Genomic DNA, 69,331 nt, shown 5'->3' with positions numbered 1-69,331 from the left:
AGTTGGCTGGGTGCGGCATTGCACATTAGGATTTGCTTTCACCCATGGCAGTATTAAGCCTAGCCTACACCAGCCTCCAGTAAACCTGCCTTATCTGCATGCAAGATGGACACGATCCGTATTCCAATGGTTTGACTATCTTGCTGCCTTGTTTGTACCCTCGGTAGGTACAACAGATATCATGGTTAAGGTAGAGGCCTTAACTAATTTCACTAAACAGTCCCTCTTAGACAGTACAAAAGGCATTCAAGCCTTGAACGAAGAACAAATTCAGATGAGGAAGGCAGTAATTCAAAATAAGATGGCATTAGACATACTCAAAGCAACCCAGGAGGGGACTTGCACCATAATTAAAGCCGAATGTTGTGTATACATCCCTGACCTGTCTGGAAATGTATCTACTGCTTTGGAGGATATGCAAAATCAAGTGAAAGCCATGTCTGATGAAAATATTCCCTTTTGGACTTCGGTCCTATCCTGGATAAAGGGAGACTGGTGGAAAACTATTGTTACTGTTGTCATAATCGTTCTAATCATACTGCTTTGTTGGCCGTGCTTCTTACAATGTCTTATGAATTTTGTAACCCAAAGGTTGATAGCGTTCTCTCATGTGAGTGGCCGGAGGGCTAAGGTACAATATACCGCAATAAATGATGCTCGTTATGGAAAGTAGGAGCATCAAGATGGGGGATGAAGAACGAATTCAAAGGGCCTGGACTCCATCTCAGGCCTGTCCATGCTGACCATGCTCAGCCACCTCTCCAATGGACTCTGAACTCTGCGTTTAGTGTCTATGGAAATGACAACAGAAGGATAAGACCCCCTCCGGACAGGGGAACCTTGAAGATCGTATCCTGGTTACTCATCGCCTAAGAGAACACAGACACTAATCACCCCTTCCTCCAGACAGGCCATAAATTTTTCTGTACCTGTCAGAGTGTAACCTCATGCTTATTGATTATTGGCTAATTGTTTAACTGTCTGAGCATATGGCACATGAGTGATGGGGTTATTGGGATCGTATTTATCCTTCCTTAGTTTATGTAAGTCTCAAGAAATTTGGGGTGGTGGGATTGGACACGTACACATGGGGTATAAAAGATTTTCACAAATGCTGGTCCTTGGCTAAAAGGAGACTGCCTTGGGCCCACCGGTGTAATAAACTGCACTCCACTATCTGCATTGTCCTTCTGAGTGAGTTTGTTTCCCAGAATGCGTGGCTACAAGTTCAGTTGCTCAGTCGTGTCGCACTCTTTGTGACCTCATGAATCACAGCATGCCAGGCCTCTCTGTCCACCACCAACTCCCGAAGTTTATCCAAACTCATGTCCATCGAGTCGGTGATGCCATCCAGCCATCTCATCCTCTGTCGTCCCCTTCTCCTCCTGCCCCCAATCCCTCCCAGCATCAGGGTCTTTTTCAATGAGTCAACTCTTCACATGAGGTGGCCAAAGTATTTGAGTGTCAGCTTCAGCATCAGTCCTTCCAGTGAACACCCACGACTGATCTCCTTTAGGATGGACTGGTTGGATCTCCTTGTAGTCCAAGGGACTCTCAAGAGTCTTCTCCAACACCACAGTTCAAAAGCATCAATTCTTCGGTGCACAGCTTCCTTCACAGTCCAACTCTCACATCCATACATGACCAGTGGAAAAACCATAGCCTTGACTAGATGGACCTTTGTTGGCAAAGTAATGTCTCTGCTTTTTACTATGCTATCTAGGTTGGTCATAACTTTCCTTCCAAGGAGTAAGCGTCTTTTAATTTTATTGCTGCAATCACCATCTGCAGTGATTTTAGAGCCTCCCCAAAAAATAAAGTCTGACACTGTTTCCCCATCTATTTCCCATGAAGTGATGTGACCAGATGCCATGATCTTAGTTTTCTGAATGTGGAGCTTTACCTAGACAGTGTATTAAAAAGCAGAGATATTACTTTGCCTACCAAAGTATGAATAGTCAAAGCTGTTGTTTTCCCAGTAGTCATGTACAGATGTGAGAACTGGACAGTAAAAATGACTTGATGCCGAAGGATTGATGCCTTTGAACTGTGGTGCTGAAGAACACTTGAGAGTCCCTTGGACTGCAAGGAGATGAAACCAGTCAATCCTAAAGGAAATCAACCCTGAATATTCACTGGAAGGACTGATGTTGAAACAGAAGCTCCAATACTTTGGCACCTGATGCTAAGAGAGCCAGTTCCTAGGCAGGTGGATAAGAAGTACGGGGTCCCCGAGGAGGAAAAGGGGGTCTGGAATTCTGGAGGAGGAAAGGACAAACTTTTTTTTCTACATTCCTTAGTAAGGATTTATCCTGCTTGAGGACATGTTTCTCCTTCCTGAAAACCTTCTGACTAATCCTGTTATCTTAAAGTGTATATTACGGGAGTGGGTCTAGTAAGATCTTCACAACCTTGAGGCATTCTTTTGATTTATTGTAATAACCAATTAAAAAGTATATAATTCCCTTGCTATTCTAGGAAACGGAGCACTCTTCATCCCCCTTCTGATGTCTATGTCAGAAGCTTTCTCTGTTCCTTTTTCACTTTAATAAAACTCTGCTACACAGAAGCTCTGGAGTGATCAAGTCTGGTTCCTGGTCCCAAGGCTAAATCTTCTTCTTCAGAGATCACGAATCCGACATCATTCACTGTAAGCTATCAACGCGAAGGGCCATGTGGAAAAGACTGTGGAAGGTGAGAATTCTACCACTGAACCACCCATGCACCTGGAAAAGACTGTGATGCTGAGAAAGATTGAAGGCAGGAGAAGGGGATGACAGAGGATGAGATGGTTGGATGGCATCACCAACTCAATTGACCTGGGTTTGAGTAAACATGGGTTTGAGTCAAAAGTCAGAGGATAATTCCAAGTTGTAATAAATCTTGCTCCTCCCAGAAGCCTTCACGTGGAGATCCGTCTGGCTAAGAGGTGCATGTGCATCCCAGAGGAGGGTCCTGAGACAAATAACCAGGGGAGGGACAAAGCAAGACGAATGGCCTGAGTGAAAACAAAGACCCTAAGAACTTCCTCCTTATAAAGGATTTAAACTTCCCAAAAGTGCAACTCTCTCTGAGCTCACCTGTGTGCCTTTTCACATGTACTTTTCAATAAACTTCTTACTTTACTCTACACCTTCTGCCTCCTCGCCTGAACTCGTTCTTGACTAGGCAGGCAAGGACTAGGGATTCTAGCCCTAACTGCTGGCTCCTGTGGCCCAGTGGTTAGGACTCCCAGTCTGGGAAACTAAGACCTTGCTTCCAGTTACACCTTGCTGCTGTTTGCTGAAAGCTGCTGTTGAGCGCTGCGCATGTCCGAAATCAAGATCATGTTGGCTTAGGGTGAACTCTGAATCCAACGAGAGTGTTTTTATAAGAGACCGAATTGAAAACCCAGAGTGACACGGGAAAGAAGGATGATGTGAAGACGGGGGCAGAGCTTGGAGAGATGCACTGACAAGGCAAGGATTGCCAGGAGCTGGGGATGACTTCCCTGATGGCCCAGTGGCTAAGACTTCAAGCTCTCAATGTAGGGCGTCTGGGTTCGACCCCTGGTCAGGGAACTAGATCCCACATGCTGCAACTAAGAGTTCACATGCTGCAACTGAGGCCCGGTGCAGCAAAAAAAAAAAAGATGGCCAGTAGCCACCAAAAATTGAGAGAGGCAGGGGACAGAATCTTCCTGAGGGCCTTTCAGAAAGAACCAACCTTGCCAACATCTTGATTTCTGGCCTCCAGAACTGGGAGGGTATGTTTCTACTATTTTAAGCCACCCAATCTGTGGCCATTACAGCAGCCTTAGGAAACGAATATACATGTGAATAGATCACATAGTCAAATATCATTTTTTTCCCCAAGAGGGTCAAATCATATAATTTCCATCTCGGGATTAAGGGAGGATGCAAGTGAAAAGAATGGTGAGTGTTAGACCAATAAGTACCCACTGTGACACATGGAAAAAAACCATAAAAAGATACGTGCACCCCAGTGTTCATTGTAGAACTGTTTACAATAGTCAGGACATGGAAGCAACCTAAATATCATCAACAGAAGAATGGATAAAGAAGATGTGCTACATATATACAATGAAATATTACTTAGCCATACGAAGTAATGAAATTGTGCGATTTGCAGAGATGTGGATGGACCTAAAGATTGTCATACAGAGTTAAGTAAGTCAGAAAGAGAAAAACAAATATTGTATAATATCATTTACATGTGGAATCTAGAAAAATGATGCAGATGAACTTATCCGCAAAACAGGAACAAAGACACAATGTAGAGAACAAATGTGTGGGTACCAAAGAGGGAAGCGAGGGCAGGATGAATTGGGAAATTGGGATCAACATATACATACACTTATGTATAAAATCGATAACTAACAAGAACCTACTGTATGGCACAGGGAGCTCTGTGGTGACCTCAATGGGAAGGAAATCCAAAGAGGGGATATACATATAGCTGAGTTACTTTGCTCTACAGAAACTAATACAACATTGTAAAGCAACTGCACCCCAAAATGTTTTTTTAAGAATCTATCCACCATGAGGGGACTCCCCTGGTAGTCCAGTGCCTAAGACCCCATGCTTCTACTGCAGGGGGCACAGTTTCAATCCTTAGTCGGGGAGTTAAGGTCCCACATGCCATGCAGCATCGTCAAAAAAAAAAAAAAGAAAGCCCACTGTGACTCATTCACACATTCATGTATTGTGTCCACTGATAAGTGGATCTTTTTTTTTTTTTTTTTTAATATTTATTCATTTATTTGGCTGCACCAGGTCTTGGTTGCAGCATGTGGGATCTAGTTCCCTGACCAGGGATCAAACCTGGGCCCCCTGCATTGGGAGCTCAGAGTCTTAACCACTGGGCCAGCAGGGAAGTCCCTGATAAGTGGATCTTAAATGAGTTTAAGGCTTGAGACATGACAGAGACCTGGATTCAAAAAACTTGGCTGCTCCCTCCGTGTCTGAACTAGGCAAACAGCCAGCTCCCTTGGCCTCAGTTTCCCCACTGTGTATTGTGATGACTCTCCAATTGTTATTAAGTTTCTAGAAGTGTTGGTGTGTCTGCAGCTGTCAGGGGAAAACCCCAAATGAGGGCTGACCTTGGCTTGTCCCTTTTTCTTGTGAGAAAATGCAACGTTGCTTCAGATTCTGCAGGCATCTTATTTATTTACTATTGAGGAGACAACAAGAAGGGTGTTAAAGGCAGGGAGCGGGGCACCTGGGGCTCCTCTGAGGTGAGAACATTTGAGAAGAGTGTCTGGCATCTTTGCAAAACCAAGGATACTCCAAGCCAGATTTGGGGTCTGGTGTTCTCCCTAGTTGGTCCCCCAGAGGACAGGGGGCCTGGGTGAGGTGGTGAGCACCTTGTCCTAGGAGGTAATCAACAACATCCCCCTAGATGTGGGGCTTCATGGTGCTGTGTGACATCAGGAGTTCACCAGACTGGACCCCCGTGGGTCTCAGGCTCCCCCAAGGCCACGCTCCAAGAGGATTCAGTGGGGACAGAGGGTCAGCAGGTCTTGCCGGGTGCAGCCGCTGAGGCAGCAGTGGCGGGCAGGGTTGATGGCAGTTGCCCGGCGCTGGTGGTGATGGCGAGAAGCCTGGGGCAGGGGTTGTGGGGCCAGAACCAGCACTGGGTCCCCACTGGCCATCAACCCATGGAGGAGATGTTGTCCTTCCAGCCACCGTAGGAGATCACCTGGGAACAGGGAGGAATTCAGCATAGAGGGAGGAACCCGAGAGGACCCCACCCACACTGCCCCCATGGCAGCCAGACATGCATCATGCACACAAATAGTAAGCATTTATTAAGTGCCTACTCTATACAAGGCCCCAGACTGAATCACCCCATCCAGACGTGTACATTCTCAATCCATGCCCACACTCAAGTCCCCAGCTGTGCACACTCCCACGTGCCACCTACAGTACGAAGGCACAGAGGCTTCACAGCAGAAGACAGTAAGGGTGGCATGTGATGCGTTCATGTACACACTGGAGGAGAGCCACTTGCTCTCGTAGCCCCTTCCAGTTCCCTGCCCCCACCACGTGCATCTCGGCACACCTATCTGCATCTGCCATCTGCACCCAGACTGCACACAGACTCACACACATAGGATGCCTGTGACTGATGTCGGGCATAATACCCTCTGCCCCAGGGCCAGGTCTACCTTGAGGAGAGCTGGGCGCTGACCCAGATCAAGCAATTTAAGGGGGCACCAGGAACACTCAACAGTCAAGATCACTCCTATTATAACTGAATATTTTACTAGTAAAATTAACGCAAAAATTCCTGAAGAGCAAAATGTTGAAGTTGTAAATAAAGATAGGATCGGATCTGACCTTGCACTTGTTAAGATTCTACCTGGCTTCACACTGATTCCCTTGCCAGGCAGGGGTTCCTCCCCGTAGACTCGCACACGCCAGAGCAGGAAGCCAGAACATGCACGCAAATCCGTCTGCAGACACCTGCACCTCTACGCCCGCCCCTACTCACGGTTGCCGCCAGCCACAGGTCGCCCGTCCTCGGAAGACCATCGCGGGCCGCCGCACAGCCGCACGAGCGCGCGCACGAAGTGGTGACCACACAGTTTCTCAGGCGCCTCCTGCGTGGCTGCAGGACTGAGGGCGATCGCAAGGGCCGGGCCCAGCAGCACCAGAGCCCAGGTGAGCGGACGACGGTCCATGGCGGTGAGCGGCACCAGGCCCCAGCGGGGATCCCCCTTATAGGCACCCAGCCTGCCCCAGCTGGGAGCCTTGGAAAGGGACACAGCCTTCCCAAAGGACGATGGCTCAGGGAGGTCAAGGGCGGGGTCAGGGCAAGCCTAGTGGAACCTCTGATAGTTGAGTTTTCTCATTTTTATGATGTGAGTTCCTGACATCCTTGGATTGCTCAGGCATCAGCTTCAACCGTGGCTCCCTGATAAATATGACTAAACAGCAGGACCACCCCTTCCCACGTTTGTTTCATTTATTTTTTTCCACGTTTGTTTTAGACATCTTGACTGATTTCAGTCTCTTTCCATTGGGGCCACTTGGACTTTTTAGCTTTGTTTTTGTTTTTGTTCTTCTCTTCTTATGCTTTAAACTCCAACCCTTGTTAAATTCATCAGTAAGAGTGAGCCCACGAAGCTTTAGGCTCCCATGCTTGACCCCAGTGAAAGCAGGAACCCAGGCCAACGCTGCTTTTTCTGCAAGAACCTGGCCCCAGGTGTGCTGGGTCATTTCCAGGTGTGCCGTGTGATTTATAAGTAATAAATCTTGATTTTTCCAAACTTTCCTGATGGTTATTGCTGAAAGGCTCTTGCAATCGTAATAACTCCCAGGGCCAGACCAACCACCACATTGATTATTGACAGGCTGTGTGTGTGCATGCTAAGTCGCTTCAGTCATGACCAACTCTTTGTGACCCCATGGACCATAGCCCGGATTCTTCAGGCATGAATACTGGAGTGGGTTGCCATGCCCTTCTCCAAGGGATCTTCCTGACCCAGGGATGGAACCCATGTCTCTTATATCTTCTGCATTGGCAAGCAGGTTCTTTACCACTAGCATCACCTGGGAAACCCACTGACAGCCTGAGAGCCACACAAAATGGCCATGGTCTGTCTTCCTGGGTGTATCTTTCCCAGGGGGACCATTGAAGAGTTTTTTTTTTTAACTACTTTAAAGAGAAGAAATAAACTTAGATATAATAATTCCCTGGGATGGTGCTGGTGAGCATACAACCAACTGAGACCAAAGACATTCAGAATCTTGTTATCCTTATTACTGTACAAATAAGGAAACTGAGGCTCAGAGAGGGGATCCCGTACTTGCCCAAGGTCACAAGAGGCTGGGAGTGTTTGTTGGTTCTGCCTCCACATCAGGGTCTCCTTGGGTTGGACAGGGGCTGGAGGCCTCTATTGGGTGTCAGTTTAACCGAGGAGGGAAATTAAGGCACAGAGGTTACTCAATCCAGTGCAAGGGAGACCCTGAGCTGAAAACCGTGTGTTGCAGCCCCCTACCACTTTTTATCAAAGCAGACTATGACAGTAGGTACAGAGATCTCTGTCTGTCTCTCCCAAGCTCCCTGGTCCTTCTCCGAGTCTCTTCCTGTGTCTCTGTCTCCGTCACTCTCCAAATCTTTCCATTAGTCCTGAGGAGCAGAGGGCTGCCGTGGCCCCCAGTAATGTTGGACCTATCTCCATAGCCTAACCCTCCCAATAGGGCCTTGCCCTCTGATCTCCCCCAGAGCAGCCTGTTCCCTCCACCCCCAAGAGCCTGTAATCAGCTCCCCAGGACAGAGCCAAGGCCAGCAGCTGGGGTACAGGGGAGGGCTTCTGTCCTTGAGGGCCTCACCCTCCTGTCCCTCCTCCCCCAGCATGTCCTGAGGCTCCCACTGTGGCCCCCAGGGGGTCTCTAGCCCCCAACTCTGATCACATTTCTCCCTGGCTCACACATCCCCAAGAATTCCCATTGCCCAAGTCCAGCAACAAACCATCCTTCCCACTGAATTTCTTTATTCATTCAATGAACACTCCCAGAGTCCTCTTTGTGCCCACCCCAGCCCAGCTCCCTAAGGAGCCTTCAGGTCAGAGGAGACAGAGCTGGATATAGACGCCCCCCAGCCCTAGAGCTGGAAGTATAGGGCTGAATGGGAGTAGTGGGAGAATCCCAGGGAAGGCTGCAAGGAGGTGATAGCTGGGGCTTTGAGAGATGAATAAGAGTTTTCCAGGGAGGCAAAAGTGGCAGAAAAAGCTTGCAGGCAGGTATGAAGGAGTGGTGGGGGTGGAGCCTGCACTAGATGCCTTCCCACAAGCTTCCAGAAGTTGACTCTGTACCAAGGGCCAACACTATTGCCTAGACAGAGGATGGAACTGAAGCCAGAGAAAGGAAGCAGCTCGCCCACCATCACACAGCAAGTAAGTGGCAGAGCTGTGGGCTCCAACAGCCCGTGCTCTTAACCCCTGTACTCCGAGCCTCTTCCTCTCGCCATGCCGTTTCCTCTGCCAAAGATGCCTTTCCACCCTTCAATTGATGAAAAGCTCCTGTTAGGCTCCATTGTCCACTATATGATCCTCTGGTCCAGAGAGAAAGGGCCCTAGTTTACAGAAGCCCTGGAACACTCAGGTTCAGAGCCTGGGGACCTCAGCCTCTCCTGGTCTCTTACACAGTTCCAGTCACACAGGCTCCCCTTCAAAGAGTGGATTTTTCAGCCTGGACAGTTGCTCTTGTCCTTGGCTTCCTCCAGTTAAAGAGGGAGACAGGACTAGAAGCCTGAGATGACATATTTTTTTTTAATTTTTTTTTATTAGTTGGAGGCTAATTACTTCACAACATTTCAGTGGGTTTTGTCATACATTGACATGAATCAGCCATAGAGTTACACGTATTCCCCATCCCGATCCCCTTTCCCACCTCCCTCTCCACCCGATTCCTCTGGGTCTTCCCAGTGCACCAGGCCCGAGCACTTGTGAGATGACATATTTAAAGCTACATAATGGCTCCTCCGAAAATGAGAACATGAAGCTGCAGGCTAGACCGTGAGAGGTTGGGAAGATGAAAGGTCCTTAAATGTGGTCCCTTGATTCTGGGGAGTGGACGGAGCTCATTAGACCCCATCATGACATCTGTCTTGAATCTTTCCAAGTTCAAAAAGCCCTGTTGCCCTTCCAACCAGGGTTGCTCCCCCATGTGCAATGTCAGGCACCCTATGAGGGGTCTCTGTGAAGCAAGAGGACCAGAAAGGAGCAGGTTCCTGCTCAAGGTCACACGGCAAGTTCATGGAGACCAGAGCCTAGAGGTCTGTGTGCAGGAGATATGAAAAATGACAGAGAGTGGTGTTCTCCCTCTAGACAAGCAGGGAAGGTGAGAGTCTCATGCCTCTGGACACTATCCCCGGGTTCCACTCCACAGTGCATCCAGCTGGGGGCCCAGGGCACTGAAGGATGGCCGGTCTTGAGGGTTAGGGGCCCAGCACAGCTTCATGAGCTCATGAACCTGAGGGGTGGAAAAGAGACAACAGGGTCACATGGGAGTGGCAGAAAGGACATGACTCCTGTTCACAGTTTTAAAATATAAACTAGACTCCATCCCGCTCTTGCTCCAAAGCCTCCCATGGCTCCCTATGGGTCTTAGAAAAAAATTTCATCCCCTCCCGTCTCCCTCCCTCTACCACCCCCTCCATCACCTCCTCTCGTGTTCCATGCAGCCACATCTGCCCCCATCTCATTTTTCAAATACACCAAACTCGTTTCCACCTCAGGGCCTTTGCCGCTGCTGTGTGCTCCACTGAAAATGCTCTCTCCCTTCCTCCCTCAGGCACCACCCCCTCTAGGAAGCTGCTCCGGACTATACCTCCCTCATCTCTTTCTAGACATTGGTCACCACCAGAATGTTCTTGTTAGCTTCTGGTGGTTACAAGGAGGAGGGGTATTATCTGTTCTGTCCTCCACTGGGTCCCCAGCACCCAGCACAAAGCCCAGCGCACAGTCAGAGCTCAATAAATGTCTGTGGCCTGAGCAAATTAATTTGTGAATGACCAACCACATGCCAGACACTTCCACAAAAGCTCTGATGAGAAACGGTAAGAATCATTTATTGAGCACTGACTGTATGCTAGGCTCCAAGATGAGCACTGAAGACGTGTTAGCAAACTGGTCTTCCCCCACCCTATAAGGCATAGTTATTCCCATTTCGGAGACAGGTAAATTGAGGCTCGGAAAGTGTTTATGCTTTACCATACAGTGAGAGAGCAGCAAAGCAGAGGCCAGAAATCCCCTTCAGCCTCACTCCCTGATCCCTACTCTCAACCAAGAGATATCTTGGGTGGAGAGTAATTCAGAGGGATCAGCAGGCTTGCTCAAGACACCGCGGTGAATCTACAAAGTGGGAAACTGAGGCAGATCCTCCAGAGCTCACCTCACTAGGACAGGCAGGAGGTGCAGGCAGCCTCTGGCCCTCGGCCAGCAGCTCCAGGAGGCGGCAGAGGGCTGGAACATCTCTCTCACATCCCATCATCCGCAGGAACTCCTGGAGCCAAGGGAGAGGGCCCGAGGTGGGGGAGGAGTCAACCGGCATGGAGCCGGCGGGGGGGGGGGGGGGGGCGCCCTTTATCGTGGGGGTCAGCCACAGTGAAGGGAGGAAGGGGAGCACCCACCCGTGGTGAGGGAAGGGGGCCCTCCTAACGGGGAGGAGGAGTTGTCTGTGACGGATGCGGAAGGCAGCTGCCTGTGACTGGAGGGGAGGGGCGGGAGGTATCAGTCACAGTGAAAAGAGGTCCTGCTGGAGCACCCAAGGCTGGGACCGGGTGACCCTCAGCATAGAGGACAGGGGTTGGCCTGAGAGGGAAGAGGGTTTGGGGAACTGAGGGGTGCCGACTCACGGCTGAGGGGCTACAGTTCTTGTCACTGTAGGTGAAGAGCTCGTACAGGACCACCCCGAAGCTCCAGACATCCGACTGGCGCGAGAAGATGTTGTCCGAGAGGGACTCGGGGGCGTACCTGGAGGGGGCCAGGGCGGTCTTGGGACGCGACAGCAAGGCAGAGGGCAGGAAAGGGAGCAGCCCTGGACTGTGGTGGCTGGTCCCGGTAGGTGGCTATGAGAAAGCCAGCCCCAGCCAGTTCTGAGGCCTCAGCTTCCCTGGCTGTGGGGTGGGAGGATGCTCCAAGGCTGTGGGGTGCCGGGGCGGGGCCGGGGCGGGGCCAGAGCAAGAGAAGGCGCGTGATCGGGGAGGAGCCAGGGCTACGGGGGCGTGGCCACAGCAGGCCCAGCCCCGCGGGAGGCAGGGCGGAACAGAAACGCCCCCGAGGCGGAGCGGCCCGGGTAGTGCGGAGGGAGGGTGGGGCTGGGAGGAGGTCCCTACCAGAAGATGGGGCTCTGGCCTGGCTCGCGGACCACGTAGTAGTCTTTGTCGAGAGGCAGCAGCTTGGCGAGGCCGAAGTCGGCGATCTTGACGTGCGTCTCGCTCTCCACCAGGATGTTCCGGGCCGCCAGGTCGCGGTGCACGCAGCGGCAGGAGCCCAGGTATTCCATGCCCTACGGGCGGGCATGGGGTGCGAACCCCCAGGATGACTCCGTAGGAGCCCCAAGTCTGACCTGGAATCCTACAGCAGCCCCAACCCAGATCCCAAGCCTAACCCTACCCCTGACCCATCTTGCACTCCAGTCTTCACCTTCTTATTGGTTTGGACCTACTAGAAGTGTTAGTCGCTCAGTCGTGTCCGACTCTTTGCGACCCCATGGACTGTAGCCTACCAGGCTCCTCTGTCCATGGGATTCTCCAGGCAAGAATACTGGAGTGGGTGGCCATGCCCTCCTCCAGGGGATCTTCCCGACCCAGGGATGGAACCCAGGTCTCCCGCACTGCAGGCAGATTCTTTACCGTTTGAGCCACAAGAGAAGTCCCCGACCTTAGCCCTAACCCAACCGCATTTCCAGCCTGACCTAGACCCCAAACTTCCACCCTCAGCCTTCCTGGCGAATCCATGCAGACCCTGCCCATCGAGCCAGCTCTGTGGACGCGGCAGGTCCACGGTCGCCCCGCCCTCCTCCGCCCCGCACCTTGCAGATCTGGGAGGCGTAGAGGAGCAGGCGGCCAGCGTCCAGGCGGGTGCGGTGCCGCTGCAGGAAGTCGCGCAAGCAGCCGCTGGGCAGATACTCCATGACCAACCGCAGGCTCTGGCGGCCTAGGAGTGGCGGGGGAGGCAGGGAGGGGTCACCACGGCGCCTAACTTCGTCTCCTCCCTCTCCCCATTCTTCTTCCCCGATCAGAGTGGGACCGTGTGTCCCCTCCGGGCTTCAGTATTGCTTTCTATAAAATGGGAACAGCAACAGTGACACGTATCGCTAGTCAATTTGAGTACTTTCTATAATATACATTAATTCTTTTTAACCTCATAACGACCCGTTTTTTTCAGGTGGGGAAACTGACGATGCCAAGGTAGTCTTAGGCTTCCCCGGTGGCTCCGCCGTAAAGAATCAGCCTGCAATGCAGGAGACTTGCAGGAGATACCGGTTCGATCCCTGGATGGGGAAGATCCCCTGGAGTAGGAAATGGCAACCCACTCCGGTATTCTTGCCTGGAGAATCCCACGGACAGAGGAGCCTGGGGGGCTACAGTCCAGGAGGGGGGTCACAAATGAGTCGGACAAGACTGAGCAACTAAACCAACAAGGCAGATCTGGATAAACAAGATCAGTCAGTAGCGCGCCTGCTGGCGTTCTGAGACCACCTGAAGTGGTCGTGCAGGATGAGGGCGTGTAATTTGCAGAGCAGTTCACCTGGGCCATAGCTGACACCCCGGTACTTGACGATGAAGTCGCTGTGGAGGGCTTTGAGGATCTGGATCTCCCGCTGGAAATCCCTCTGCTGTTCTGGCCCGCTGTGCTGCAGCTGCTTCACGGCCACCAGGGCCCCTGTGTTGTCGCCCAGCGGGTCATAGCGGCACAGCTCCACGCTGCCGAAGTTGCCCTGGGGGACAATGGCGCTGGTGTCCACATGCATGAGTGCTACCCCACCCACCCCAGCCTAACCCACCTCACCTTGCCCAGCTGTGAGATGTACTTGAGGTGTCTCTCCTCAAAGATGGTAGGGTCCTGGCATGCATAGAGCTGGGTGCCATTCCAGAGCCCATCACGGGGCGCCAGGGTGCCAGGTGTGGGGTCTGAGAGGAGCTCATAATCTGGGGGGCAGAGGCAGTGAGTGAGCAATGTACTGGGCCCTGGGCCCCCGCTCCTAAGCTAACTTGCTGTGTGACCTCCATCTGCATGCTCACCCTCTCTGTGCATTATGGCAGAGCCACTGCAAGCCAAGAGGTACTTTGTAGGGCTGGGAAAAGGTGCTTCTTGGCAAAGGCAGCCCTCTTATGCAGTGTACATGCTGCACACAGACAGAAAGGCATTTCCCAGACTTCACTGCCATGGGGTGATAGGGGAGAGAGACGTACTGGAAGCTCATTTAGGCCTGGCCCGTGAAAACCTAGAGTGGGACCGTCTATACTCTCTCTCCTGTTTGCAGAGAATCCAATAGGGGCCTCAGGTCATGGGATGGGTGGAACCACAAAGAGAGAGTTTCTTGCTGACTTGGACACACCCACTGAATGAGAACTACACATCCATCATGTGTGACCTTGAACTGAAGGGCTTGTCTGTTACAACAGCTGTTGAAGCTCATACTGACTGTAGGTCATCGATCAGTCCAACCTTGTCTGGCACGCAGGGCAGGCTCCACATACAAATCTCACTCTTCTATGGGGTCCAATATGACATCCCCGTCCTGCCCACCCTGCCTGGCCCCAGTGGGCACCTGAAGTGATGAGGCTGTTCAGGTCACGGATGACAGCGCGGAAAGAAGGCCTCTGGCCTGGCTCATAGGCCATGCACTGTTGGATCAGCAGGGCCAGCTCCATCCACTTGGGGGCAGGCAATTGATGCCGTTCCTGGTAAAACTGGAGCTTCTAAAGGCAGGATGAAGGGTTGGTTACCCCCAGTGAGCCCTCAGAGGTACCCCCGAGACCCACCCATCCTCCCCAAGCTGGACTTCATTCTGCCCTTCCATCAGATGAGAGCTCTCGAAGCCAATGCTGGCGCTCTGACCTTGGCAGGCTCCAGGGCGCTGATTGGCACTGTGACACCACTGAACACCTCCCAGACCGTGGCTCCAAAGCCCCACTTGTCAGCTTCCAAGCCAAGTGTTCGGGCCTCCTGGAGACATTCAGGGGCCACCCAGGGGATCCTGTCAGTGAGCACTGGTGCAGGAGGCAAGGATGGGATCAGGGATCCACTTTCTTGCCCCACTAGGTCCCTCCCTCCTTCACCCCTCAGCACTTACTCTCCAGGCTTAGCACAGTGGGGCTGACACCCGGGTCGCTCAGCTTGATGAAAGGCAGGTTCCCGTCAGTCCCCTCACGAGCCAAGAGCACCTTCCGGGCTGACACATTGCCATGAGGGAGACCTTTGTCTTCCTAAGCGGTCCAAGCACCGGGACGTGCCGGGGGTTGGGGTGGGGGGAATGAACATGCTGGTTGGTGAACTCCTACACATCCTTCAAAGCCCACCCCGTACTGCTCAGGCCATACTTCAACATCTTTCCTAGACTACTGGCAGCACACCTCCTGTGTCCCTCCTCTTCTTGAACACTGCTCCTTCATCCCATGGCTTCTTACTCCCTTCAGGCTGGCACTCAAGACCCCCTTGAAATCCAACTCTTGGCCACTCTTCCCATGGGCTTCTCTCTCCCACATCCCCACTCTGGTCTCCTGCCAGGAGAACAGACCTGATACGCCCCTGGACAAGCAACACATCTTCTAAGCTGCAGCCTTTGCCCAGGCTTTTCTCTCAGCCTGACATGCTTTCCTTCCTTTTTTTTTTTCTTAATGAACTTCTACTCAATCTCCAAGACCCCAATTTTACTGTTCTTTCTTCTGGGGAAGCCTCCCCCCGGGGCCAGCCTCGTTGCTCACCAGTCCCCTCAACTTCCATGAATGATCAGCTGTCTCCTGCTCTTACACCTCTGAGCCTGTATGTATGCTGTTCCCTCAGTCTCAAATGCCCTCCACTTGCCCTCCACCCTTGCCAAACTGCTATCCATATGACAGAGCCCACTCTCAAAGCCCCGTCCACTCTGTGAAAGGAGGATGGAGCAGGCAGAGGAGCACTCACCAGGTAGTTGAGGGCATAGGCCAGCTGTTTGATCACCTGTAGCTTCCAGCTGGCTGGCACTAGGTGGCCACACTTGCGTAGATATGTGTCCAGCGCTCCCAGGCGTACAAATTCCTGAACCATGATACCTGTGGAAGTAGGAAGGGGCAGGGTTGGGAGGTAGGACTGGATTGTATTCAACAGGCTCTGTCCCCAACCCCAGCTTCAAGGGTTGCTTGAACTCTCAGCTCTGACTTTTCCCTCCCCTATTCCTCCATTCTTAACCAACTCACCTCTCTGCTTCCCCACTTCCCATCTCAGAACCACTTGCCTCTAATGCCTGGAAGGTGTCGAGTTCTCTCCATGACTCACTCCCAACCCTTTGCAAGGTCTGTGATTCTGACTGGAACACCCCTCTTCTTTCACTTCCCTAATGTCTATTTATTCTTGCCTTTTCAGCTTAGAATGTATCCTTACCTACTCAGAATCACTGCTTGACCTCCAGAGGTTAGCAGCCTCTGATCAACCACAATGACCTGTGCTGCCCCACCACACACAATCGTTTATCATCCTGCTCAGCCTGCCATGTTCTATGCTATGCACCAAGCTCCTGGCACGTGTTGGGCTCCCAGTAAACAGCTGCTGAGCTAAGCTGATGGAGACAAGGCTTGCAGAGGCAGCATGAACCTTGCAAAGCTGCAGAGATGGTACACAATAGATCAGAATCCATGTCTGCCTGACTTGAGATAATTCTGGGGGCTTAAGTATTGGTGGGAGCCTGGAGTTGCTTAGTCAAAGAGTGATGATGGAGGGACATGAGTACAGGATGATAGACCCTGGTGGAATGGAACCCCAGCCAGGGTAGGCTCTAAGTGTGTACTGCTATTGCTGCCATAGGTGGGCTCAGTGAGGCAGGGCAGAGATGGGGAGTGTCTCTCACTGTCTCCAGCCATGCACACGCCACGGAGCAATATGAGATGCTGGTATGACACTTGGCTCATCAAGCTCGCTGCTTCCAGGAATGACTGGGGAGGAAAGAATGGAGAGAACATGTGTGGGTTTCTTCCACTCCTGGGTCAGACCAAAGAACCCCAAACTTGCTGCTCACAAACATGCCTCAGGAGACCTGACCGCCAGCTTCCTTTGGCCTTGGAGTCCACCATTAATATACACAGCACTCCGTATCATGATTTTTTTGATGGAGGCAGGAAGTCCCCACTGTAGTCTACCTTGAGTCACTCACCTTCTGGCTCAAAGCTTCCTCTTTGTTGTCCAGCCCCTGAAGATACCTCCACCCACATCATTCTTTCTTCTCCTTTCCTCATTCCTCTCTGACCCACTGTTCTCCTTGCTATTCCTTAAACATGCCAGACTTGGCCCTGCCTCAGGCCTTTTGCACTGGCTGTTCCCTCTGTCTAGTATACTCCACCTGTTTGCATCTAAATTCCTCACCCTTCTATATTTCATGGAGATGCTGTGGCTACATATCTGCTATTTTAAGGCCCTGTGTGTGTTCTCTTTGTTTTGGTTTTGGGTTTCTTTTCTAGGTTTTGTTTTTTTTTTTTTTTTTTTTTTTTTGCTTCCCCAATCAGAGATTGAACCTGCACCTGCTGCTATGGGAGCATGGAGCCTTAACCACTGGACCACCAGGGAAGTCTGACCCTGTGTGTTTTTAAATTTCTCTGAATCCACAACCCCCTCTCCAGCTAGGCCCTAACCCAGAAGGTCTGGTCCCACCCTGCTCACCTCCATGCAATTCTTGTGCTTGGCATCCATCACTTTGAGTAGCACCTCTGTCTCTCTGGCCTCCCCATCCACAATCTCATGGTGACAGCCCCGATAAATCTTGGTGAAGGACCCGTGACCTAGGTTCTCATGCTGGAGAGTGAAGAGGCAACATGAAAGGCCAGTAACAGGGCTCCCATGGGATCCTGTCCCTTAGCTATGGCCCAAGCAAGGCATAGGTAATGGATCAATTTTACAGATGATGAAACAGAGGCACAAAGAGATTATATCACACGACTGAGGCCACACAGCAGAGACAGATGCAGACCTGGTCTCTGGATCCCAACTGAAGTTTGTTTCCCCCATTTCCTGGGGCCCCTTACCCACTGCAGGCTGTCAGCAGGGATCTTGTGAAACGTCATCTGACTCAGCTGGCATTGGAATTGGGGCTGAACAGGGGATGATGTGGGTGGGTTGCAACCTCTCCGGACCACAATCAGATTGGACTTTTCTATGGGGAGTGGAAAGAGGAAGAAAACTAGAGGTCAAAGGTGAAAGGTCCTCAAAGGATTGCTCACGCCCTGTCTCAGTGTGGGGACGTCCTTGGTGGCTCAGATGATAAAGAATCTGCCTGCAATGAGGGAGATCCGGGTTTGATCGCTGGGTCAGGAAGATCCCCTGGAGAAGGGAATGGCAACCCATTCTGGTATTCTTGCCTGGAGAATGGACAGAGAAGCCTGGTGGGCTACAGTCCGTGGAGTCACAAAGAGCCAGACACAACTGAGTGACAAATACTAAACTGTCTCAGCATGGGGTCTTCTGCAGAAGCCAAGTCTAAGATGAGGGTTCCAGGGCACACGGTTTATTTGAAAGGAAACTCCAGGAAGTCCCAGTGAGGGGAGGGAGAGTGAGAACAAGATGGAAGGAACTCTGTAGGTGGTATAAATGAGCAGGTCATGCTGTGGGCAGCCTGGTCTCAAGTCCTATTAGGGATTCTGGGAAAATCTGGAGAACTCACACCTGAAAGCTGTCCCATCCCAGGGGTCTGTCTGAGAGCAAAATTCACCCAGAGCAAGAGGCAAGAGATGAACAGAGGCTAAGTGCTTGTGACATCACTCAGATCCAGCTGTGCCTGGATTCAGCCATCCCTGGAAGCAGCCTCTATCCCACAAGCCCTAGATCACCTTTTTTCCCTCCTAGACTACTTTGACCAGCAGTCTTTGTCACTTGCCACTCAAGAGCTGGAACAGATCACAGAAAGGCAGGGTCCCAGATTGCCTACTCAGCTTGGGAGAGAAGGCAGGCTCACCTTTAGGTCTGGGGTTGCAGCAGAAGGTGAGGTACAGCTCAACCCCATCCACGTGCAACCCACCATTCCAACAGGCTGCCAGGAGCTCACGAAGACTGCTGTGGGGACGGCCAAGGCCAGCCAGGGAGAAGGTTCCTGTGGCGTCGCACCGGATGAGGCAGCCCTTATAATCTGGGCCCAGGGGGGTCTGCAAAGAGGAGTGAGTGGTCTCTGAGTGGAAGTGGGCGGCAGGCACTCTTCCCTCAAATCTCCAAGTCTTTGCATATTCTGTTCCCTCCACTGGGAATGCCTTTTCCCTCCCCTACTTCAGGAAGCCATGCTGACTCATATTTCAGTTCTCAGCTCAAATATCATCTCCTCCAGGAAGCCCTCCTTGCCCTCCTGGCCCCTGCAGGCAGACTGACCAGGACACAAACAGTTAGGAGGTAGCTGTCGAAATCCTGGGGACTGCGGCGGAGGACGTAGGAGCCGGGAAGCGAGCCCCCAGTCTTGAGTTTGTTGATGGCAAAATCCAGGCTGTGGGGAAAGGTGGAAGAGAATTGAGAGTCGAAGATGGTGAGAAACAGATGGAGGCAGAGAAACCAAACTAAATCTGAGCTCTAATCTTGGTCTCTCCGAAGCCCTGGGAACCTCACAAGGTAACATTCCCTCACTCCCTCCCATGTGTAAAATGAGCCGAAAGCTGGGCTTCTGCCTAGGGGATTAAAGAGGAAGCCACAGGCGAAGCCCCACACCTGGGCACCTCCAGCATCCCTAGGAAATGGTTCTGGGGCCTCAAGGAGCCAAAGGGAGGGAAGCGGCTGCAGAAATGAGACTGCAGACTCACTGAGCGCCAGCTTTGCACCTGGTGCTGTTGAAGGGCTCCTGAGAGGCAAGGACACGGACGCACCGAGAAGGGGAGTGCCAGAGACTTGGTCCCCAGTGAGTCCTTACGTGATGGGGCCGTGGCACTGCTCAGCCACCTCCTCCAGCAGCCGCGGCGGCGCCACCTCCTTGCAGAAGTAGTGCCGCGAGTCCGTGGTCAGCCGGAAGTAGCCATCCACGAGCGCCACGAAGGACAACGCTGCGGGAAGCCCCGGGAACTCGGCCTCCTGTGAGGACCGGTGTCAGGGCCCGCCGCGGTCCGAGGGTGACAATCCCGCGTCCCCGCCGTCAGGGACGGAGAAGGTAGGAAGGGAGGGGGTTCCAGCACCCACCAGGATCTGATTGTCTGTCCTGGTGATGGTGACCAGGCGATGCTCCGCAGCCGGGCCAATGCACGGCGCCTGCTTGATGCTGATATCCACGATTTCTGGAAAGTCGCAGAAGGGCTGGAGGACCTGTGAAGATGCGGGAGGGCTGAAGCTGGGGGTCCCGCCCCCTCCGCGCACCTAGTCCTTTTTGGAAGCCTGGACCCCACCAGTCCATACTCATGAGGCCCGCTCCTCCCAGCCTCACCGAGTCCCATCCCTCTCCAGTCAAGCCCCCACCAAGCCCTGCCTCCTTCTGTCCACACCATCCCTCTCAACTCCCTCCCCTGCTCATCCCAAATATCCGCCCCCTCACCTCTGTCAAACCCCGAGTCCTTCCCTCGGCCGGTCCCCCACCCCGCCCCAGGTCCCGCCCTCACTTAACTCCCCTTTCTCTCCCGGTGTCTCAGTCCAGCCGGGAGCCTCGCCCAGCCCCAGGCCTGCCTCTTCGCTCCACCTGCAGCTAGCCCCATTCCGAGCCCCGCACACCCACTAGCCCCTCCCTCTACGCACCGCCCTTTTCCTTCCCGCTTCCTCGCTCAGCCCCACCCACACCTCACTCGCCCCTCCTCCCCGAACCCCCTCGCTGTCCCGCCTCTCCCTCGGCCCCGCCCCCAATCCCCGCCCACGACCCTGCCCTCCCCTTGGCCCCCGCTCAGCGCCCCCCCACGCCCCGCACCTCGTGTTCTCCTGGGCTCCAGGCGATGCCAGTGCCGCCAGCCACACGGAGCAGCCCCGGCGTATCCTGCCCACCAGCAGCGCCGGGGAGACCCACGCGGAAGGTCTCGGCGGCCCGGTCTGGATCCAGCCGCTCGAGGTCCATGATGTACTTGACCATGAGCGAGTGCCTGTCAGCCTGGCAGGCCGCCACGCGGCGCAAGGCCCGGCGCACCGTCCTTCGGATGCGCCTCCGAGTCACGAAGCTCAGGCCCTGGATGAGGTCGCGCAGGCCAGGGGGCAGGCAGACCTTGTAGCTGCAAGTGGGCCGAATGGGGCCCTCAGTGTGGGGCGGGGTGTCCGCCCCGGAGGACCGAGGCGGCACATCAACCCAACCCCTAGGTGCGGGGCTGGAGTGTGGCCTCAGTAGGGGGGTCACACAACATACACAGAAACACGCCCAGGGACAGGCATGGGGGTAGGGAGGGCCTCCATGGGACAGACAGGGACCCACATAGTCCTTTTAGCTGCCTGAGGTCTGGCTATGGAGTCTCAGGGGGTCTGGGTTCAAGGGGAGGGGGTGGGTCCCAGGAACACAGTGTAGGCTTGGAGGTGGGGCGCCGGACTCGTGACGCCCTGGTGGAGCCATGCTGGTTCGCTCCCAGGTAGAGGCTGGGCGCCACAGCCTGGAAGCCCTCACCTGACTGTCTTCAGCAACTCCTCGGGCCGCTGAGCCTGCTCGAGGGCCATCCGGGCCAGGTCCAGAACAGCCAAGCTGAGGCACTCACCCTGTTCCTTTAGGCTGAGGCCTACCGAGAGGCGGCCGCTCACCAGGTCATGGCGGTGCTAGGAGCCAGTCACAGCCCGATCATGAGCCCTGATGTGGTCAATAGACCCCCAACCCTGGGCCGACCTCCACCCTGGGGCTGCCACTCTGAGCCCCGCCCACCCAGCTAGCCCCTCACTCTTCATACCGCCCAATTCATTCCCACCTCCTCACTCAGCCCTACTCACAGGAGAATCAGCCAAAGCTGCCCAAACGAGCCCTGACATTGCCCTATGTACCCCCACCCCTGAGCTGATCCCCACGCAGACACCTACCTGAGCAAAGAGGTGCTCCAGGACTGGCAGATCCAAGATGGCACTGGTCAAGTCCTTTCGTAGCCCAAATCGGTGGCACTTCTCTAGTCCAAACCAGTTGGGAAAATAAAAGCTGTGGGGGAGGGGAGAACTCTGGAGTAGGGGATATGATGAGGGGGGGACTGTGCCAAGACCTCACAGAACCCAGGTTATACCCTTGACTTGCTGTGTGATGTTGGACAAGTGGACCACCCTCTCTGACATTAGTCTTCTCATATGTGAAATGAGCAATGCTCATGCCCTCCTTGAGGCACCCACCAGGAGGTGCAGGGAGATGATGATCCAAGGGTTTCTGTGGTTTTAAACTCCCATTTCCCAAGCCCTCAGCAAAAGGCATGCCCTCCTGGTATCATTTAACCCACATTTGTGGGGGCGGAGGGGAGACCCTTCCTACCGGAGTCTGTAGACAAGGACCTGGGTACCCGTGTCCTCCACGGAGAAGATGTGGCTCGGGGGGAACCAGCAGGACAGGTCTTCCAAAGCCAGAGCAAAGAGGGAGTGGTACACGGGCAGGATGCCTGAGGGGACACTCGCATCAGTTCCCTCTCAAATCTCCCCATCTGTCCCCTGCAGGCCTGCCAAGTTATTCTCATGCAGCCCTACAGGCGCTTTCTCACCTTCAGCTCTGACATCATGTCCCACCCCTGCCATGGACTCAGCCTGCTTCTCAGGGCTCCCTGCCTCTCTCTCCAGGGTATCTCTTTCCACTTAACAGTTTACCTCGAGGGATGACCATCTGTTTCTTCTAATAGACTATCATGCCTCTGAGTCTATGCACAGGCATAGAATGCCCTGTGCACCCTCCTCCCTTACCAAACTCCTACTCATCCCTCAAAGCCCCAGATCCAATGCTGACTCTGCTTGACAGCTATTCCAGCTCCCAATCTGTGTTCCACACAACCCTAACCCTCCTTCTGACCAAGCCTTCTTGGGACGCACTTACCACTGGCCTTAGCAGCGCAAACACACAGGTCTTCAGCTGAGTGGTCCCCAAAGGAGAAGGACAGGCACTGTGGGGGTCCAGGGCCCCGAGGGGGCAGCAGCACGTGCAGGGCACCAGCCTCTGAAGAGGAGAGGCTGCAGGAGCGCTGAGAAATCAGGGGTGTCTCCTCACTTGGAGGTGCCATGAGTGCAGCCTGCCTGAACACAGAAAAAGGTAGCCCCTCAGCTGCGATCACAGGACAAGTTTGCAGACCTTCTGAGGTAGGGGTGGGGTGGGTGAAAGAAATACAACTGAGTGAGGTAGGGATGAAACCAGAGAAATAAGGAGGAGAGAGGGACAGAAAGAGAAGGACAGATATGGGCAGAGGCAGAGAGAGGGAGCTGAGTGTGCAAGGTGGGTGAGGAGCCATACCACCCCCGGTGAGGGCTGTGCTGGGAAGCTGGAAGACATTCACACAAATTTGTGTAAACTCACACTTCAGACTCTGGGTGCCCAGGGCAAACATCTCTAGTCAACCTCCAGTCTCCACATATACCCACTCTCCAGTCCCTTCTCCAGACAGGCATGATTAATCAATCAATCACAGATATAGGGATTTGCTAATCAGCAAGCAGATAGTTATTGGCCTGGGCAAGTGTGCATGCTCAGTTGTGACTGATTCTTTGCGACCCCATGTAGCCCTCCAGGCTCTTCTGTCCATGGGATTCTTCAGGCAAGAATACTGGAGTGGGTTGCGATTCCCTCCTCCAGGGGATATTCCTGGCATGTGGATTGAACTCAGGACTCCTGCAGCTCCTGCACTGGCCGACGCCACCTATGAAGCCCATTGGCCTGTGCACACAGGTGTTTAAGGAAATAGAAGTGACCATCCCTCCTTGTGAAGCTGGAGGATTCTAGCACTTCTGAGGCCGGGGAAAGAAGCTTTTGCAGCTGGAATGGCAACCCACCCCAGTACTCTTGCCTGGAAGAGCCCATGGACGGAGAAGCCTGGTCCATGGGGTCACATAGAGTCGGACACAATGGAGCGACTTCACCTAGTGCATGCCTTGGGGGCTGATCCAGACATCAGACTCAGTCATCATCAGAGTCAATCAACAGAGATCTCTGCCTCTGTCTCCGCTGATCCCTGCATCTCTGTTCCATTAGTTCCCCAGAATAGGAAGTCCTCCCTGGGTTAGGTCCAGGAAGAAACCACCCACATTATTTCCAGGAGTTCTACACCAGTCACCTTCCAGCTCTCTCTCACCCTGGTGGACCCAGAGCTCAGGACCCTGGGCTGAGTAGAGGAAGGAATTGGGTTTCACATGCCATGAGGAAAAGGAGGAAGACAAAGAAGATCTACTTAAATTGACCCAAATGAAGAAGATACAAAGAGAATATTGGTAAAAAACTATGTTCCAGGGACTTCCCTGGCAGTCCAGCGGTGAAGACTGCGCTTCCAATGCAGGGGATGTGTGTTTGATCCCTAGTGGGAGAACTAAGATTCCACATGCCGCTGGATGTGGCCAAAAAATGTAAAACAAAAAACAAACAACAACAAAAACTATGTTTCACAATAATAGTGGGAGTGGGTGGAGAGTGTTAATGAGATTTTAACACACTCGGAATATAAGCCTGGGACTGGGGATCGGTGAAAACCTCAGGCTGTGGGTTCAAATCCCAGCCCCACCATATCCTGGCCTTGTGATTCCAGCAGGGCTCCCACAGTTGGGACAGAGTTTTCTCAGCTATGAAATGTGCTGACTCCCACCTGCTTCAGCGAGGTAGTTTACTGACTCCAGCCCGACCTGTCAACATGTTTAAAAGTTAGAGTATTGGCCCCTCAGTTGTGTCTGACTCTCACCACCCCATGGACTGTAGCCCACCAGGCTCCTCAGTCCATGGAATTCTCCAGCAAAAATACTGGAGTGGGTAGCCATTCCCTTCTCCAGGGGAATCCTCCGAACCCAGGGATTGAACCGAGTTCTCCTGCATTGTAGGCAGATTCTTTACCTTCTGAGTCACCAGGAAAGCTCATTAATATATTCGCTGCTGCCGCTAAGGCGTTTCAGTTGTGTCCGACTCTGTGCGACCCCACAGACTGCAGCCCACCAGGCTCCGCCATCCATGGGATTTTCCAGGCAAGAGTACTGGAGTGGGGTGCCATTGCCTTCTCCAATCAACACATTTAATCCCCACTAGATGATACAAACCCTTGGTGACATGCTCAGCAAGCACTTGACAAATGTCAGCCAAACCAGACGGGAAGGTCCCTTAGGACAGTGGTTTGAGGCTTACCATCAGGGACGTAGGACATAGGGAAGAGAGAACTTTCCCCTAGGGACACTCCAGTGTTACCAGCTCCCAGACCAGGAATTGGAACTTTCCCCACCCCACCCTACTCTGTCACTTCTCACAGAGATGCCCAAAACCTTATTTCTAACAGTCGCCCTGATCTTTGCACCTTTACGTAAACAGAATCACAAAGCAGTGTCTTTTGTTTAAAATAAATCTTTAAAACATGATTTTTTAAATATCGAAAGTAAAAATAGGAAGTCTATTTGGCGCCCAGAGAAACGTCCCTGTTTTAACATCAAAAGTCCCACATGCCCAGGAGGGAAGGTTGGTTGGTCACCGTGCTCGGGCCTCGGAACCTGGGGCATAGGAGTCGCGAAGTGCAGCCCCAGAGCTTGGAGCTCTGGGCGCATGCGCAAGGACTCCTTCAGGTCCGGGAAGCTGGGAATTCGAGGCCTCGTGCTCCGGACGAAGTTGAAGCCCAGGGGGGAAGCGCTTTGCCGGAGGCCGCACCGCCAGCTGTCCCAGCTTATGTCAGAAGGCTTTTCTCTGAGACCTAGAAGGCACACTTGCCTTTGTCCCCGCGGCGGCCGTCCGCACAGTCTCCCCCCACCCCCACCTCCGACCCGAGCCAAGGGGCTCCATCAGCTCTTACCTGGAGGTGACCGCCCTGGGCCAGCGACGGGAGGGCAGAGCCGGGCAGCAGCCGGAGGAAAGTCCCACTCGCTCCTTCCTGTGTGGGCCCCTCGGCTTCCTGAGCGGCTGTCACTTACCGAAAGTCATGGCCCTGTGGGGGCCGGGGCCGGGGAGGGGCAGAAAGTCCCGGAAGCCTCTGCCACAGCCGTGCTCCTCAGGCTGCTGAAGACCCTGGACCTCAGGGGGGCAGTGACAGCGGAGAGAAGGGCCCAGGGCACCCCGAGGGGTCTCAGCAGGCTCCGGGACTCAGCCTCCGTGGGGCGCTGGCAACCCTCTGGCTTCCTCCGGCCTCAGTTTACCCATTTGTGGCGTGTGTCGGGGGGAGGAGAGGGTGGGCACCCAGAGGAACTGATTTCACACCTAAGGAAGGGAACTGGTCTGGATCTGTCCAGGAAGGAGGCAGGAAAGTTGCCCCAAACAAAAGTGAAGTTCTCCTTTACAGTATTTTTCCAATGAGACCCTGGAAGGTATGGCGGTCCCTTTTTGTGCTCCATGCCCCAACCCCAGCCCTATAATCTGTGAAAACCAGACAGACTGGGTCACCTCACTGTCTGGTCTGGCAGGGAGGCAATTAATCATGGATAACCAAGAAAACCAAGATGATGGGACAGGCACAGGCTGAGGCTGAAGGGCGGGGATGAAGGGCGGGGAGCTTGGGGGACAGGCGGGGGCGCGTTCTGTGTAAAGGACATGATGGATCAAGCAGGATGTGAAGCAAGACAAAGACGACTCCTGGTGAACATCGCAGGGGCAGAGACCCAGAGGTGAGAGTGAGTAGAGCTATTTAAGGCTCAGAGGGCTTGACTGGATGCAGTGGGGAGGGAGGGGGATGGTTTGGCAGCCAGCAGGAGTCAGCTCACAGAGCCAGGTCTGATTGGGGTTTTTTAACACACCTGAGGCTGTCATGTGTGGAGGAGGCAGGAGGCCAGGGCAGTGCTCTTAGTAGGATACAAACCCCAGAAAGTAGAGCTTTGGGATACATTTTATTTTTTTAAATTAATTTATTTTTTATTGAAGGATATGGAGTAAATTTTAGAGTACATTTTCATCTCTGTGCTCCCCTGGTGGCTCGGATGGTAAAGAATCTCCCTGCATACAGGAGACCAGGGTTTGATCCCTGGATCTGGAAGATCTGGAGAACCACTCCAGTATTCTTGCCTGGAGAATTCCACGGGAAGAGGAGCCTGGTGGGCTACTGTCCCAAAGAGTCAGACACGACTGAGTAACCAGCACTTCATTTTCATCTCTGTAATCCCATCTCAAGCTGTGGCACAAAAGTGGTTTTGGTACATATTTTGTTGACTTCAACTGAGTCACCCACAGACACTTACTGGGCACATCTGGTGTATAGGGCATTGGGGACACACAGCAGGGTACAGCGCAGATCCAGTCTCTGCCTGGTGGAGCCAAGAGGGAAGATGAAAATAAATTAGTATCCAGTCAGGGTTTCAGTGGCCCTCGGTGCCAGGCTTCTAGGAGAGACATCAAGTCTGGGAGGGTTTCCTGGAGGAAGTGACTTTGATATACTGAAACCCAAGGACAAGTAGGATTAACCAGTGATCCGGAGGCGTGGAGAGTCCTGGCAGAAGAACAGCCCAGGCAAAGACTGAGAAGCTGGGTAAGGTCACAGTGTTCCTGAGGACAGGGTGGCAGGGGAAATTGTACTGAGACTTGTTTGTTGGCATCAGTGGGGCCTTTGTGGGCTTTGTGGGTGGAGAGGGAAGAGATATGAGTTGTGTCCTCACTGCAGCAGGAGCCAGAGCAGGCTTGTGGCAGGAAGTGCTGCATGGGACTTAGCCAGAGTATTTTTCTTTCACTTCCGGGATGGCTTCAGCAGAGAAGAATGCAAAGAGTGAGTTTCTAGGCCACTGACAACTCTCACAGTGTGAGGGTCACTGTGGTATACTGAGAATGAGCAGAAGGGAGACAGAGTGAGGACAGAGGCACTGTCAGTCTCAGAGAGGGCCATGTGAAGTCTGCATGAGGTGATCCCAAGGGGCACAGCCCAGCATTTGCCCATAAGTTGGATATTTTGTTGATGCAAACATCCTAAATTTTCTCCTGGCATAAAACCCACAAATACAAAGAATAAACAAATGGAACTGGAGACAAAGGTAAACTCATGTCATGGATAAAATATCTCCATAGTATGAACAATGCCTGCATGCATGTGTGCTAAGTTGCGTTAGGCATGACCAATTCTTTGCAACCTTATAACCTGCCAGGCTCATTGGTCCGTGGGATTCTCCAGGCAAGAATACTGGAGTGGGTTGCCATGTCCTCCTCCACGATATCTTCCCAATCCAGGGATCAAATCCATGTCTCTTTGTCTCCTGTATTGGCAGGAGGGTTCTTTACCATTTGCATCACCTGGGAAGCTCAAGCAACAATTAGAAGACAATTAAAAAAATATTCCAGTGACTTAGCAGGATATGAATCCATAGATCACAGAAAATGAAGTACAAATGGCCTTTAAACCCAGAAAAAGATGCTTAATCTCACTCATAATAGGAGAAATGCAAATTAAAAGTAGAGTTGACCCTCGAATAACAAGGGGTTGAACTGTGATGGTCCACTGATACACAGATTTTTTTCAATAGCTATGTACCACAGTACTGCACATTCTGCAGTTGGTTGAATCAGTGGGACTTCGGATATGCAGGGCCGTATATAATGTTATCCATGAATTTTTGACTGCACAGTGGTCAGCACTCCTAATCCCTCTGAGTTGTTCAAGGATCAACAGTATAGTGAAACCATGCTTATTTTAATGGACTCAGGAAATGATGAAATTCAACACCTACTCATGATTTTTTAAAAAGTCTAACACACTATGTGCAAATGGGAATTTCCTCAATCTGATAAGGAGTACCTACCAAAAGAAGTCTATAAGTAATATTATACTTAATGTAAAAGATTAAATTGTGTGCTTCTGAGACTGGGAACAAGACAAGAATGTCTATTCAGCATTGTTCTAGCGTTCATAACCAATGCAATGAGGCAACAAAAATAAATAAAAGACTTAAAGATTGAAAAGGAGGAGGTAAATTTGTCCCTGTTTACAGATGATATGATTGCTATAAGTAATCCAGAGAAATCTATGACAACTACTGGAACTAATAAGTGAATTTATTAGTTCAAAGTTCACAGCTTAAAAAGTTAATGTATAAAATTCAGTTGAATTTTTTAAATACTAGCAAGAAACAATTGAAAATGAAAAAAAAATTTAAATGCCATTTGCAACAGCACCAAAAAAGATAAAATACCTAGAAATAAATGTAACAAAAGACTGTTTTACTAAAAGTTACTGATATTGCTGAGAGAAGCTCATGAATACATAAACAAATGCAAAGAAATACCATGTTCATGGATCAGAAGACTAAGTGTCATTAAGACATTAGTTCTCCCCAAACTGGTCTATGTGAAAGTCTCTCGGTCATGTCTGACTCTTTGCAGTCCCATGGACTATACAGTCCATGGAATTCTCCAGGTCAGAATACTGGAGTGGGTAGCCTTTCCCTTTTCCAGGGTATCTCCCCAACCCAGGGATCAAACCTAGGTCTCCCACATTGCAGGCGGATTATTTAGCAGCTGAACCACAAGGGAGTAGGTCGCTTACCCCTTCTCCAGGGGATCTTCCCAACCCAAGAATCGAACCAGGGACTCCTGCATTGCAGGCAGATTCTTTAACAACTGAGCTATCAGGGAAACTGGTCTATAGGATCAATGTAATTACAATCTAAATTCAGCAGATTTTTTTTTTTTAAGAAACTGGCATTGACTTTAAAATTCATATAGAATTATGAAGGGCCAAGCTGATTTTTTAAAAGAAGATAAAATCAGAATAATTATTCCACCTAACTTCTAGGCTTATTATAGAGCTAGAATAAGAAGACAGTTTGGTATTGGTGAAAAGATAGACAGGTAGATCAATAAAACAGAATAGACTAGAGCAATAGACCCATATAAATATAGCCAGTTGACTGTGGACACAGATGCTAAGGCAATTAAAGGAGAAAGGAAAATTCTTTTCAACAAATAGTATCAGAACAACTAGACAGCATATGAAAAATAACATTAACCCTTACCTTATATCATACACAAAATTAACTCAATATGCATCACAGAGACTTGAATGTATAACCTAAAACTCTAAGACATCCAGAAAAAAGTAGAAGAAAAAAATTTTGCAAACTGGTAGGGAAAATTGTCTTAGCTAGAAAATTAATAAGTTAGACTTCATCATTTTGCTCTTCAAAAGACACCATCAAGAAAACAGAAAGGTAATACATAGATCAGGAGAAAATATTTGCAATGCATGTATTAAATAAACAAAATACCTGCATCCAGAATATATAAATAATTCTTACAACTCAGTAATAAAACAAACAACTCAATAAGAAATTGGGCAACAGATTTGAATAGACACTTCACCAAAGAGGATATATGCGTGGCCAACGAACATGTGAGAAGATACTCAATATCACTAGCCTGGGAAGTACAAATCCAAACCACATGAAGATACCATCTCACACCCACAAAATGGGAACAGTTAAAAAGACAATAGCAAGTGTTGACAGCGCACTTCTGGTGAAAACGAAAAGTGATACAGCCACCGTGGAAAACAGTTTGGCAGTTTCTTAAAGCAAAACATAGAATTACAATCTGACTCAGTCACTCCACTCTTAGGTATTTAGCAAAAATAGAATGGATGTCCCTGCAAGGCCTTGTATACCAGCATTCATTGCAACTTTATTTGTCATAGTCCTAAACTGAAAACAACCAAAAAGTTCATCAGCAGGTGAATGAATGAACAAGCTGGTCCAGCCATCCAGGGCAATATGACTCAGCAATAAAAGGGAATAAACTACTGATAAACACCCCACCATGGAACAATTGCTGAACTATCCTGCTGAGTGAAAGAAGCCGAGCACGAAGCTTCCATATAAAATTCTGAACCTTGCAAACTCATCTTAGTGATGGAAAGCAGATCAGGGTTACCTGGGAATGAAAGCATGGCATTGCAGGTATTTTCTCTCAATCTATGTCTTGCCTTTCTGTTTTCTCAGTGGTGTCTTTTGAAGAGCAAAATGATGAAGTCTGATTTATCAATGTTATCTAGCTAAGACAACTTTGCAAAAATTTTTCTTCTGTTTTTTTTCTGGATGTCTTATAGTTTTAGGTTATATATTCAGGGATCAAACTCACACTCTTGGCAATCAAATTGTGGCATCCTAACCACTGGACCAGCAGGGATCCCCTCACTTCCCTTGTTGGGGACTAAGATCCCACAAGCCATGTGGTGTGACCAAAAAAGAAAAAGTGGAAATGACCCAGCCCTGTGGAAGGGAGCAGACAAAGCTGAAGAAATTGGTCTGAAACCCAGCAAATCTCCTTCTAGCAAATGAGACTTCCAAGAATGATACCTTTACAGCATTATTTAGTCTTCAAAATCACTCTTATGACAGCAATCTGTTGGAAATAACCTAGATGTTCAGCCACAGGGGGTTCATTGAATAACCTATTGCCATTCTCAGCATTGAATATTATGCAGCTATGCAAAAGAATAAGGTAGCTTAATGCTGACAGTGTGGGAAGACCTCCCAGATGCTGCAGCCAGTGCAGCAGGTAGGAATCTAAAGTGCTCGGCACACAGTTTGGAAAAAAGAAACTAGAGACAGAATTAAAGTTTTAAAGATAGGACTGGGAGACTCAAGACCTCTAGGATCAAGAGCCCTGTTCCTCAGAGGGACAACACTTTTATTTAGTGTCTTGGCAAGCAGAAAGTATCTGTTGTACTACGATAAAATCAGCCTCCTGTGTCCCCAGTCACGTCTCCCATTTTATTGATCACTTTGAACTATCTTTGTTATTTTCTTGTACAAGGGGTATCAGCCAGCTGGAGGTCATAGACCCGCATATACCTTGGGAAAATATCTTGGTGTGTGTACAAGCAGCGTTTTGAATTTTCTCTGACCCAGTGTTCCAAGGTCCACACTATGTTTTTCCTTGGCTTAGCAGGGCATGATGACCCCAACTAATCAACCCGATGTACTTTTGTTTAGATTATACTGTATTGCTATGTTTTGCTTTTATTCTTTTCCCATGGTGATTTTCTCATGGCTTGGCCAGAGCAATAGGCAGCTGATTGTTAACCCCTGCATGTCCCTCTTTTTGTTTTTGTAGCAGAAAATATGTTGATCTCGCAACTTCTTTCTTCACTAGTTATCAGAGGGCTAGCGTGCATCTGAGGACTAAACAGATTATAGTGAAACAGCAAAACATAGCTAGCGTTCAGATGAGAACACCTCCGATACCTTTGATCCACTCGAGAGGATTTAACGAGTTAAGGCCTTCTGCTATCCCTTCAAGTATATCCGTACATGGTAATAGTCTAAGAGAAGCATGCTGTATGCCAGTAATTCTTGCTTGTAGCTTTTTAATACTAGAGTAAGGTTGTCGGTCGTATGGCCCTGCAAGTGCCGTCTAACATTTCCCCAGGTGTGTTCAGATTGGTTATATTCCTAAGGGGTTACACAGAAAGTAGTAATGTTCCAGTGACACTTTATTTATTTATTTTTTTTTAATTTTTTTTATTTTTCAGTGGGTTTTGTCATACATTGATATGAATCAGCCATAGAGTTACACGAATTCCCCATCCCAGTCTCCCATCCCAACCAGTGACACTTTAAATGTATTTTTAATTTAAGATTTTGTACTTCTCCTAAGAGTAGCACTGCATTTTCTAAATCCACCAACCTGTTGTTAATCTCCTCATCTATATGAATTTGGGCTCCCCAAGAGTAACTGGTGTTTTTACGCCACTCCTGCACAAAAGTGGTAGTTGGTACCATCTGATGGAGAGCTACTCCCCCCACTGCCGCTGTGGTGGTGATAGCAATAATGCCCATTATGGCGGCAATAAGGAACCCAATGAAACGCTTGGATCTTTTCAGAATGGTATTTAGTACTGTGAGCAAAGTATGCATGTCAGGGGAGAGTTCCCAAGACCTACTTTGAGTTACTGGCAGCCAAACTCCTAAACGTCTGTGCAAAATCACATGGGAACGATTAGAGTTAAATAATGAACTGTTCAAGCAGGTATATGGCTTACAATCCTGGCGGGTCAGATTCCTTTCTGTCTGATTAATAGTTATAGTGCCAATCATAATTACATATGGATCCCTAACACCTGCTTGAGTATAAAATGTCCAATTTGTTGATGTATTGAATGACAGAGTATAATTCGTGGAATAAGAATAATTTACACCCCAAATTTGATATTTTTTCAGGCTTATGGCCAACTTCCATACTTCTGTTTGAGCCCTACCTAATTTGAGCTGTGGCTATGGCGGAGACATGCTAGATAATGGGATAGTCTGCATGTGCAGTAATGTTAGTGTGATTGTATTCAGACACATGCCAATGCAATTTCTTGTAAGGATTGCAGGATGAGTTATGGTATGAGCAATTAGAGACTGCATACCCCTTAGGGGACCAGTCCCAGACAATTCCATAGGAGCCATTAAGTAAGATCACCCCCTCAGTCCCGCGACAATTACCCCAGCATATTTGGTCTTGTCGGTCTGCCCATACGCGTCTGTTCTCACGCAAGAGTCTATCTGGCTTAGATTATCTTGATTAGTCTCTTGATATCCAAAGCTCAATCCAGAAGGTAAATGCAGTTGAACCTTAGTGTGATTTCTGTTTAAAGAATTTACAGAGAGCCAAGCCTGCATTGATAAATGAAGACAACCCTGACCAGCACCCAAGCAAAAAGGCCAAGTGTCAAAACCCAAAGTATTGTTAAAGGGGGTCTCCTCTTCTTTTTTATGAATGGGCAAATGCTTGTCTTCTGGACCAGGGATCCAGGAAGAGTTATTGACATAAACAGGGATAGATCCTTCACCCCAATTAACAGGCCTTAGCAATGGGGGATTTGGTACATAGATAGGACCAATAGGTACATTAGCAAAGAATAGGCATATTCTTTGCTTCTGCCAAAGCCAAGGGTATATACTCACTGCGATATCAGGGCAAACATAGCCATGGTCAGGTTGCCTGGAGTCACTGGTTGTTTCTACTTGGTTTTACTCTATGAACTGGAATCCACACAGGTTCTAGACCTCCTCCTGGGGAGATATAAGCAAGCCTTCTTCCCCATGTAATTAACTTCCCCGGTGACCAAGCATTTGTTAGTGGATCTTGCTACCAAATCACAGACTTAGTTGTATTTGTGAATGTAGCCTGAAAATGTCATTCAGCTGCAGTTTCCACAGTTTGTGCTGAAATAGTCAAAAAATTGAGGGTAAAGAAAGCTTTACTCAATATTGTTTCTTGTCCTATGGCATGTCCCCCTTTTTTTGTTTCTGTATTATATGTTTAAGTGATTGATTAGCCCCCTCCACTATGGCCTGTCCTTGTGGATTATAGGGAGTGTCAGTAGAATGTTTTATAGACCAAATTTTAAGAAATTGTTGGAATGCTCTACTGGTATAAGCAGGGCCATTATCAGTTTTTATAGTTTTTGGTAGTTTTATAACAGCAAAACAAGCATATAAATGTCTTTGTACATGTTTTGTAGTCTCATTGGATTGAGTAGTGGTCCATATATCAATAGTCACATGTACATAAGAGAGCTTACCAAAGGAAGATATATGAGTTACATCCATTATAACTATGGATTTTATATGGAACTGTATACCATCATTATATCAGTGTCTCAGTCACACATTTGTGACTACACACACATAATGTAGGGGACAACACCTTTTGAAACAGATAATATAGAATACAATATCAGTTCAGTTCAGTCGCTCAGTCGTGTCCAACTCTTTGCGACCCCATGAACCACAGCACACCAGGCCTCCCTGCCCATCACCAGCTCCCTGAGTTTACCCAAACTCATGTCCATTGAGTCGGTGATGCCATCTAACCATCTCATCCTCTGTCGTCCCCTTCTCCTTATAGTTAGGAGTAATAGTAAAATCATAAGTAAGAACTTAAGTCAAGAACTTTCATTTGATATAGCCCAGTGACATCTTTACATCATCTGACTTAGTTTGTTAAAGGACTATAGCTTGTTAATTTCCTGGTTGTAGATCCTGGAGCATCTGATCTTTATTTAAAGACTGCTTACTGAGATAAGCTTTAGAAACAAACTTAAGAGTGTCCTTTTTAGTAACTTAATTAAACCTCTTAGCAATGTAACATAACCACAAGGAACTATATTAGAAGTGAGTCTTAGTAAATACAGACCTTGTTAACAAAACTAGAACTTAATATTCAGTGAAACATAATAGATACCATAGGCCTGGCAATGGTTGGGTGGATTTTTCTTTTAGAGCTCCCCAGTATACTCTTTAAGATTTTTGTACATGTCTGGAGACAGTCTTTTCTACAATCTACAACTTCTACAACAGCCTGGTTGAGGCTGTTCAGAACCCAAATGTCTCCAGTTTCTGGAGGGATGAGGCAGAGAGAAAAGAAAAATGTTTTTATTCTACCCACAGGTGTAAATCACTAAATTGTTTTAAACCATCAGTGACTTGAGGAGAAGAGCTTTTTTATATTTGAAAACAAAGATTAGAAACCAGTAATATGTCAGACAAAAAGTCATGAAAATTGTAGTCATATTTAGCTGTCTGTTCAATCTCACATAGCCAACCCCTCTGTCTTGCGATCCTTGCCCGATGACCAAGGACGTCAGTAAAAATGATAGTCTCCGAGAAGTTTTTTGTCAGTGTCTGTACGACCTGTCCAGCAAAGTGGGTGCCCCAATCACTCGAGATTGTAGAAAACACATTTTAACCTTTTTTTTTTTTTCTCTATTGTAATATATTAACCCTGAAGTCAGGAAAGGCTTTATTTTATCAAATAAAGTTGAGGTTTGTCAGGGAGCCGGGAAAAGCCAAGCAACTTTTGGACTTCCCGTAGCCCTGACTGGTTTATAGTCATTGTTTATCTATTTTAAATTTCCTGACGAGGGGTTAATTTTGTAGAAGTAGAACAAGCTTTGTCTATGTGTGCCATAGTCTCCATAGATCATTGTGAAATATCACTCATTCATTTTATCAAAGTAACAAAAGATTTTAAAAGCAAGTATGAATCACTTAAAGACAAAGAACTTTACATAGTCTGTTATCAAAAGCCATATTCCAAAAAAACCTTGTTCTTTTAATAGGAAGAGAAAACCAAATTCCACATTGGTGCCAGCTTATATTCACTGTGAAAAAAAATAGTTATTTACTTAGTCCAAGTAACAATAAGACTTCAAAAGCAGTTTAATGTCTTAAGAAACTTGCACCATGCACAAAACTCTTCTTTCATTTGCCACAAACCTTTTTTTACAGTTTTGTATTCATCACTTCATTTATTTCTTTAGAGAATAGCCACCTGTAAATTTAGACTTACCTTTTTTTAATAGACTGTAATTTCATTTTTAATACCTTTTTAATTAAAAACATAAATTATTTTCTTTAAGCAACCATGAACTGCTGACAAATTTAGCTTACATTAAACCTAGGCACATTAAAAGTATTACATAATGTTGATGACTCAAGACATGTCTTAATTAGATTAGCAAACATTAATGTTAGATATATAATATTGAATATTTTTCAGTTCACATGAACCTGAATTTAAATAGAGCTCATTTATAAATTAACCTCATATTATCCAAAAACAAAGACACACACTGAGACACAGATAAATCTAGACAGACAGACAGAGACCTCATAGTTTTCCGCTTGAAATTTAAAATGTCTCTTCGCCTCTTCTTTTTTTTTTTTCACCTCTTCTTTTTCTCTTGTTTTGAGTTCTACCAATTTGTTCATGGCTGTGTATCCCAAGGACATAAGAGTTAACTTTAGGTTTTTACCCAGGCCTGTTTTTGTTTCTCAGGCAGAATTGGAGCTCCAAGAAAGTATTTTAGTAAGCCAACTTTTTCCTAATTGCATGTGCAAGAAGAATTGGTTTTGTAATTTCAAAAAAGATTTTATTTTAGCCAGTTTTCTCTGGAGTTTAAAGAATATCATGGCTAATCAGTGTCAAAAATGTCATCTCTTTTTTTTGGTAGTCATAGTTTCATAGCTAAAAATTAAACCAGAGAATGTTCAAATTGGCTCTGATGACAGGGGTAGCCTGACTGGTAAGATGTTGTCCCAGCAGGGATTGTCTCTCTGGGGAGGTGAGGTCTATCTCTTAAAGTAAAGAAAGCCTGTCCTTTAACTTCTATTTTCTCCCAGGCTCTTAAGCAGTATCACCTCACCTGTTCTATAACCTGATCTTCCATAAACTCTTGATCTTGAGTTCTCCCCCAATTTCCATTGCCTATCAATTGATCTAAAGAGATGGGGATCTGCCTGACTTGGTTATGAGCCGCCATAATCAAGCAGGAACCCTCAGCTATTCCCTACGCTAATAACCCTGCACTATTCCCAAGGTAAAAGAACTTACTTCATAGTTCTGAACAGCTTGCTTAAGTTCCTTTAGTATTTAGAAGGGAATCTAGGTACAACCTCATACACCCCATTAGGATTATTAAGATCTGCCCCAGGAGATTTCCGTTCATGTATTGTCACTGGAAATGCCCTAGTCACCTCCAAGTCACCATAACCTTCAAGTCACTCTCCTGTCAAGCCCACCAAATACCTTTCTGGAGGGGTGACAGAACTGCCGTCTGTCGTAAGGAAGGAAAAGCTTGAGATGTTTCAGTGGTTAAGACTGGAGAGGGAGGAAGAGGAGGCAGAGGAAGTTGTCTTCCCTAAACAAAGGCGAAGAAGAAACTGCAGCTTTGAGAGCCTCCTGAGTTTTTTGCCCTACCCCCTCGGGCTCTAGCATATTCAGACCATTCCTTTGTTGGGGTTTCACATTCATCCTCACGCCCTTCTGAGTTTTCTGGGGTCTGGAAAGGTTCTAAAATGGGTTTTATCAGTGCCCAGGTGACCAGATGGATACAGGCAAGGGCACTCACTCCCTTGCAAAGAAGTTTCTCTAATTCACTACCTATCTTCTCCCATGTTCCTAAATCTAAAGTACCAAGAGAAGGGAACCATGAGCAGTGTTTCTCAATGGTTTGTAAAAGTTCCAGTAACCTGCCCTCACTTAATTTTGTTCCCTCTGCTTTGAAACGCTGCCTTAAGAGGCATATATATGGCCAGTATTGTTCTGAGCTTTCTGAATTTCCCATGCTTAACACTGGTTTCAATGCCTGAGAGAGTGTTACTTACCCAAAAGAAGAGTTTCAGAGGTCTCACCCCATTCTTACTCAGGACCGTGTGCAGATATTTCAACTTTAGCTTCGCTCTCTGCGATCCTTTGCTTTTGAGCCCGACTTTGGGCGCCACTTGCTGCAGCCAGTGCAGCAGGTGGGGATCCAAAGTAATCCACGCACAGTTTGGAAAAAAGAAACTAGAGACAGAATTAAAGTTTTAAAGATGGGCCTGGGAGACTCAAGACCTCTAGGATCAAAAGCTCTGTTCCCTGGAGCGACATCATTTTTATTTATTGTCTTGGCAAGCAGAAAATATCTGTTGTGCTACGATAAAATCAGCCTCCTGTGTCCCCAGTCACGTCTCCCATTTTACTGATTACTTTGAACTATCTTTGTTATTTTCTTGTACAAGGGATATCACCCAGCTGGAGGTCATAGACCAGCATATGCTTTGGGAAAACATCTTGGTGTGTGCACAAGCAGCGGTTTGAATTTGCGCTGACCCAGTGTTCCAAGGTCCACACTATGTTTTTCCTTGGCTTAGCAGGGCATGATGACCCCAACTAATCAACCCGATGTACTTTTGTTTAGATTATACTGTGTTGCTATATTTTGCTTTTATTCTTAAAAGAATAAATTGGAATTCTATTCCAATTTCCATAAAAATCATGGTGATTTTCTCATGGCTTAACCAGAGCAACAGAAGGCTGATTATTAACCCTTGCACCCAGATACTCTGTGAAGGTAAAAGCAAGGTGCAGAAAGTCTGGGTAGGAGGCTTCTGTTTGTATAGAAAGAGAGGAGACAATGAGGATTTCCTCGTACTGGCAAGGACTCTGCAGGGAAACATAAAAAACTTGTTCACATGGTGTCTGCTGAGGCGGGGAACTGGGGAGCCACGAGAAGGGAAAGAGGGAGACAGTTTATGCTGTTTATCTTTTTGTGCCTGTTGAGTTTTGTATCTGTGGTGCTCAGACGCTCAGTCGTGTTTGACTCTTTGCAACTCCGTAGACTGTCGTCCGCTAGGCTCCTCTGTCCGTGGAATTCTCCCAGCAAAAATACCAGGGTGGGTTGCCACTTCCTCCTCCAGCGTATCTTCCTGACCCAGGGATCAAACCCTCAGCTCTTGTGTTACTTGCATTGGCAGGCAGATTCTTTACCACTAGCGCCACCTGGGAAGCTTGTATCTGTTAATAGTGTTTAAAAGTTAAGGGCTTCTCCGATGGCTCAGTGGTAAGGAGACAGAGGTTCAATCCCTGATCTGGGAAGATCTCCCGTGCCACAGGGTGACTAAGCCCATGTTCCGCAACTATTGAGCCTGCGCTCTAGAGCCCGGCAGCCGTGACTGCTGAGCCCACGGGCCGCAGCTGCAGAAGCCTACTCGCCCTAGAGCCCGTGCTCCACAAGAGAAGCCTCCACAGTGAGGCCCGAGCACCGCAGCTAGAGTAGCTCCCGCTCGCCACAGCTAAAGAAAAGCCTGCACAGCAATGAAGACCCAGCACAGCCAAGAGTAAATAAAATGATAAAAGTTAAGTGTTGATCAAAAAAGGAAGTATAGTTAATTACACAGATTGTGGGGGGCGGAGAACGGGAATTCCTGGAGCTGCTGTTCAGATCTTGACCGTGAACCAGACCAATCATTGGTGGTAAGACCAACAAACACTTCTCAAGCGATCACCAGTACATCAGATGCCCACTGCGGGTAATTCAGTTAATCCTTGAAACAACCTCAGAGGTGTGAACTGTGATACCCGTATACAGAGGGGAAAAGTGAGGCTGGGGGCGGTTTAGTGACAAGAAGAAAGAGCCCCTAGCTTGCTTTGCTTCTCTTTCTCACAATGCCCTAGGAGTCCCCCCAAATAATATGAGAAATGAAAATAAGGATCTGGCCCCTGGGTGTGTGTGTGGGGTGGGGGGGGGCAGATAGCTGCACAGAGACCAGCCTTCCTTACTTAATTTTTCTCCCTAACCTGCACGTCACACTCTGCTGGTACATATCTTTCTTCTTTATCTTGTTTTTGGCCATTTCCCCCATTGCTATGTCAGCTCCGTTCTACCTGGAGCTTTTGGTTGTCGTGGTCACGGCTGTGTCCCCGGTTCCCAATATACAGTAGGTACTGATGAATGAATGAATGATGAATGAATGAACTCAGAGGAGGAAGCTTAGGAAGGTTGAGAGCAGGGACAATTGGGGACAGGAGAGGAGCGGGGAACGAGGCTAGGGCAAGGATGGGGTGGCACCTGGGGTACGGGGGAGCAGGTGGCTTGCAGACATCTGGGGGACAAAAGGACAGGAGCAGAACTCTGGCCAGCAGAGCCCTGGAAGGATGGAGGTGCTGAGATGGAGAAGGAAGTGGTCAGGATGGCGGAGCTCCAAATGTGACAGCAAGGACAGCCCAGGAGGGGCAACTTGATAATGCAAGCCGAGGATTGCCTGAGAAGCCTGGATTAGCAAACTGGTCCAGGGCACTCAGGGGCGTCCTCTTGAACCAGGAACTTGGCTGCACCTAATTCAATGATGGTGACAGAAACGGAGCAACGCCTGGCTTGAGATCTCTGGTCCAGGACCAGCTTATCCGGTCGGATTCCTGCTTGGGCCCAGGTGGGGGCAGCCAGGAGGGGTGCGTAGGGGCAAGAGGGTGGGTCAGGGGCGCAGTGGGAACCGTGACAGCACTTGCCAGGCAGGTGCTGTGCTGTGCCTAGTCGCTCAGTCGTGTCCAGCCCTTTGCGACCTTGAGGACTGCAGCTCGCCAGGCTCCTCTGTCCATGGGGTTTCTCCAGGGAAGAATACTGGAGTGGGTTGCCATGCCCTCCTGCAGGGCATCTTCCCAACCCAGGGATCGAACCTAGGTTTCCTGCATGCAGGCAGATTCTTTACCATCTGAGCCACCAGGGAAGCCCAAGAATACTGGAGTGGGTAGGCTATCCCTTCTCCAGGGGATCTTTCAGACCCAATAGTTGAACCAGGGTATCCTGTTTTGCAGGCGGATTCTTTGCCAGCTGAGCTAGCAGAGAAGCCAGGTAGGGCCAAAATGTAAAAACAAACAAACAAAAAAACACTTTTAGAATACACACACACACACACACACACACACACCCAAGTGTTCGTCCCTCTTAGCTGCAAGGGTCTTCCTGACCCAGGCTTTGGCGACAGTAGCACCAGGTCCCAAGGCCAGGGCTCTTCCTATCACCCTCCCTCTCCACTTCACCCTCCTCTCCTCTCCCTTCTGTTCCCGTCCTTCCTACTGCCCCTCCTCTGGATCCTCTCCTGCCCTCGCAGGATTCATTTTGTGCACCAGGCTCTAAGACTTCTTTCCACTGCCTGTTCCTTCCTCGAAGCCTGGGGAAACTGAGACCCAGAGCACTGAGTTCACACACAGTAGGAGGGGTACAGTCAGCAAAGACAGACAGCCCCTACCACCCCAGTACAGACAATTATACACCTTTCAAACCGCGCGGTGGTTTCCCTGATGGCTCAGTTATAAAGGATCCACCTGCCAAGGCAGGAGACACAGAGATGCGGGTTTGATCCCTGGGTCGGAAAGACTCTCTGGAGGAGAAAATGGCTTCCCTTGTAGCTCAGTTGGTAAAGAATCTGCTTGCAGCGCAGGAGACCTGAGTTCTATCCCTGGGTTGGGAAGATCCCCTGGAGAAAGGAATGGCTGGCTACCCACTCCAGTATTCTTGCCTGGAAAATCCCATGGGCAGAGGAGCCTGGCGGGCTACAGTTCATGTGGTCACAAAAGAGTTGGATACAACTGAGGACGCACGCACCAGACTTCCCAACAACCCTACAAGCTGGGAACCATAATTAGCCTCATCTTGCAGATGGGGAAACTGAGGCCCAGAGTAGTAATGCCCAGGAAATTTGCTTACTCTACATCAGTGTCCTAGGCTATTTGGCCTCAGCCTGGCAGACAGGCAAAGGCTCTTCTGCTATCTAGTGGACACTCATGGCAGCACCGTTCTAATGGAGTCACTTCTCACCTGCCAGTGGGCCCAGGGAGGGGCCAGTCAGGAAGGTGCAAGCCTAATGCTCTGACCACCTTTTCTCTGTCATGTTCTTCCCCTTCCAAGCATTCAAATGTTCACACCTTAAGTGTCCGCCTGAAAGGCATCGACTGACTAGTCTCCCTCCTGGACCCTTCAGCAGAGAAAGACCCCAAAAGGTGAGTGGGGGAGGGGGGTGACATTAATTCGATACATACCAAAAATTAAAGACCATGGATAAAGGTAATTCTGTAATTATAAAAAAACAGCATGCATGTATATTTCTCCTTTTGTCTCAACTGATTTTAAAAAGCAGTTGTATAAAAACTGTTAATTTTATTTGGGGACTTATAACATGTAGAAAGGTAATATATTTGTCAATAAGAGCACAAAGGAGATGAGACAAACAAAGCTGTGTTGAAATCGGGAAATAACACCAGGTAGTAATGTTACCCAAAGTGGGGTCTGGCTGTTCACCGCTCAAAAGCCAATAAAAAGGCATGTCGGTGGAAAGTTAAGTTTGCTTTATTTTGGATGCTGGCAACTGGGGTGCAGGGGAGGTGGACTCCTTCCAAAGGCTGACACCCCCCACACACCCACTGACAATCAGTGGGCAAGAGGTTTTGTAGACAGAGGGAAGGGGCTACATGCAGAAATAGCACAGCCAGCTCTGATGGCCATCTTCAAATTGGTCACTCGGTGGTCTGCAGCATCACCCTGACTGCTTCCTTACAGTTAATCTTCAGTTCCAGGGTCAGTTTGTTCCCAAGTCCTTGAGGCCGGTTCTCGGAATTGTAACAGCTTAGCTTATGTCATGGCTACCGTCTGGTTATCATGTAGCTCACTTCTTCCACCTGGTAGGGATTTCAGTATCTTAAAGATGGCACACAGCATACTGCTCAGAATATTATTTACAACCCATGAAGAGGAACTAGAAGTCCTTGACTATGTCTAATGACTAAACTGTTACTGTTTGGTCTTGTTGAACTGTTGCCCTTTGTCTCTGCATTGTCTCACTTCTCTGATTAAACTTATTCTTTGGCTAAAATTTTTTGTCACAGATGAAAGGCAGGTGGAGAACATGGATCCTGTTCCATTCTGGTAACTCTAATTGACAAAAACAAAGGAATCAAACCAGAAATTCAAAAAGAGAAAACCAATATAACAACTCTGGATATTTGCCCTCCTTTATTTTTTTGGATTCTTTATCAGACATATAACTGCACGTAATCATTATAGCAATGTATTATTTGTTCTGTAACACACGTGGATGCAATATGTAAAACAATAATAGCATAATAATAACAAAATAGCATGGGCTTCCCTGGTGGCTCAGATGGTAAAGAATCTGCCTGCAGTGCAGGCGACCCGGCCGGGTTCCATCCCTGGGTCGGGAAGATCAGCTGGAGAAGGGAATACAAACTCCAGTATTCTTGCCTAGAGAATTTTATAGACAGAGGGGCCTTGTGGGATACACAGTCCAGGGGGTCAAAAAGAGTCAGAACTGAGTGACTTTCACACATAATAATAGGACAAAATGGGGAAGAGGAAATGAGATATGTAAGATCAACATTTCTATATATGTCCTTAAAATTTAGGCAGCATAGAGACTTCCCAGATGGTCTAGTGGGTAAGTCTTCGTGCTCCAAATGCAGGGGCCCAGCTTTGATCCCCAGATGAGAAACTAGATCCCACATGCATGATGCAACTTAGAGTTAGCATACTGCATCTGAGACCCAGTGCAGCCAAAATAAATAAATATTTTTTTAAAAAATTTAAGACAGCAAAAATCCAAGGAGATTCTAAGTTGAAATGCATATGGTAAGCCCTAGAACAGTCACTAAGGAAATAACTCAAAATATATACCGAAGAAAATCATTAAAGGAAGTAAAATGTTACATTGGAAAATAGTTGCTTCATGCAACAGTAAGCAGTAAAGAAATAAACAAGTGGGACTACATCAAACTGAAAAGTTTCTGCACAGTAAAAGAAACCATCAACAAAATGAAAAGACAAGCTACAGAATGGGGGAAAATATTTGCAAACTCTATATCTGATAAGGGGTTAATATTCAAAATACATAAAGAAACTCAAAACCCAAACAATATGATTTTTTTAAATGGGCAGAAGAACCAAATAGAAATTTTTTTCAAAGAAGACGTCCTAATGGCCATCAGGTACAGTGCATGAAAAGATGTTTAAAGTCACTAGTCATGGGACAGATGCAAATCAAAACCACAATGAAATATCACTTCACACCTGTTAAAATGCCATCAAAAAGACAAGAGTGGGACATCCCTAGTGGTCCAGCAGTTAAGTTTCTGAGCTTCTACTGCAGGGGCTGCAGCTCTCATCCCTGGTACGGGAACTAAGATCCCTCACGCCCTGTGCGTGCGCTTAGCCGCTCAGTCGTGTCCGACTCTTGCAACCCCGTAGACTACAGTCTGTGGAGCGTGCCAGGCTCCTCTGTCCCTGGGACTGTCCAGGCAAGAATACTGGAGTGGATTTCGCTTACCTTCTCCAGGGAATCTTCCTGACCCAGGAATTGAGCCCAGGTCTCCTTCATTGCAGGCAGATTCTTTACTAACTGAGCTGAGGGAAGCCCCCCTCATGCCCTACATGGCAGAAAGAAAGAAAAAAAGACAAGAGAACAGTTGGTGTTTCAAACACAGAAGAGAAAAGAACCCTGCCAAACTGTTGGCAGAAATGTAAATTGATGAAGCCACCTATGGAAAGCAGCTTGGAGGTTCCTTTAAAAAATTAAAATTAGAACTACTATGTGTGCTAAGTCGCTTCAGTTATGTTCGGTTTTGCAAACTTGTGGACGATAGCCCAACAGCCTCCTCTGTCCATGGGATTCTTCAGGCAAGAAAACTGGAGTGGGTTGCCATGTCCTCCTCCAGGGGACCTTCCCCACCCAGGAATCCAACCCATGTCTCCTACAGCTTCTGCATTGGCAGGCGGGTTCTTTATCACTAGCACCACCTGGGAAGACCCCTATGATCCAGCAATTCCACCGATGTATATTTATCTGGAGGAAACAATAACACCCACTCAAAAAGATATCTGCACTCTCATATTCACTGCATATGAAGTAGCATACATCTATGCTGTATCAAGGTGGCTGGCATCCTGTCATATCACTTACATCTTAACCACTGAACTACCATTGGAACAGCCCACATGTATTCTATAGAACAGATGGAATGGTTGGTTCTCTGTCATCAGCTAATGCTTTGCGTTAGTAATAAATATGTGAGGCCTTTTCCGGGGGGAAAAATGGGCAGGACTTCCCTGGCAGTCCAGTGATTAAGAGTCCACCTGCCAGTGCAGGGAACACAGGTTCGATACCTGCTCCAGGAAGATTCCATATACTGTGGAGCAGCTAACCCCGTGCACTGCTAAGCCCACACGCTGTGACTGGTGAAGCCCGCGTGCCCCAGAGCCCAGGCTTCAAAAACAGAGAAGCCAGTACACTGAGAAGCCTACGCACCACAACAAGAGACCAGCGGCCCCTCAGTGCAACTGGAGGAGGCCTACAGAGCAAGGAAGAGCCAGCACAGTCATAAACACACAGACAAGATAAACGCTTTAAAAATGGGCGATGAAATTGAATAGACATTTCTCCGAAGAAGATATAGGTAGGGTCAATAAGTGCAGGAAAAGATGCCCAAAGGCAATATTGCTTTTCAGCGAAAAGCAAATCAAAACTACAATGAAATACCACTTCACACCACTAGGATGGTTATAACAAGAGAAAAATAATAAAAAGCACCAGTGAAGATGTGGAGGATTTGAAACTCTCACACATTGCTGATGGGAATGTCAAATGATACAGGCATTTTTTAAACCACTCTGGCAGTTAAACACAGAATTACCAAGGGACTCGGCAATTCCACCACTGGCAATATCCAAGAGAAATGAAAACATACCCTGGCACAAGGATTTGCATGGAAATGTCATTATTTCCTTATCCACAATAGCCAAAAAGTAGAAACCACACAAGTGTTCATCAGCTGAAGAATGGATAAACAAAATACATCTATGCAATAGAATATTGCTCGGCTGTAAAAAGAAGGATCAAAGTATTGATCCATGATATAATGTCAATGAACCTTGAAAACATCATGCTAACCGAAAAAAGCCAATCACAAAAGATTGTGTGATTCCAATTCCCCAGGTGGCGCAGTGGAAAAGAATCTGCCTGCCAATTCAGGACATACTGGAGACGAGACAGACAGGTTCAATCCCTGGGTCAGGAAGATCCCCTGGAGGAGGAAATGGCAACCTACCACAATATTCTTGGCTGGAAAATTTTAGGGACAGAGGAGATTGGCGGACTACAGTCCATGGGGCCCCAAAGAGTTGGACATGACTGAGAGACTGAACATGCATGCCATTATGTAGAATGTCTAGAATAGGGAAATCCATGGTGGTGTAAAGTAGATTCCTACAGCCTAGGGCTGGGGAATGGGGAGGGAATGGCAAGCTACTCCTAAGAGTAAGGGGCTTCTTTCAGGAGGGAAGATGGAAATGTTCTCAATTTTATGGTGATGTTACACACCTGTGTATATATGCTGCTGCTGCTAAGTCACTTCAGTCGTGTCCGACTCTGTGCGAACCCACAGATGGCAGCCCACCAGGCTCCTCTGTCCCTGGTATTCTCCAGGCAAGAATACTGGAGTGGGTTGCCATTTCCTTCTCCAATGCATGCATGCATGCTAAGTCGCTTCAGTCGTGTCTGACTCTGTGAGACCCTATAGACAGCAGCCCACCAGCCTCCTCCATCCACAGAATTCTCTAGGCAAGAATACTGGAGTGGGTTGCCACTTCCTTCTCTAGTGTGTATATGTGTGTGTGTGTGTGTGTGTGTGTATAAATGTAGTTTAAAAAAAAACATTGAATTGTACAATTTACATGTGTGAATTGTATGGCATGTGAGCTATATTGCTTGTTTAACTGACATTCCCCTTTATAAAAAAAACTGTGGCTGTGCTGGGTCTTTGTTGTGGCCCTCAGGGTTTCTTCCTGTTGCAGAGCACAGAGCTCCAGAGCAAGGGGGCATGTGGGTTTATGTGCGCCATCCCATGTGGGATCTCAGTTCTTTGACCCGGAATCAAACCCACCTCCCATGCATTGGAAGGCAGATTCTCAACCACTGGACCACCAGGGAATTCCCTGTGAACCATATCTTAATTAAACTTATTAATTTTTAATTAATAAAATAAAAATTCTAATTGGGCTCAGCTGTCACCTCCTCCAACACCTCTCTCTCCTAATATAAATCCTCCAGTTTATCCTCTTTCATGTCTCTTTTCACAGCCTGACTTCATGAGTTCTTTCCTTTTCCATTCTGGATCTCCCCTCCAGAGGAGCCATTTTTTTGCCTAAACAAATTGCTAAGCCCGAAGCTTCCAAAGGTGCGGCTCCCCCTTGATCATTTTTAGCACCCCCACAACCCCCCGCCCCAGCCCCAAGCCCTATTCTGCCCCAGGATCTGTACTAGAAACAAGCAGATGGGGTTTGAATATCTGCTACTATGAAACACAAATCAGATCCTCCCATAATAATAAATACTATTCCATTGCTTAATGAATGTTCAGTGTGTTTGCTAAGTGTGTCTGACTCTGCGATTCCATGGACTGTAGCCCATCAGGCTCCTCTGTCCATGGGATTTCCCAGGCAAGAATACCGGAGTGGGGTGCCATTTCCTTTTCCATGGTATCTTCCTGGCCCAGGGATGGAATCCGCTGATTGGCAGGATTCTTTACCACTGAGACACCAGGAAAGACTTTAATGAACGTTAGCATTTGTAAACTGCTCTGAACCTGGCCTTTCACATGAGTTGAGTGTGAATGAGTGTTATGTGCTCAGTCCTATCCAACCCTTTGCGACCTCATGGACCGTAGCCAGCCAGGCTCCACTCTTCACGGAATTTTCCAGGCAAGGATATTGCAGTGGGTTGCTATTTCCTGCTCCAAGGGATCTTCCGGACCCAGGGATCTAACCTGTGTCTCTTGGTGGGTGGATACTTGACCGCTGCGCCATCCGGGAAGCCAGTATGGTAACATTACTAGGGGAAAAAAACACCTGTACTATTCCCATTTTGGGCTTCCCTGGCGGTTCAGACGGTAAAGAATACGTCTGCAATGCGGGACACCTGGGTTCGATCACTGAACTGGGAAGATCCCCTGGAGGAGGGCATGGCAACCCACTCCAGTATTCTTGCCTGGAGAATCCCCATGGACAGAGGAGCCTGGCGGGCCCATGTGGTAGCAAAGAGTCGAACACGACTGAGTGACTAAGCACACATTCCCATTTTATAGAAGAGAACGCTCAGGTCCTGGAGCCTCATCACCGGGACGATGATGCACACAGTATGGATATAAAGGCAGGAACCTGGAACCGGCCTCCGAGACCGCCCGTTGTACCTACAACTCCCGGCATGCCGCGCGCGCCGACGCTCCCTTACGCCTCGCTTGAACAGGAGGGCTAGTCGCGCTGCGTCTCGGGAGTTGTAGTGTCGCCGCAAAGGGAGGCCGGGCTGTGAGAGGTTGGTGGATCTGGAGTCAACGAAGAAGCAAATCTTATAGAGCTCGGGGCTGAGGAGCCAATGGGCTCGCGGCATCGAAAGGGAGGGACTTCCGGCCGCGAAATCAAGGTGAGCGGCTGCGCGAGGGCGGCCACTTCCTTTTCGAGGGTGGCGGCGGTCGTGGGTAGATCGCCATGAAGGCCTCAGGGACGGTAAGGCGGGCGCGGTGGGGCAAGGAGTCAGAGAACGCGACGCGGACAGAATCGAGGGCTGCGGGAGGAGACATGGGACACGCGGGGAGTGCGCGTTCCGGTTTGGGCCAGTGCGCCGAGGTCCCCAGTTGCGGCCAACATGGCGGCCACTGCGGGAGCCGCGTGGGGAGGCCAGAGCGTGGCCCGGGCCGGCTCGGGAATCGCGGGGGCCGGGGAGTCCGAGTCTCCTTTCAACAGGAAGAGACAAATTGAGCGGTGTGGAAACACGCGCCACGGGACCTCATCGACCTTCCGAGCCTCAGTTTCTCCGTTTGGGAAGTGAATATGGTGCCAAGGGTGGGGGTTAGCGGGCCATAGTGTTCTTTTTCTCTTGGCATGCCTGTAACAGAAAATAGAAGGAAACTAGTGTAATTAGGGGCTGACATGGGGAGTGGGAGTCTTAACCGCTGTGACAGGTGCTGGGCAAAATCCGCGTTAGTGCTCAGAGATGGAAGAGTAGACCCCGCGGAGAAGCATTTTGGGTGGGTCATGCTCAGCTTTCCAGCTCCATTTTGCACACTGGAAAGGGGTCCGACCGCATCGGCCCCTTCCTGAATGGGTGGTCTGCGAGGCCGTTGAGTCAGATTGAGAGGTTAAAGTAAGAATCGAGTTTGTGATGTTTGGGGTGGTTTTCTATTGACATTAATAGTAAAATGGTGACGAGCCATTTTGTGGTGGTGGCGCCTTTCTCCTGTACCCCAGGATTTGAACGTGGCAGATATCGTGCCCGTTGCATCTGTACAAACGGGGAGCTTCTGCTTGAGAGTCCAAATCTCTTGGACTGCAACTGGGAAACTGAGGCAGCTGCAAGTCATGACCCACGTCTGGGGAACCCAGAGCTGGGCAGGGAACTGGATTCTTGTCCTGATTCTCTCTGGAGTTGACTGTGAGATTCCTGGCTGGCCACTGTCTCTGGGGTCCCGAATTTTCATTTTGACAAGTTGTGAGCTGGATAGATGCGGTGTTGGAGGAACGAGGCAGCCCCACCGTTCTGTGCCTAGCTAACGTAAAGGGGGAGAGGGGCTGAGAGCCTCACCCAGCTTTCCTGAGCCAGGGCAAAGGGCATTCAGGCACCTGGGTTAATCCTCCCCACTCTCACTTCTTTTTATGTGGAAGGCTCGGACGGTGGAATGACCCACAGTCACCCAGATATCACAGGAGGGCCCTGGGGTGGGACTTGACCTTCTCCATCCCCTGATCCAGTTGTCAACAGGCTTGGGGAAGGGCGCAGAGTGAGTCTCCGCAGTTGCCTCTAGACTTTGGGTGCTGGTCCCCACCTCAACCGCTGTTTCTTTTTTAGCTTCGAGAGTATAAGGTGGTGGGGCGCTGCCTGCCGACCCCCAAATGCCATACGCCGCCCCTCTATCGCATGAGGATTTTTGCGCCTAATCATGTTGTTGCCAAGTCCCGCTTCTGGTACTTTGTGTCTCAGTTGAAGAAGATGAAGAAATCCTCGGGGGAAATCGTCTACTGTGGACAGGTATGCGGTATTCGAAGCTGGGCGGGATCGGGGTGAATTTACACTTTCCCATGGGGCATCTGTCACCCTCCAGAGCTAGCAGACTTTACAGCCCCTGATCCTGATCCTTTGTCTTCACGCCCTACATCAGGATGAAATAGGTGGTTTGGTGGCCTTTTCCTAATAAAAACCCTGGGCCTCATCTGTAAAGTGTGGGGCGTGGCGCTGTACTCTGCACAGTGAGGCTGCCTTGGGTAACTGATGGTTTTTTGGCCCAGATGGTCCCAAGAGAATTATTGGTTGGTTGGGGGGAGTCAGAAGCTGTGTCGGTCCCCATGGGGGGGGGGGAGCATCCCAGCCTGGACTGCCCTGCATCCCTGCGGTTACCGTGGGGATTTCCCTCAGACAGCAGATGTCCCCGCGGGTGCCTGAAGGTGCAGGGACTGGGAGACCGGCAAGAGAGGTCCAGAGGCTGGACCATCCTTCGTAGCATTGGGGGCAGAGATTCAGGGATGGTGGGGGGCCCTGGTCGGGGCCCACTTGCTATTCTAGCCTCAGCCGGTCTCCTCTCCTTGACAGGTGTTCGAGAAATCTCCCCTGCGAGTGAAGAACTTCGGCATCTGGCTACGCTATGACTCCCGCAGTGGCACGCACAACATGTACCGGGAGTACCGGGACCTGACGACCGCCGGCGCCGTCACCCAGTGCTGTAAGCCGCCGGGTCTCCTTCAGACTCAGCAGGGCAGGCACCTTCCCTGTCAGACAGAGGCGTGCCAAATGCGAGAGGCTTCTCGGGGCTCGGGGGCAGTCCTCAGGGATGGAGGCGGGGGAGTGGCGAGGATGCCCCAAGCATGCCTGTTCCTGGAAACTGGCAGTGGGTGGGCTCGGGCTGGGGGTGGGTGGAGAGGAGGGGGTCTGGTCATTCCTGAGCTGGTTCACCACCACCAACTGCATCTGGAACCTTCCTCTTGAGGTTTAAGGTCAGCCATTACGTAGATACAGCTGCCACCGGGAAACCTAGTCCAGCCCCTCTCCGGGGATGGGACCCAGCATTAGCAACCCTGGGTGCTCCCAGCATGTGTCACCTGCCAGGACCAGAATCCAAGCACCTAAACCCAAGAACTGCTGTTTCTTGTAGCAGTGGTTTAAACAGAGGTGCAAACAGCAAATGTTACCTCGTCGCCTTTGTGGAGCTGTAGCCGTGCCCCTCAAAGTGAATTTGGAGGTTCTACACACTTGGTAGCCAGTGCCTGCTGGGACCAGATGCTGTGTCTGTTTGGTCCCCGAGTGCCCTCCTTCCCCACCCATGATGGGAAAATGTGTACATTCACCCTGCCCCCTCCTGATCTCTGCAGACCGAGACATGGGTGCCCGGCACCGAGCCCGGGCCCACTCAATCCAGATCATGAAGGTGGAGGAGATTGCAGCCAGCAAGTGCCGCCGACCAGCAGTCAAGCAGTTCCACGTGAGTGCCCTCAGGGCCCTGCGGGGCAGGCTGGGCTGAGGGGGCTCTGTTGGAACACCAGACTGGTCTGGCAGCGCCCCCAGCCTTGGGAGATGCAATAAGGCAGCGGGTTTGACGCAGGAGCCCAGTGGGGGGTGGCCACACCTCAGTGGTCCCTGGGAGACAAAGTTAAGAGCCTTCCACCATCACCACCCCCACTACCTCCCTTTTCTTATCACAGGACTCCAAGATCAAGTTCCCACTGCCGCACCGCGTCCTCCGTCGCCAGCACAAGCCACGCTTCACCACCAAGAGGCCCAACACCTTCTTTTAGGTGCAGGCCCTCTGTCCCCGGGTCTGCCCAAATAAAACTTAATGGGAAAACCAAGTGCCCAGATACACTTCTTGTTTTCTTTACACACCCTGCAGAACTCAAAAGGGTGCAGCCAAGCTGTGAGTGCTCTGGGAGGGGTCCTCCTCTCCTTGAGTAGGGCCCCCACACTGGATTCTCCAAAGAGGAGGGTGGTCTAGGAACGGTGAGCCCCTCCCCACTCCCAGCTCTCTTTCCATTCAGTGCCATCAAGACAGCTCTCCTGTGGGCCTTGGGGTGTGCTGTAGGCCACAGGTTTGGCCCCAGATCTGTCTTGCCTGCCTTGTTATACATGTTTCTCAGCTCTGTGCCACTCCCCCTCATTTCTTGGTGGTAAAATGACAGCTGGCTGCACGCTGCTGCGGGGAAAGCCTATGGGTTTGGTTCTATTCCAGGTGTGGTCTTCCCTACCTAGCCTCCAGCCCTGTTGTAGATCCTCAGAGCAGGCACAAGGGGGCACCCAAGAGGGCTGTGAGCCTGCTGTGCTGGCTTGTTTCCCCTCCACCAGCTGGGGGCCCATTGAATGAAGCTGCCCTAATCCCACCTAGGAGGCCAAGGTCTCTCAGTGGGCATCTTGTACTTGAGGCCTGGGGAATTCCAGGCATGAAGCTAATCCCACCCTAAGCTCCTCAACCAGAGACCGAGGCACAGCTAAGAATTCAGTTCTTGGTGTTGTCACCTTGGACAGTCCAGGCCCTTTGTACCTTGGTGTCACCCTCAGAAGCTCAGACTAGATTCATTCAGCTGCTTTGGGGAGCCAGTGTTCTGCAGGCGCTGGATACACAGGTCAGTAGGAGCCTGCCTTGTCTTCCAGAGAGCCGTGGATGGGGAAGAAGCTGGGGCACAGAGAGCTAGTGTGGGGCGGGGGCTGGGAGGAGAATGGTCCTGGGCAAGGGCACAGCCTCCACTCCCCGACCTGTGCGAGGAGGGGTTTAGTTGGCGTGGTGATCTTGGGTGGTTTCCAGAAAAGCAACTCACTTCAAACCCACCTGTTCTTGGAGAGGTTCCCGGGGCAGGGCTCAGGCATGGCTAGCCATTCTCATGGGAAAGACAGGCTCCGGGTCCTCAGTGACCCGCTTTGCCTGTTCCAGCCCCTGGGACTTCCCAGGTGACACCAGCGGTAAAGAACCTGCCTGCACGTGGAGATATGTGAGAGACACAGATTCAATCCCTGGGTCGAACAATCCCCTGGAGGAGGGCGTAGCAACCCACTCCAGTCTTCTTGCCTGGAGGATCCCATGGACAGAGGAGCCTGGCAAGCTACAGTCCATGGGTCACTAAGTCACAAAACCTGTGACTGAGCTCACACAGACCAGCACCTGTGGCTCTTCCCTGCCTCCTTGCACTTGCTGAGCGCTCTGCCTAGACGACTGCACAGACCACTGCCTCCCTGGGGATTGTAGACCGTACAATGATTGGTTCACAGCACCGTCCCACACCAGACTGAGGGCAGGGACCACAGGTGTCACTGTGAGCCCAGGAGGAGTTAAAAAAAAATCTGAGACAGGGTTGTGATGGAAATGAACACCCTTCTACCTTCATCTGCACCACGCGTGTAAGCCCTGATTGGCAGTGCTGGGCCAAATTTTTTATATTAATGCCAAAATGCCTGCCACTAACATACTAATTAACATCACTTAATAAGAGGACTATTTTCCTTCAGCCTTGCCAACACCATGGGTGAACAAGCTACTGGCTGAAAATAAACCTTAGGATTTGCTTTTCCTTATGTGAAAAGCATTCTGCCCTGAAAATAATCACTCATAGGAAAAAAACCTTAGGAACTTGAATCATTCCTCTCATGGGCTGCTGGGTTGGTATGGTATGGGCATTCCTTAGTGGTGCAGTGGTTGGGATTGCAGTGCTTACACTGCCGGGGCCTGGGTTTGATTCCTGGTCAGGAACTAAAGATCTTGAAAGCCTTGTGATGTGACCAAAAAAAAAAAAGCTCAGGTATGTGGAGCAAAAGGCTGAAAAAAATTTCCCCACATACATTAGAAATACTTTTTCCTCAGGGCACTTCGTCCTGGTGTTTAAGACATTTGTCTGGCCAAATTTTTCTTGAATATCTGCCTAGGTGATTTAATTAACTCTGTGAACCCTGGCAGAAATTCCTGGTTACCCTAAAGATTTCTCCTTTCTCAGGCATCCCCATATCTAGGTGCCACCCAGATAAAGTTTGGCAGCTTCTTTTTCACTTAAGGATGGGCATGTGATCTTAGCAGTAGTGATGCATACATTTCCGGGAAATAATCTGGCTGGGATGTAGGGACAATGGCTGATCCTCCACCAGTTGTTTGGCCGTGAAGCTCCCGATGCCTGTTACTGGGGCAGGTCACAGCCCACTCTGAGCCTTAGTTTTTTCCTGTATAAAGTAGAAATGGTGATCCCTTAGGTCTCAGGTGGGGGCTTCAGATGAGCTAGAGGTTGAGAGGCCAGAAATGTCAGGTGGGAGAATAGACCCCCAGGAAAGTGGAAGGCCAGAGATGGCCCCACAAAAGCCCCCCATGCACCCCCATCCCCGCCTTGAAGCTCTGCCAAAATTTCATCCACATTACAGCCTGGGAACTTGGAGAGGGCGTTGCCCCGAGCCAGCTGGGCAGTGGAGTCAGTCTCATAGAGGAGGCCTTGAACCAAGAGATGAGTGAGCCCTCAGCTTGCTAACACACCTGTTTGTACACCCATCCTGCAGTCTACTCATCGCGTAACCTTGTGCACAGACACCCCCTGCCACGTAACCGCCCACCTGGCGATTACCCCACAAAGCGTGCATAGAGCAGTCACCCAGAAGCTGGCTGAGATGAGGCCCACTGAAGCGAACCCTCCAGTCTCCAGTGGTAGTCGTGCCAGGACCAACCAGCACAAAGGCTCGGAGCTAGAAGAAATGGGCCCTTCTGTGTGGGCCTGTGGAGCAAGACTGGCCGCTTGGATTGCTGCCTCCCCTCAGTGGTCAGCTTGGGCCCAGGGACAAGTCTTTTCCCAGGCCCACGCGCCCAGCCCGAAGGTGGGCAGGAATCTGCTCCCCACAAGCCCTTAGGTGCTGAGGCACTCCCAGGACCCGCCCCAGGCTTTTCCAGGTGCTGGCTGTCCCAGACTGGACAGGCTGGGAGCCCTGCAGGAGGGCCGCACCTCCCTGACCCACCCTGCACCTCATTTCTGAGTCGGGCAAGGCAAGCGGGGGCCTCGGGTGACCCATGGTAGATCCTGAAACCCAGAGAGACTGGGAATCACAGAATCAGAATCCTCAGGACTTGGAATCAGGGAATCTTATAGACAATGACAGTCACTGGGGGTAATAATGGTTTGCTTTTACTGAATGCAGGATTGGATGTTCCAGGACATACCCAGCAGGCCATGCTGGAGCAGCTAGAACAGCTCACAACCTCTCATCTCTGACCCCTGCCCTGTCTCCAGGGAGACATGAGAACACTGGGGATACCCAGGCAGCAGGCAGGAGTGGTGGCAGCAGATATCCCCTCAGCACCCCCGACATCCTTGCCCCTTTTGCTTAGACCACTGCTGCTGGGCTCTCGGGGACTGCCCTGCTCCTCTCCCCCATCCAGGGGGATTCCTCGGGTCCTGCCTGCCCTCCTCCCATCCCATAATTGGAGTCATACAGTCCAGGAAGGCATACCAGCTTCCCCTCCCTCTTCCCTGCCCTCCACACTTCCTCCCCACCCCACCACCACCACCCTGCAGGGCTTCCAACTCTGAGCCTACCATCCAGGAAATCCAAAACATGTTCTGAATCTACCCATTTTTCCCCACCCTCAACCCCTGCCTTGGACCCGGTGGGTTTTCCAGAACCTGTGGTGATTTAGTCGTTAAGTCATGCCCAGCTCTTATGGCCCCATGGACTGTAGCCTGCCAGGCTCTTCTGTCCATGGGATTTCCCAAGCAAGCATGCTGGGGTGGGTTGCCAGTTCCTTCTCCAGAGGTCTTCCTGACCCAGGGATCGAACCCAGATCTCCTGCTTTGCAGGTGGACTCTTCATCAACTGACCCATCAGGGACACTAGGTCCCTCATTTGCTCCAGACTCTCCAATTGCTCCCACCCAGTGCCCTCAGAATAAAATCCAGACCCCCTCCAAGGCTCCCGGTCTACAGTGATCCTCCCTGTCCTGCTCTTTCCAACCTCAGGGCCCTGCCCCCAGCTCTCCAAACCTGGCTCACTCTCTGCTGCAGGGTCCCCCTCTGAGGCCTCACATTAAGTGTCCCCCACCTCCATCCCCCAGGCTGTCTCCATCTCTGACCTTGCTCTTGTCATGTTAGCTTCTGAAATGGGTATTCATCTGCTGGCTTGATCAGAGCCCTGAGGCCACGAGCAGGGCATGTCCACCTGGATCTTGTTGTGAGCCCAGTGGCTGGTGCAGGGCCCTGCACACAGTAGGTGCTTAATGAAAGGGACTCAGACCAAGTGTTAGTCTGCAGCCTGGACCCTCCTTCCACCAGGGTAGGAGAAGAGAGGGGAGACAGGACAGCTTTTGCCCTAACTGCATCAATCTGCATATATTTGCATTTTCTTGCTTGGCTTTGCGGGGAATCTTCCTGCATTTCCCTTTCCCAACAAGTTTTCGAGGAGGATGCAGCAGAGAAGGGAAAGGAGGAGGAAGGCGGTGTCCTCTGCACCCTTCTGGCAAAGGCGAAGGGTGCATCAGTTCAGTTCAGTCGCTCAGTCATGTCGGACTCTTTGCGACCCCATGGACTGCAGCACGCCAGGCCTCCCTGTCCATCATCAACTCCCGGAGTTTACTCAAATTCATATCCATTAAGTCAGTGATGCCATCCAACCGACTCATCCTCTGTCGTCCCTTCTCCTCCCGCCTTCAACAGGAGGCTCTTTAGTTCTTCTTCGCTTTCTGCCATAAAGTGAAGGGTGCATACCAGCAGACAATAGATGCCCGAGTGGAGCCGCGGCATTGCATCTCCAGGGAGAAGTGGGTCTACTCTGCAACCCTGCGCAGAGACAGAATAAGACAGTACCGGGTCAAACGTGAGGCTGCCTGGCGGTCACTGGACCCAGCTTGGGTGATGTGACCAGAGGAGGCCACCAGGGGGCGGCAGAGGCCGAGGAGGGTCCCAGTGCCCTAGGAGGACAGATTCCCAGATCCCTCCCGCTTATGGAGGAGGGAATCCAGCTTTTGTAACTCCAGCTAGGACTCAAACCCAGCGGTCAGAACTCCAGATGACAAAGTGTGGGTTTCTTGAGGGCATGACCCGAGACAAGCGACTCCCCCTTCCTCGGTACCTCTGATCCCATTTGTGGGACATGCCAGACACCACTTCCCCGGGTAGTCATGCCCCTCCATTTTGGGGAACATGATCATGGACAGCCCCTCTGCCATGACCGCCACTTTACACTTAGAGTCTGGCACAGCATAGACTCTCAATGCATGTTTGGTGAAGGAACCAACGAATAAACGAAGCAAGGAATGAATGAGATACTTGTTCTGTGCCAGGCTTGTGTTATACAGGTTTAGTTTGTTCCTCTGAGGCAAGGGCTATTTTATGCTCATTTACAGATGGGGAATCTGAGGCCCAGAGAGACACCGAGTCTTTCTCAAATATGGATGTATTCAGAACTTGAAGGAACCTGCTGCCTTCCACTCCACTTAGCCTGAGGGCCGGGTTTGGTGATGCCCTCCTGCTAGGCTCTAGAGAAAGGGAGAGGGTCAAAGTGCCACTTGAGGGAGGGGTTGAAGCAGAGCGAATTTCCCTATGGGACCCTGCAACCCTGAAAATAAACCCCAGTTCCGTGGGTGAGTGAGCTCCCCACAGCTCAGGGTACAAAAGCACAACGGGGATCTGAGCGCTGGGCCACCGCTCCCAGCTGTGTGGCCTTGCCTGAGTGACAGGTCAACTTTGAACCTCAGTTTCCCCACCTGTCCAAGGGCGACGTTAACAGCTTATGGTCAGCGGAAAGTGCCCCACAAAGCAGGGGGCAAGGCGGCATTTGGGAGCCTCCCCGCACCCCCCCGGCAGCCACCTGAGTGTCCTGTCCTGGCCCATCTGGCGGAGTACAGGGCGGAAAGGGTGCGGGTCCTGCCCGCCCCAGCTCTGGGGGCGGAGTCTCGCTGACCCGCAGCCCAATAAATACGCGGCCCGCCGCCGGGAGCTGCCCCCTTAGGCCCCACCGAGCCCTCCTGCTGTCAGCCCTGAGCACAGCTCCCAAGGAGGCGGCCAGACGTCCGCGCGGGGGACGTGCCGCTTGCACCGGGCGCCTGGACGGAGCGAGCGGCCAGGCGGACGGACAAACGGACGCGAAGACGAAGAGGGGTGACAGGGCGGCAGACGACCTGCAGCGAGGAGCCAGAGATTCCTCGCCCAGGGAGCCCTGGGCCGCCGGGGAGCACAGGGGACAGGCGCGCGGTGTCGCTGCCGCCGCTGAGCATCCTACCTGCGCGCTGTCTTGCCTCCTCGGCCGCTGCCAACTTCCCTCAGACACGCCGGGTGGCTGGAAGGGGCTGAGGACGCGCCTGTCCCCTCCCGCACACCTCATGGCCGCCGTCGAGGCAAAGGAGCGGTCCACGTTCGGAACCTGGGACTACGGGGTCTTCGCCCTTATGCTGCTGGTGTCCACCGGCATCGGGCTGTGGGTCGGGGTAGCGCGAGGCGGGCAGCGCAGCGCCGAGGACTTCTTCACCGGGGGCCGGCGCCTGTCCGCCCTGCCGGTGGGCCTCTCGCTGGCCGCCAGCTTCATGTCGGCCGTCCAGGTGCTGGGGGTGCCCGCCGAGGCCTACCGCTATGGCCTCAAGTTCCTCTGGATGTGCCTGGGACAGCTGCTCAACTCTCTGCTCACTGCCCTGCTCTTCCTGCCGGTCTTCTACCGCCTGGGCCTCACCAGCACCTACGAGGTACTGCGCAGGGGCCCGGGGGGCTGAGGACCTGCCTGACTGGGAACGCGGGGACGTGGCAGGGGAGGCCCTAAGGCTCTGAACCGTGGTGCAGGGGGCCGCAGGCGGGCTGCGGGAGCCTCCGAGCTGGACAGGTGGGGAGGGTTCTGGCAAGAAGCCGCAGGCAGTGAGGCCGGGGCAGGAAGGAGGAAGAGGAGCCAGCGTCCTGGTTCTCTTTGGTGGAAACTCGCTCAGGTCGGAGCCAGGCTCGGCCAGGGGCGCGCTCACCTGTGGACAGGCACACCCCGGTCCCCCCAGGCCTGGGCTTGCGTCCACCTGAATGATCCCCTGGTGGCAGACTCCGTATTCGAAATCCGACTTCCCCGCAGCACGCCTCCTACCTTTCTTTTCGCACGGGGTTGCCTCTCCGCTCGGGTTTCCCAGACGTCAAACTGGCGTTATTACAAGACCTCGCTCCGGGGCAGGGAGCACAAAGATTAAAATCTTGACCGGTCGTACAGTAGGCAGCCAGTCACAGGCACTGTCTGCATCTTGCGAAAGTTGACTCAGAGCGGCGGCAGCCCCGGGGGAACGATCAGACATGAGTGGGAGCGTGTGGGACCACTGTGTACACGCTTGATGGTGCAGTCCTATGGGCACACGCCGAATGCACAGGCGCAGGGATGGCGCGTGTGCACAAGTGTGTGCAGATAGATTGGAAAGGGTGCTTGGCGGAAGCCCTCCGCCCCCTTCCCCCCCGTGGGCACGAGTGTGGAGTTGGCCTCCGGTGGGCGGGCAGAAGCCAGGAGGGCGGGTGAAGGACCCAGAAGCCTCGGGCCCCTGGATGGGGACTCTCCAGCTGACCACGGGCCCTCGGCTCCTCCTTGTAGTACCTGGAGATGCGCTTCAGCCGCGCCGTGCGGCTCTGCGGGACTCTGCAGTACCTCGTGGCTACAGTGAGTGGCCTCGGCCCCGCGCTCGCGCCCAGGGTCCAGCTCGCGTCAAATATCGGACGGTCACGCCCACAACCCCGCCCCCACCCCACGACCCCACTCCCACTCTGCAGAGCCTTGTCCAGGCCCCGCCCACAATCCTTCTGGCCCCGCCCCAGGAGGCCCTATTTGCAAGTCTGGCCCGCCGGCCCCTCGCAGACCTTCTGCCTGACCCCACCCCAATCCCGCATGGCCCGGCCCATCTGCCCTCAGTCAAGTACCCCAGCCGTCCTCCTCCCCCTAGCTCCTTCTTGATACCCTCTTCGCACAGGTGCCCCCAGCCTCCCTGCCCTTGCCCTCTATCCGCAGATGCTGTACACGGGCATAGTGATCTACGCCCCCGCGCTCATCCTGAACCAAGGTTTGAATGGGCGGGGGTGGGGAGGGTGACCGCGGGAAGGAGCAAAGGCTTAGAGATTGGCCGGGGTGAGGGGAGGGACAGTTCTAGGAGAGAAGAATCCTACTTCACTCCCCGCAAGGCCCCAGGACAGTGAAAGCCAAGCTTTCCGCCTGCAAATTGACCTAACAGGAGGGTCTCCTTGCAGTGACAGGGTTGGACATCTGGGCGTCGCTCCTGTCTACCGGAATCATCTGCACCTTCTACACTACTGTGGTGAATGTCCCTCTAACCCCACCCCACGTGGGGCTGCATGCCCACTGAGTGGGAGAGACCCTGAGCAGGCCCGTTCACTTCCCCACCTTCCCTTTCTCCAGAGGAAGACGGTGTCCCCACTGGGCCTATTTCCTCATCTTTATTATGAAAAGTGACTTGAAAGGCTTATTGCTGAAAGCCCAGGGATATGGCACGGCTGGATCTAGGGGCTGCAGGAGAGCCCTCTGTGTTCTGTCCGTCTGTTAAGAACCTCGTTAGCTCTGGGCTTCCATCCCTTTGGGCTGCATTCTAGCAGAAAGTGAGTTCCTGTTTCAGGATGGACTGCCTGAAGTCCCAGGAGGGTTCTGGCTGGCTGGCACTGGTGTTCGGTGAAGGATGAGCCATTCGCAGAGGTGTGGGGAGCTAGGATGTTCTGTTGGCTATTCCTGGAGTTGGGGGCAGGGTTAGTCTCACCTGAATGGCCTGGAAGTGCGGAAGGGGCTTCTCCAAAGGAAACCGAGAAGCTGCCCAGGGAAGGCAAAGATGTGAAGGCTGGATGGGTAAAAACAACAGCTAATAATACCAGTAGTAGTAATAATGATAATAATAGTGGCAGCCATCACTCACTGAACACTTGTATGTGCCAGATGCTCTTCCAAATATTTTTCTTGTATTAATTAATTTATTCCTTGCAATGATACCCTGAAGAAGGTACTATTATCAACCCCATTTTACAGATGAGGAAACTGAGGCAGAGAAGACCATTGGTCCCAGCCACTACTGGAGGCCAGGCCAAATCCCCGCCAGGTCCCCCACCTGACTCCTCCGCCCTTCCACCTCCTCTCTGCGCTACAGCCCGCAGACAGATCCCCGTCTGACACCCTCTCTGCCTCTCTGTCGCACCTTGCAGGGCGGCATGAAGGCTGTGATCTGGACAGACGTATTTCAGGTCCTAGTGATGCTGAGTGGTTTCTGGGTTGTCCTGGCTCGTGGAGCTGTGCTTGTGGGTGGACCTGGGCAAGTACTCGAGCTTGCCAAGAACCACTCCCGGATCAACCTGATGGAGTACGTGAAAATGTAGAGGGAGATATGGCCAAATGATGGAGCTGGCATCTCTGCCCTGGGAGAAGCCAACCAATGCCGCCTCCCCGGAAGCCCTTCCTGCTCCCCTCCCCAGACAGAAAACCTAGACAAAACCCTAGCTTCCCCTCTCTGGGGACTGAAGGCTCTCTGTGATCCCAGTTAGGCACAGAAAAAAATGTTTTTTGAATACATGTGGATAACTCAATAAACCCATGAACTTTTAATCTGGCAAACTCCTATTCACACTTCAAAACCTAGCCCCAAATGTCCCTTTAAGACCCATCAGGTCCAGAATAGGCATCTGGGGCAACCTGGGGGGGAGAAGTCAGTGTAGCATTCCCACATGGCTGACTGGCCCCGTCCTCATCCAGCTTTGACCTGGACCCGAGGAGCCGCTACACGTTCTGGACTTTTGTCGTGGGTGGCACATTGGTGTGGCTCTCCATGTACGGGGTGAATCAAGCCCAGGTGCAGCGCTACGTGGCCTGTCGCACAGAGAGGCAAGCCAAGCTGTGAGTATTTGGCAGGGTGCCTCTGGGATGTGCTGTCCCCTTCCTCCACCCCGAGACCATCTCTCCCCTCCAGGGCTGTGCTCATCAACCAGCTGGGCCTGTTCCTGATTGTGTCCAGTGCTGCTGCCTGTGGCATCGTCATGTTCACATTCTACCTTGACTGTGACCCTCTCCTGGGGGGGCGTATCTCTGCCCCAGACCAGGTGAGTCTGGTCCAGGCTCCTAGGCCACTCGTATCCACCCACCCCCACTGGGAACCCCTGAGTGAGTCTCTGGGAGTGAGGGTGGAAAAATATTCCTAGTGGAGAGATAGCCTGTGCAAATGTCCAGAGGCAGGAAAGAACTCAACACAGAGGAGGATCTGGGAGGTGATGCAATGTTATGGGGAGGGGAGGGGCATTTCAGACTCCCTGAGGGATATCAAGGAGGCCATGGGAACACAGTCCAGCATGAAATGATGGCACTGCCAGTAACGACCAGCTCTCATGTCCCAAGTACCTGCACTGTGCCTCACGCCCCTTCATGAACATGAACACGCCCCTTTCAACATGTGACGAGGCCAAGACTGCCCTGGCCCTTGATTTACAAATGAGAAACTGAGGCAGGATATCAGAAGTAAAGCAACCACCTGAGGTCCACAGGCAAGACAGGGCTAGCACCAAGGCCAGGACCCAGACGTGCTCACCCCGGGGGTGTGCTCTGGCCATGGGATTCAGAGTCCATGGGGTCGGATCCCAGACTGCCTCTGTAACCTCAAGCAAGGAGTGACCCTCTTTGGCCTCACTAGCTTCATCAGTGAAGTGGGAATGACCCAAGATCACAGAGTCAGTCGAGAAGCACGTGCTGAGTGCCCACTGTCAGCCTGGTCGGTACTGGGTGTTGGGAATGTGCAGTGTGAGGACAGATAGAGGCCTCACCCTCGGGGCCTTGCTGTCCTGGAGGTTGACCCCTGACTCCCTTCAGTACATGCCCCTGCTGGTGCTGGACATCTTTGAGGACCTGCCTGGAGTCCCCGGGCTCTTTCTGGCCTGTGCCTACAGTGGGACCCTCAGGTGAGTGACCCTGCTTTCTCACTTGGCCACATCTCAGCCCCTGGGGCCTCGTTGTAATGTTCTGAGCCCGTCCAGCATTTACTGCTCAGCCCCCAGTAAGTGGGGTCCAGTGGAAGGCATACCCTGGGCACAAGGACCCCAGATCCGGGATCTTTACCCCTTACTGACTCTCGATTCCTTCCCCTTCTTCTTTCTGTCCTCCCTCCCTCCCTCAAACAAATGCTTGTTGAGCGCCTATGGGGCAGGTACTGCTGTTCTAAATATTGGGGCACAGCTGTGACCAAGCAGTCCCCCACTCCTGCCCTCAGGGGCCTCAGGCTCTGACAGTTTCAGATCTCCCCTGACTTCTGTTCGCATCGCTGCTCCTGCTGTGACCAGAGTCTATATGGCTGTTCTCTGCACCCCATCACTGCTTTGTAATGAGGCCGTGTGTCATTAATGTTCTCAGTCATGGGTGTCCTTTCTCCCGTGAGGGTGTCTCAGGTCTGTGGGGAGAGTGGGGAGGTGGACCTCTCCTCTACTTTTGAGGGATTCTACTGCCCAGGCCTCTGCCCTTGGCTTGGGTTGGGTCCTGGCAGGCCAGTTGGTGTGGGTAGCTGGGGGCCTCCTCTAGCAGGTAAGTCCCGGGGGCAAGAGGTGGCCAGTCCCTTGATGTGGCCTGAGGACACCCCCCTCCTTTGTACTCCCCTCTTCCAGCACTGCATCCACCAGCATCAATGCCATGGCCGCCGTCACTGTGGAGGACCTCATCAAGCCTCGGCTGCCGAGCCTGGCCCCTCGGAGACTGGTCATCATCTCCAAGGGGCTCTGTGAGTTGGGGGAACCTGGGTGGGGGGCCGGGGAAGCCTCTCCCCACTGACAGAGCCATCCCCATCCGCTACAGCGCTCATCTACGGCTCAGCTTGTCTCACCGTGGCGGCTCTGTCGTCCCTGCTGGGGGGCGGCGTCCTCCAGGTAGGAACCCCCCCCCACTGCCTCCAATCTTCCCAAGAGCTGAGGCCTCACCCACTTTGAGGCTCAGAGAAGGCTGTGCATGTCGATGGCAGAACTGAGTTCTGACACGCCACCAGCAGGATGGCCGCAGCCTGGCCTGAGACAGGGATGCTGGGAGGTGGGAATAGTGACCTGGGGGCAAGAAGGGCCTCCTCCTGGCATGGTCATGGAACCAGATTTGTCAAGAGAGAGAATCTGCATCTCTGGGAGAGAGCTGAGAATAGGGCATCCCTTCCCCTTTAGAGAAACTGAGGCATAGAGGAGTCTCAAGACCCCCAGTGGAGTTCCCCAGGTCTTCCTTTCCCAGCGGGTAAACTGAGGCTAGGAAAGGTGGGACGACCTTGCCTTCAGTCCCACTCCCACCCACTCTCCCAGGGCTCCTTCACTGTCATGGGGGTCATCAGCGGCCCTCTCCTCGGAGCCTTCATCCTGGGGATGTTCGTCCCCACTGGCAACACACCGGTGAGTATTAATACACGGGTGAGGGACTAGGAGTGCGAGGGGTCAACCTCGACCCCCGCTGACACTGGGTCCCTCACCAGGGCGTCCTGTCGGGGCTGGCAGTGGGCTTGGCGCTGTCGCTGTGGGTGGCCGTGGGCGCCACTCTGTACCCGCCCAGCGCTCAGTCCATGGGGGTCCTTCCGTCATCAGCCGCCGGCTGTGCTGTGCCCTCAGTCAACGCCTCTGTTCTCCTGGACCCTCTTCTCACCGCCAACGCCTCGGGCAGGGTCTCCAGGTAAACTCTGAGCGGGGAAGCGTGGCCAGAGAGTGTGTGGTTGGAGCGATCCTGAAGCTGAGTCCCTATTGGGAAGGAGAAGGTGCGGGTGGGGCTTGGGAAGCGGGGAGTAGGGCATTCCCCGCAGAGGAAAAAGTGCAAACTCTCTGAGGCCAGGGTTCAGGTAGTACATGCCAACTGTGGTGAAGTTAGAGTGGATTTAATGGCAGAAGAAAGGATACGCGAGATGAGGTTCAACCAGAGAAATCGGATTCTTTTTAAACTGTGATATCATTTACAGGCCATAAAATTAGCCATTTAACAGCAGTTTTTAGTATATTCACCAGGTTATCCAATCATCACCACTATCTCAAGAACATTTTCATTACCTCAAAAACAAAAAAGACAAAAGCCCCAAACCATGTACAATTTAACAGTCACTGCCCGTTTCCACCTCCCTCTAGCCCCGGGCTTCCCCGATGGCTCAGCTGGTAAAGAATCCACCTGCAGTGCGGAAGACATGGGTTCCATCCCTGGGTTGGGAAGATCCCCTGGAGGAGGGAATGTCTGCCTACTCCAGTATTCTGGCCTGGAGAATTCCATGGTCTGTATAATCCATGGGGTCACAAATGGTTGGACAGAATTGAGCGACTTTCACTTCCAGCCCCAGGCCACCACTAATCTACTTTCTGTTGCTATGGACTTGCCTGCTCAGGACATTTCGTATAAACGGAATTGTGCAACATGACCTGTTGGGTCCAGCTCCCTTCACTCAGAATGATGTTTTGTGTGTGTGTGTAGTAAAGTTTTATTAAAGTATAAAGGAGATAGAGAAAGCTTCTGACATAGGATCAGAAGGGGGCAGAAAGAGTACCCCCCTGCTAGTCTACAGCTGCATATTATATAGTCACTAGCAGTCTGTTAACGAAAAGAAAGGAATGTCTTAAAACTCAGAATGGGACAAGGCCCCTCATCCATAAATTGCATTTTGTGTTAATCCTGGCACCAGATGATTCATCCCAGGCCATAAAACGATTGCCTTGAATCTTGTAGAAGGGCAGATTACCATACAAATAGTTTTGTTTACATAGATTAGGGGAACAATATCTGAGTATAACATACTGGTTTGTGAAGTAGGTTCTGAGCTATTTGGCAGAACCGACTTGAAGACAGAGTCTGGGGTAAATGCATAGCACATTAACATAGCTTAAGACAAACATTTCCATAAGAAAAAATGCATTGGTTAACTCAAGGTTTGAGAATAGTTAGCATCAGGTGAAACCAGGTGTTATGGCAACACAGTATTTTAAGAGAAATCTCCTTTTAAATTTGTATTGAGAAGGAAAAATAGCACTAGTTTCTTTCCTCCTGCCGCTTAAGAGAGATAAAAATGTCTGACACTTGCAGCCTATTTCCTCCATTTGGAGACCCCTGGCCTTCCTGTCTGTTACCCTCTCAGTATTCGATATACAATAGTCACTCCAAAATGCTTGTTGATAATTATATCTTATTCCAAAAAGTATTAATCCTATGGACAAAATCCACTGGGTCAATTTTGGTATAGAGCTTTGGACTAGAAAGGCACTTTAAACAAAACCACATCAATTTTTTAGCCAACAAAGAAATCTTTTCACGTATCACTGACATATATATTCCTCCAGATTCTACTTAGACATTTCTAGTGATGGGTAAATCACTCCTTAAGAAGACAGTCTACTCCATTTTGACATCTCTTAAGCATTAAAATAATTAAATTTGGACGTCTTATAACTTCTACTCATCAACCCAAATTTTGCCTTCTTAATTGACACAGTGCAGTTCTTCATTCTATATGTAAACCACCCTGTAAATACTTGAAGCCAATAACTGTGACCTCTCTCTCCATCTAAAGCTTGTTTTCATCCCTAAAAAGCATTTTTCCCATGTCAAACAGCCAAAAATATTTCCAACAATTTAATGGTTGACTTCATAAACAAACTTGAAGTCAATCTAGTCACTCTCCAGGAGAATATCTGAGAGTGCTGCACCTTGAAGAAAATAAAATTTCAGGTACAATATAGTCAGTTAGAAGTAAAGTAGAGCTACCAATGGTGTTGCTCTGGATTTCTATACAGTTAAAGACTGAGTTACCTACTATAAAAGCTAAAATATTGAAACCATGCTAAAGAATTCCTCACATCTTTTACTTCATTCAGGTTGGCATTCTACTAAATTTGGTGATCTGTGCAACTAATAAGAATGTTTAAGAGTGACCAACAGTAGTAATTCACATCCCTTAACATCTCTAAATTGCTGAACAAAGAAATCTGCTTCTTGAATTCTTAAGAACAAGTCTTTAAGAAAAGTACAAATTCTTCTATTTTCAGGAGGCATTAAGTATGTTTTCCTCTATGTCTGTGCTAAAAAACAACTTATTATTGATTACAACTATACTTGAACTTTCTGCACAGTTTCAGAAAGGTGAATATAAAATATGCCTTCTTATACAGTGTGCAAATTGCCTTTAGAAAGATGGATGTTTTAAGAATATGACTATTTCCCAAAAAGGAATAAATAGAGAAGAGTAAATTTTCAGTGATTTAGTTATTTAGACTAAATCACAAGATTAAGAAGTTACTAATAAAGAAGGAAGCTGAACTATAAGTAGAAATGATAGTTACTAGGAGAGTATGGTCTATCTGTTAGAGATAGTGATAATATTGGGAGTACTGATGGTGTATATTACTGTTCAGCTTACACATTGCACCTGTGTTTCCAGAAAAGGGATTAAATGGGTGCTAAAATGCAACTTGTGCACCCCATGTTAAGACTTGCAACCCTAGAATGGAAGGCACCTTAACAGCGGCATCACTTTAAAATTCACCTGGGCAGAAGGGGCACTATTCTGTAACGGTGACCTTAAACAAGTAGACCATCAGTTATTTCCCCAGCAAATATTATTTATTTGGGATCAGCAAATAATTGTAATTTGGAGTCTGTAACCACTCCAAGCCCACATGCAAATCTCCATACGGCAAGCCGGGTAGAATGCTTTTAACAGAACGATGTTTTTAAGGTTTATCCACACTTTAGTGTGTCTTGGTGCTTCATTCCTTTTATGACTTCAGAGTATTTCACTGAATGAATGGACCAATTTTGTTGATCCTTCATCAGTTGATGGACATTTGGGTAGTTTCTAGTTTTTGGTGATTGTGATAATGCTGCTATGAACATTTGTGTCCAAGTGCTGGTGTGGACATACATTTTCTTTTTTCTTGGTATATACCTAGGAGTAGAATTGCTGGGTCATATGGTAATTCTACATTTAGCTTTTAAGAAACCACCAGATTATTTTGCATAACCACTGCATCATTTTACATTCCTACCAGAAATGTATAAAGATTACAACTTCTCCACACCCTTGACAATACTTATTATTACCCCCTTCTTTTTTCTGAATTCTAACCATCATACTGGGTATGAAATACTACTCATTGTGGTTTTGATTTGCGTTTCCCTAATGACTAATGGTGTCAACAGTCTTTTCATGTGCTTGTTGGCCATGCTTATATCTTCTTTGAACAAATGTCTTCTCAAATCCCTTGCTCATTTTTAAACCGGGTCATTTGTCTTTTCATATTGAGTTCTAATTTATATGTTCTTTGTATGTTTATTCTTGATATTAGATCTTTATCAGATGTATGAGTTGCAAATATCTTCTCCCATTCTGTGGGTTTTCTTTTCGTTCTGTTGACAGTATCCTTTGATACATAAAAGTTTTCCAATTGGATAAAGTCCAATTTATCCTTTTTTTTTTTCTTTTTTACTGGAGTGGGTTTCCATTTCCTGCTCCAGGGGATCTTCCTGACCCAGGGATCAAACCTGCGTCTCCTGCACTGGGAGGTGGGTTCTTTACCACTGAGCCACCAGGGAAGCCCTGTATGTTTGTTTTGTTTGGCCATGCTGTGCTGCTTGCGGGATCTTAGTTCCCTGACTAGGGGTTGGACACAGGCCCTCAGTAGTTAAAGCGTGGAATCCTAACCACTGGACCGTCAGGGAATTACCTCTGTTTTCTTTGGCTGCTTGAGCTTTTGGTGTCATATCTAAGAAAGTGTTGCGAAACCCGTGGTCATAAAGATTCATACCTGTTTTCTTCTTAGAGCTTAATTTGGTTTGATTCTGAGGGTGATAGGAAGAAGCAAGAGGCAACCTGGGTTACATTTTATTTGTATGTGTTCAGTCGTGTCTGACTTTTTGCAACTGTAGTGGGCTGTAGTGTGCCATGGAATTTTCCAGGCAGGAACACTGGAGTGGGCTGCCGTTTTCTCCTCCAGGGGATCTTCCTGACCCAGGGGGAAGAAACCCACATCTTTTGCACCTCCTGCACTGGCAGGCAGATTCTTCACTGCTCCACCTAGGAAGCCCTGAGTTACATTTTAGTGATATTCCTCTGCTTGTGTGTAGACAATGCCTGAAGGTGTTGGTGGGATAACAAGAAGGAAGGCAAGTTGGCATACGCCCATACAAGCAATCACGAAGGACTGGGCTGGGTTGTGAGAGTGTAGACAGGAGGAAGCAAATGGAATGGATTTTTAGATTCATGCTCATCTCTCTCTCTCTCTCTTAGCCTGGAAATGGACCCTGATCAGCAGACCTTAGCTGACAACTTCTACGCCATTTCCTATCTCTATTATGGTGCCTTGGGCACACTGTGCACTGTGCTATGTG

General features: G+C 50.3%; 4 protein-coding genes and 1 non-coding gene across 6 annotated transcripts in view; 3 read left to right on the top strand and 2 right to left on the bottom strand.

Moving 5' to 3' along the window:
- Positions 1–5,494: 5,494 nt before the first annotated feature.
- On the bottom strand, positions 5,495–6,685 carry INSL3 (insulin like 3). The gene is made up of 2 exons (XM_065931649.1): positions 6,496–6,685; positions 5,495–5,700 (listed from the first exon to the last, which is right to left on the bottom strand). The coding sequence occupies exons 1-2, from the start codon at positions 6,683–6,685 to the stop codon at positions 5,495–5,497; spliced, it is 396 nt and encodes a 131-aa protein (XP_065787721.1).
- A 2,741-nt stretch (positions 6,686–9,426) lies between these two features.
- JAK3 (Janus kinase 3) lies at positions 9,427–25,613 on the bottom strand. 2 transcript variants are annotated; one of them, XR_010662495.1, is made up of 25 exons: positions 25,552–25,613; positions 22,623–22,819; positions 22,074–22,197; positions 21,641–21,752; positions 21,240–21,385; positions 20,562–20,856; positions 19,850–19,972; positions 19,587–19,744; positions 19,058–19,169; positions 18,654–18,840; positions 17,728–17,855; positions 17,366–17,497; positions 16,560–16,644; positions 15,641–15,768; positions 14,811–14,943; positions 14,576–14,727; positions 14,286–14,436; positions 13,523–13,662; positions 13,262–13,451; positions 12,543–12,667; positions 11,845–12,017; positions 11,365–11,482; positions 11,140–11,216; positions 10,902–11,012; positions 9,427–9,980 (listed from the first exon to the last, which is right to left on the bottom strand). XR_010662495.1 is itself a non-coding variant. In XM_065931631.1 (24 exons), exons 2-24 carry the CDS (start codon positions 22,804–22,806, stop codon positions 9,873–9,875), a joined length of 3,315 nt encoding a protein of 1,104 aa, XP_065787703.1. In that variant the 5' UTR covers positions 22,807–22,819; positions 25,552–25,613; the 3' UTR covers positions 9,427–9,872. The 2 variants fall into 2 exon arrangements, 1 of the variants encoding a protein (XP_065787703.1); XM_065931631.1 differs by lacking the exon at positions 11,140–11,216.
- Positions 25,614–48,449: 22,836 nt separating this feature from the next.
- Positions 48,450–51,870, top strand: RPL18A (ribosomal protein L18a). Its single transcript, XM_065931618.1, has 5 exons — positions 48,450–48,540; positions 49,880–50,059; positions 50,618–50,747; positions 51,394–51,503; positions 51,724–51,870. The coding sequence occupies exons 1-5, from the start codon at positions 48,523–48,525 to the stop codon at positions 51,814–51,816; spliced, it is 531 nt and encodes a 176-aa protein (XP_065787690.1). The 5' UTR covers positions 48,450–48,522; the 3' UTR covers positions 51,817–51,870.
- LOC136156420 (small nucleolar RNA SNORA68) lies at positions 51,141–51,274 on the top strand. The gene has a single exon (XR_010660975.1). It is a non-coding gene; the product is annotated as a small nucleolar RNA SNORA68 (small nucleolar RNA).
- A 6,479-nt stretch (positions 51,871–58,349) lies between the features above and the next one.
- SLC5A5 (solute carrier family 5 member 5) overlaps positions 58,350–69,331 on the top strand; it is a 13,155-nt gene continuing 2,173 nt past the window's right edge. The window contains exons 1-13 of the mRNA XM_065931604.1: positions 58,350–58,706; positions 59,576–59,641; positions 59,987–60,038; positions 60,223–60,290; positions 61,180–61,334; positions 61,724–61,864; positions 61,938–62,067; positions 62,828–62,916; positions 63,613–63,725; positions 63,800–63,870; positions 64,285–64,371; positions 64,452–64,645; positions 69,231–69,331. The exon at positions 69,231–69,331 is cut by the window's right edge and continues 24 nt beyond it. Of these exons, the coding sequence (XP_065787676.1) occupies positions 58,350–58,706; positions 59,576–59,641; positions 59,987–60,038; positions 60,223–60,290; positions 61,180–61,334; positions 61,724–61,864; positions 61,938–62,067; positions 62,828–62,916; positions 63,613–63,725; positions 63,800–63,870; positions 64,285–64,371; positions 64,452–64,645; positions 69,231–69,331 (1,624 nt within the window). The remainder of the gene's footprint in view (positions 58,707–59,575; positions 59,642–59,986; positions 60,039–60,222; positions 60,291–61,179; positions 61,335–61,723; positions 61,865–61,937; positions 62,068–62,827; positions 62,917–63,612; positions 63,726–63,799; positions 63,871–64,284; positions 64,372–64,451; positions 64,646–69,230) is intronic.

Source organism: Muntiacus reevesi, chromosome 1 (assembly GCF_963930625.1).
Source record: "Muntiacus reevesi chromosome 1, mMunRee1.1, whole genome shotgun sequence".
NCBI lineage: Eukaryota > Metazoa > Chordata > Mammalia > Artiodactyla > Cervidae > Muntiacus > Muntiacus reevesi.
This window is presented reverse-complemented; position numbering and strand designations above follow the sequence as displayed.

Coding starts and splice junctions, on each gene's coding strand:
- INSL3 (XM_065931649.1), bottom strand. CDS start 6,685: ATGGACCGTCGTCCGCTCACCTGGGCTCTGGTGCTGCTGGGCCCGGCC. Junction 5,701..6,495: donor ACCTGTGGCTGGCGGCAACC/GTGAGTAGGGGC, acceptor CCCTGTTCCCAG/GTGATCTCCTACGGTGGCTG.
- JAK3 (XM_065931631.1), bottom strand. CDS start 22,806: ATGGCACCTCCAAGTGAGGAGACACCCCTGATTTCTCAGCGCTCCTGC. Junction 19,170..19,586: donor CAGTGCCACGGCCCCATCAC/GTAAGGACTCAC, acceptor CTTTCCCCACAG/CCTGGATTTTGCCATCAACA. Junction 13,452..13,522: donor ACATCTCACAGCTGGGCAAG/GTGAGGTGGGTT, acceptor ATTGTCCCCCAG/GGCAACTTCGGCAGCGTGGA.
- RPL18A (XM_065931618.1), top strand. Junction 50,060..50,617: donor AAATCGTCTACTGTGGACAG/GTATGCGGTATT, acceptor TCTCCTTGACAG/GTGTTCGAGAAATCTCCCCT. Junction 51,504..51,723: donor CAGCAGTCAAGCAGTTCCAC/GTGAGTGCCCTC, acceptor TTCTTATCACAG/GACTCCAAGATCAAGTTCCC.